At 42.6% G+C, this 72,089-nt stretch overlaps 3 protein-coding genes across 4 annotated transcripts in view; 2 read left to right on the top strand and 1 right to left on the bottom strand.

Moving 5' to 3' along the window:
- Nucleotides 1-13,494: 13,494 nt before the first annotated feature.
- On the top strand, nt 13,495-41,934 carry plxnb1a (plexin b1a). The gene is made up of 37 exons (XM_070909720.1): nt 13,495-14,361; nt 16,983-17,225; nt 18,512-18,694; nt 21,208-21,336; nt 23,092-23,192; nt 23,300-23,432; nt 23,628-23,784; nt 23,964-24,072; nt 24,408-24,516; nt 25,148-25,900; nt 28,183-28,281; nt 28,574-28,696; nt 29,464-29,557; nt 29,683-29,852; nt 30,542-30,693; nt 30,781-30,886; nt 31,935-32,071; nt 32,192-32,365; nt 32,458-32,692; nt 32,876-33,118; nt 33,304-33,480; nt 33,626-33,774; nt 33,899-33,999; nt 34,094-34,311; nt 34,509-34,687; nt 34,780-34,846; nt 35,964-36,110; nt 36,462-36,636; nt 37,031-37,134; nt 37,250-37,334; nt 38,035-38,207; nt 38,586-38,746; nt 38,938-39,085; nt 39,466-39,530; nt 40,581-40,656; nt 40,884-40,958; nt 41,830-41,934. The coding sequence occupies exons 1-37, from the start codon at nt 13,498-13,500 to the stop codon at nt 41,932-41,934; spliced, it is 6,519 nt and encodes a 2,172-aa protein (XP_070765821.1). The 5' UTR covers nt 13,495-13,497.
- Nucleotides 41,935-44,738: 2,804 nt separating this feature from the next.
- On the top strand, nt 44,739-56,747 carry LOC139288418 (SRSF protein kinase 3). The gene is made up of 12 exons (XM_070909702.1): nt 44,739-44,875; nt 49,755-49,858; nt 51,742-51,850; nt 52,240-52,327; nt 52,443-52,530; nt 52,688-52,794; nt 53,778-53,940; nt 54,323-54,399; nt 54,663-54,770; nt 56,164-56,233; nt 56,347-56,439; nt 56,563-56,747. The coding sequence occupies exons 1-12, from the start codon at nt 44,739-44,741 to the stop codon at nt 56,745-56,747; spliced, it is 1,329 nt and encodes a 442-aa protein (XP_070765803.1).
- Nucleotides 56,748-68,808: 12,061 nt separating this feature from the next.
- The window catches only part of LOC139289218 (LHFPL tetraspan subfamily member 4 protein-like), a 22,065-nt gene continuing 18,784 nt past the window's right edge, over nt 68,809-72,089 (bottom strand). The window contains exons 3-4 of one of the 2 annotated variants that reach the window (XM_070910768.1): nt 70,661-70,677; nt 68,809-68,862 (exon numbers count right to left, since the gene is read on the bottom strand). In XM_070910768.1, coding sequence (XP_070766869.1) covers nt 68,809-68,862; nt 70,661-70,677 — 71 coding nt within the window. Of the gene's footprint in view, nt 68,893-70,660; nt 70,678-72,089 lie in introns of both variants that reach the window. The other variant, XM_070910767.1, reaches the window with a different exon arrangement.

Consider the following 72,089-nt stretch of genomic DNA (forward strand, 5'->3'; position numbering starts at 1 on the left):
TACTTTTTGAGTAAGCCTAGTTTGCTCACTTAATAACACAATGTGTCCTCCTAAATGTTTATTGTTGTTTAGGGACAGACATCTTAAATCAGGGTACATAACCAATGCTATGTGGTCTTGTTGAAAAACGTGGATCCACGTTCATAGGATATATAGTATGAAGTTCTCCAGTCAGTAGAGCACTACGCTAGCTACTATATACATATATATGTATATATATAGCTATATCTTTAGAGTTTTAGCTCTCTTTGTGTCCACTTGATTAGTCTACTACAGACAGTTTGTGAGTGGTAACGTCACTGGTAGAGTTTTTGTATGTTGGCCGACAAGGACAAACCCACTAGAACGGCCCAAAAACATTTGCATTAGCTTGAGAAATGATGCAAATTCAAAAACACACACGAAACCTCAACAACAGAAATGTGCTGCAAACGAAGGAACGTGCCGCCGAAAGCCAAAACAAAAATACATTATTGGCAAACGCGCTGCAAATACAGAAACGATGCAAAGTCAAAACACACACAAACTCCGGAAGCAAATGCAACAGAGAAACGCCGCATATCCAGTCAACACAACAGAAGTTCCTCGAGGGAGCGCTGAGTGGAACAGCTTGATTTTCAGCCAGAGAGAGAGAGAGAGAGAGAGAGAGAGAGAGAGAGAGAGAGAGAGAGACCAGACAAGAGAGTTTGTTTTTAAAGCGGGAAGAAAAGTGGAGTAAAGAGGCGACATATCATTTTTTTTTACATTTGGCCTGAGTCTTTTACAATTTCGTAAAAGAGCAACAGATTTACGTAGCTCTCTTCTGGTCTGCCATAGCATGTAAGAGTTAAGTATAGATACATGAATGTAAGGAGGATTATGTTGCTATATAAGCCATTCAGTGGAAGACAATGAGATGGTGGCTATACAATGTTTTTTCTATTTTTCTATTTTTTAAAAAGGGGAGTGAAAAAGCATGTATTTAGAGTTACAGCGAGAACACATAATCATAATGTGCTCATAATAAAGAGCACTAGACACTGGACTTGAACGCAAACAAAAGTGAACACATTCACTTACAGTGATTTACAGTGCAAATGGACATTAACTGTTGACCATAAATAATGTGCCACAGATCAATCAGTCCTATTCTTCAAATATCCCTAATTGAACACCACAGCATGTGATGTTCAGTAGGGTTATGTGTTAAACATGCAGAGAGTAGGACAGCTTTTTTTCCCCAGATGTATATTCACCACTTTCCTGGCGCTAAGCATGATAACCATCTTAATCATAACGTGTTGCTTTTAAGTAGCTGAGGATGTGATAAAAGCACGTAGAAATGCAGAAAATGGTATTCAGATCTTTTTTTTTTTTTCTGGGGGAAGACCCCCCGACCCCCTGCTTTATTGTGTGCCCCCCCCCCCTTTTCAAACCAATGTTACGCCCTTGGTTGCCTGAGACACCAGGCACAGCGGACAGAGAGGGAAAGGAGAGACAGGGACACAGGACTGGCTCCACTTAGCATGTTATGAGTCAAAGGTTTGCCAGGGGTCATGAGCTGCAAACTCATTCATGAATAAAACAAATCATCTCTTCAGATCCTTCTTCCAAACTCAAACATCCAGCAATAAGTTCCTTTAGGGATAGGCTTATTCTGGGCTTCTGAGAAGACCTACTGCATGTTTCATAAGCATAAAACTTATAAAACTGGAGGATGGGCAGAAAGCAGACCACATTTATACCCTCAGGCCTGGCATATTAGCAACAGTACTCTGAATCACACTCATTGGTATATTATATAGATATTGCATGTTTTTTCATTGTGTAATTCAATAATAGAGCAGAAAGGGGTTTGATGTTTCCCAGAGCTCCCTGAATCATAAAATGACGCTGAAATGATTTTGCTGAAGATGTGCTTCGTCAAAAAAGAAGAAGAAGAAGAAAAACAAAAGAAGCATCTCTGGCCTTAAAAAGGGACAGAGGAGAGAGCACAAGTGTTGTTAGACAGTGTGACAAGCTGATTAAAATGCCCACAGACTGGGAGAGCTAGACCTCCATTCTCTGTTCACTCAGCCCAGGCACGTCGTCACGACAACGAAGGACAACAAAGGGCTTTCTCAGGCTATTGAGTGCTGTGAAAGAAGAGGCGGCCGTGTGTGTGTGTGTGTGTGTGTGTGTGTGTGACTTGGAGTGGACATGTGGCTGTACAAGCCGTAGGTGGTAATGTATGCAGACCATGCACAAACAAATGAATACGCATGCACGTCCCACTGCCACCTCCTTAGCATTCTGCCACACAATGACCATACCAGCGCGTCCTCAATGACGTGATGCTTCATCCGAGCATATGGCCAGTACAAATTCAAACCCCAAACTGGCCACAGACAAGCTATTTAAGCTTGCTTTGTCTTTTTTTTTTGCAAGTGCCTTTGTTCATTTTACACACACACACACACACACACACACACACACACACATTCATACACATTCATACACATTCAGTGTTTTTGATAGTGGCTTTAACCCTCAATCACTGTCTAAAATATCACTCTGAATCGGAGTAATATTTCCAAACCTACTTGTCTTGTACATTAGACGTAAGTAACTGTTCAGCCCAGTCGTGGTCCTGGTATATTTGACGTTTAGAGCAAGATTACTTGCTTGAGTTTAATGGAATTGTATAGAAGATTCTGTATCCTTTCATGTATTTCTACCTCAGTTTTATAACCTGGCCCATCATTTTGCCAATTCCTGCTTACTGTGTATTTCTATTGGTTAACAAGCCTGTCAATGACTGACCAGCAAACTAGTCCGTGGTAATCAAGCGCATATCATCCTGTCTGATTTAACAGGAATAGTTCAGCATTGAGTTAGATGAGAAGATCAATACCACTCTCACGGTCCTCTAAATATGAGGCTACAGCCAGCAGCCGCTTAGCTTAGCTTAGCATATAGATGGGAAAGATGGGGACAAGAGCTAGCCTGGCTCTGTCCAAAGGTAACAAAACCATGGAAGTTACAAGTTGTGGTTTTACCTTGCCTAATGAAACGTCATGGCTCTTGGCCAAGAAATAATCCAGCACATTACGCCCCATAAAAGCATAAATTGTTGTTCTTACACTTAAAAGAGATTTTAAAAATGTGTTAATTAATTACTTGTTAATTGAGCTTTAGAGGTGCTGTTAGACAGAGTTTTTTAACCTTTGGACAGGCTAGCTGTTTCCCCCTGCTGTCAAACTATTCCTATAAAAAAAAAACACGATAGGCCGTAGTTTGGTTAGTGACAGAAGGAGGACACAAGGGCAGCTTTAAAGGCACTGACAACAAATTTTTACAATTAGCTTCTTAATAGAGTGATGGGGTCCTACATAAACTCAATATTTTCTGCCAAAGTTAGAACAGTTGTGGCTATTTCATGTGACTGATTTCTTTTTTCTCTCTCTGGTTTAAAGTGTGTGGGACTCCAATCTGGATTTAGCAAATCTGATCCAACCCTACCTACGCAGTCCTGATGAGTTTTGAGTATACAACTCTTAACAAAGAGATATTTATTTATTTATTTTTTAATTGTCACTTATTTAGTCGTGAATATTTAATGTTATAGGGAAGTAATTAGTTCAAGCCAAGTTGTCAGGGGCCTTAAAGTCTGTCGACCAAACTCCAGTTCAGCCATACTGAACACAATGTCAGTCTATCAGTAATTTATTACATAACCCAGACACACAGTTACTTCAGTCAATAGGCTTGCCACAGCCACCTTTTTTTTTTATCCAGTCTGTCTCATTTATTAACACACAAAACTGGAAAGTAACTGCACAGTGGGGCAGTGTGTGAATTTCTCCCATTCGTCGGTGAGTTAGCACGCTACGATACCTTTCTAGACCAAACCTACCTGGAATAAGTACAGGTGCACCGGCAGGAAAGGTAGGAGGGAACCCCGTCCCCTCTCTGCCTCCACCCGCCCATGCATCACAAATCCAGTGCGGATGGAATTTGTTTGTTTATCTCTAAATAAGTAGGTACATCCCTACCACATATGTATTTTTTATTCCTTTAGTACAGGTTCAAATATCCACATTAATCTGAAAAAGACTTTGTGTAAGCAAACAAAGGCTGTACTTTCAGATATTTTGCACAAGTGTCAGTATAAGTTTTTTTTTTTTTTTTTAATGATATCATTATGTTTTTGTTTTGTCATCCAATCCTCCCTTTTCCTCACATTGGCATTCAGTGTGGCCCGACTGGCTGACTCTCCTACGGGAGGCCAGACAACTGAGGTCTGTAATTGTGGCAGGATTTGTTGGCTGCTGTCTGCGCTGTTGCGGTCCAACCCTGTCAGCAGAGGCTCTCACTGAGGATCCGACCACCAGCCACTTAACACACTCTGTCTTACACACACACACACACGAGATAATGAAAGCGCACAACCAGCACCCGCTCACAAAAGCAAAAGCATTTCTCACTATTATTATCTTAATTTTATTACATGGTCCTATTTTAGTTTTGCTTCACATTGCAATATTTTAGGTAGGTTAGGCTGTGAAGACCATGTATTCCCATCAAACTATAATCAAACATGCACTTTTAGATTTATAACCGACATGCTTATTAAGCGGCCATATTTTACTGCTCTCCAGGGCCACTGGGGTCCCACAGCTGTTTGCCTGTCCCCGGTTAAAAAGTTAAATTAGGCCTCAGCTGCTATTGTCAATCACTCTCTCTCTGTTGCTCTCTCTCCGTCTGATCGAGCCCATCTACCGCCTGCTTCCTCCTGGCTGCTCTTTGATGGTTGTGCTTGTTGAATGTTGAGCTGTTCTGGTCTAGTCTGCCCTCTCTCTCGTCTAGTCCAGGTCAGAAGGTCAAAGGCTTTGTTATCACATGCTGAGAGAAACCAGGTTCCCCTTACCACGAAAATATCAGCCTGCTGTCCTCTTAGATAACCACCCATATACAGTTACAAATTGAAATGTTCACGTTGCATTATGATATAGATGTATTATTAACCTAAGGATTTGCAGGGTGTGAAAATATATGAATCCCCAAAGTGTTCAATATTCAAACAATAAATATGGCATTATGACATAAATAATGACATGAATAACTAGAGTAAAATAAATCAGTTATTATTATGAAACGTTATTTCATCATTCTGGAGTTCATGTTTGTATCATTGTAGGCATGTTTATTTCAAAAGCCCTCTTTTTTATTTCAGAATGGCATTTTATCCGAATGACACTTTTATTTCATAAGTTTTCCTGTTAACTCTGAATTAACCAGCCAGCTGCTGTTAACACTGGCTCTTCACTTTAATGCTGAGTGATAAACCTTGCAAGTTAGCGCCAGTAGGTAGCATGTCAATACAGAATGACTTAAGAGGTGTTGTTGCTCTACGTAACATGAACTAGCTGGCTACCACTGTGAAATAAAACCAGACTGTGAGAAAAAAGGGCATTTTTAAATAAATTGTGATGAAAAAAAACTCCAACAAAACAGGTATTATGAGAAGCAGAATGATTAAATAACATTTAATAATAATTAGCTTGATTGATGATTTCACAATTTATTGGTTCATTTATATATTGGACTCTATGTAATTCAGTTGAATTAAATCTTATTCATATCGCGCATAAATCACAACAAAAGCTATCTCATGACATTTTACACATAGAGCAGGTCTGTACCGTACTCTTTATAATATTATTTACAGAGACCCAACAGATCATGTATAGAGATTAAAGCTCATCAATAATAGTTTATGGCAGATAGAAGTCCATTGGTCTTACAGTGTATCTCAGGTCATGCTTGTAATGCTGTACCCAGCAGCTAGGCTCAACACCTGCGATTCCCAGGGAGAGCGTTACTGTCTCCGGGGTGAAAAGATCCTGTCATAAAACGGGCTCAGCAAGTGTGTGTGGGTGTGTGCACATGAAAAAGTGTGTTGTGCCTCTGCACTTATGTAGATTGTGTGTGTGTGTAGACTCTCTTTCCAAGGGAAGTGGCTTTTATCCTGTGTCCGTTCAGTGCAGCCACTTGGTCGAAGGGCCGTGAAAGGGACACTATTCCCTCCAGCGGCAGACAGAGAGCCCCTTCAGCACACCGGAGGGGCCGAGAGAGAGAGACCCTCTGTGTCTGCATGTGAACCAAGGGGAGAGAGATTGACCCCGAAGAAGGCGACGGAAATGGAAAGAGGCCAAGCATGTGTACATCTGCCTCTCATAATATTAGCACTTTTACTGATCTAACCATCTGAGTGGGGACTCGCAATCAGCGACTACTCTGTAAGTGGATGTACTTACTGGATGTAAATGTGGATTGGAAGTGACGTGAAGCGCGTGATCACACCTCCCAGTTTGTGGTGTTTGGTCTCAACCAGAGCGGACAAGTGGATTTGGTTAGGCACGCATTTTGTGTTGAGGTTCACATTGATTGAAAGGTAACCAACTCACTGTAATAAAATCGCCAGTTCCCCACTTCCAAACATCCTTTGACACCAAGCCATGTTCAAGAATAGCCCAATTCTTTGCAACTGTCACAACCAATATGCTAAATGTCTCATGGTCTTTTCATTGAATGTGCATTTTAAGCTCATACACCGAACCGGATGAGAGAGTGGTGATTGTGGCGAGGTTTGCGTAGGAGATGGCTTTGCTGTGTGTGTGTGTGTGTGCGTGTGTGTGCGTGTGTGTGTGTGTGTTACTGAAAAACAACAGATCTTTTCCTCAGCTTCCTTTATGTTGTCTTCACTTCTAACAGTCTCCTCCGGCATTAGAAACTTGTAGGAGAAAACACAACAGACCGCCTTACTTTTCTTGTAAAGGCACCAAGAATTGCATTTTCAGGCTTTTGTCAGACATTGTCAGACATTGTCAGACATCGTCTTCAAATGAACTCCATTAATCTCATGAACGTCACCCAAACGGATACGCCAGCTCTTTCCAGTCCCTACTTTTAAATCAATTCCGAATGTTTACTGGCAAGCGTTTGTGCCTGTTCTGCATCTTCTCACTGGTATCCTGTGTGTGGCCACTGAAAGCCTCGATGATCTCGAACACACTCTGCTACTCTCTCTACTGTATTCTCTGGATGGGATCCACAGATGCTACTGTTGCAGAGTCTGGGGCCCGGGGGCGAGACGCCAGTCGACCCACCAGAACGTAACAATGCAAGGCAGAGCTCCATGGCTCCGGGCCCAATGTCCCCCACTGTCCCTGTGTGCTGACCCCACATATTTTATGGAGTCTCAGGCGTTCAGTGGGCTGTCATCGCTCATTAGGAGCTTTAGAAATGAACTTGCACAGCAGAGAGAAAACAAGACAGATAGGAATGGTTAGGGCAAAAGTTCACGGATGAGACCACATTTTATAAAGGTCTGTAAATACACATATTGGCCCACACATACAGTATATGTAATGTATATTATTTGGGGTTTAAATGTACAGTTTTAGTCAAACTCTTTTCCAACACTAAAATTCTGAGGAGATTACTCATATACGTTTATTTATATCTTTGCTTGCATGTGAATATTTACTCCATAGTTGCTTTGTGACCCCCTCCCCAGTTCAGTTGACAGTCTAATGGTCTACCAGAGGTTATTTATAGGTTGTTGGACTGTGGCCCATGGCTGAACATGCTGCATACCAGGCACAACTGATGAACTCTGGAGATTGTTGGTGAAGAGCATGAGAGTATTACTACCGAACACTTACCACAGTAAAAGTAGGTGTTTCACCCTCTACGTTAGTATACTGTAGCAAAGGCCAAATGTAGTTAATACGGATTAACACCTAGGTTCCAAACTCTTGTAAGAGTTATGGATTTGTGCTTGTTATTAGATTGAAAAGCCGAGAAGTAAGCTTGATTCATGCGACTGAAAATCCACAGACTCACTCACAATGGAATGGATGATTATAGAAAGAGCTATCTAAGTTTAAGAGTGGTCATTTAGTTGATGAATTAAGTGAAAATATGTATTTTGCGTGCCTGTTCTTCCCCTCCATCTCCACTTTGTCCCACACTGCGGTCATCTAGTCTGATCTCTTGGTAGCTCGTAGGAAGCCGTCATTGCTGGTTGGTGGGAGGAAGTTCCCATGGCGATGGGGTCGCCATAGGCTATAAATATGTAGTCTGTGGCTTGTTGGCCAGTCAAAGAGCAGGTGAGGACAGAGGCTGGGTGAGACCGAAAATGTCCATTTTAAAATGGTATGAAACCTTGATAAGAAAACTGATGAATTAAGGTGGATGTGCTTTAGAAAGTGTGAAATTATCTAATTAATCCAGTTGCAAAAACAATTAAAACCCCTCTAGTCTCAGTTTTGCTGTAGTTGTTGATGTCAGTGGCTTGATGGTCCCATTTTGTGTCAAAAAATGGATAATTTTAAGCCATCTTTAAAGTGAGACTTTTGACAGAAGAAAATAACACAACCGTCCTCTTACAAATGAATAGTAAGCAAATTCATAAGTAATAGAACTCATCCTTCCTCATTGTAATACACTCAGGGGACGTCCTGCTACAGCCTTACTTGGTCTAGTATGACTGGTAGCTTATGGTGGCTAATGTTAGCTAATGTTAGCAAACTTTAGATTTGTTGTATAACTGACATAATTGCCTCATTTTGCTGACTCTTCTCTTCTTGTGTGTTATGCTATATGTTTAGCATTTACCATTAAGCTGTAATTGTAGTGACTGATGGTGAAGTTATAAGCCTGCCTTAACTCTTATTTACAGAAAATAAGGCAGGTTGAACATAGTATTAAAAATGTTATTCCTCTGAGAAATCAAATATCTATAATAGAACATTCAAAAATAAGAAAAAAAGTATATAGATTGTAGATTATAAAAAATAAAAATGAATAACAGATAAAAAACAAAAATAGATGCCTTCATCTGTTAAATCTAACAGATCCAGACCTGACCAAATATTTCTGTCCATCCATTCACAAGGATCTATCTTTGTAAAAAAAAATATATATATATATATTTCTGTTGTTGCGCAGTGGCGTGGAATGAAGCGTAAAATTATGTTTGTACATTAGCCAATATAAAAGGACTTACTGGTGATAGCTGGATCGCAAGGTATCATCTTAATGTTATAGTCATATTTCAGAAGGAAATTCAAGCCTCCAATGGTATTCATTAAATTATCCGGGAAAATGTGCCATAAACTATGTGGGGATTTTAAATAGGATATAAGCCAGTTTAATTTTATAGTTCCATTTAGACATTCATAATCAGTGACTTCCTCATAGTTCTTTACCAAGGCCCATTTTTAAGTACTGTATCTTTTTATTCCAAATAAAATTTAAATTTAGTTGATTCACAGTCTTTATAAAGGGCTGGTCTATGCTAATGAATACGTAGGATTTTTTTAGAAATACTTTCAACTTTACAAAGGTATGTACACCCAAAAATAGTGAGATCTTTGTAAAATATTTTTTACAAGCCGTCAAATTTTTCTGTCAGATTTAGTGAATTTCATTCTTCTAGATTTTTGGATTTGTTTTTTAGACGCAGGCCTGGAATTTCATCTTTTTAGGGGCAAGGCCACTCTACCTTTGTTGTTGTCGAGGCCAAATGCCAGCTGGGCAGTAAGGCGATCAAATAGAACAATGTTTTAAAGTTTTCGATTAAAGATTTCCGTCCTGGTTGATTTGGGGACGCCTGTGGTTACTGGTGGTAGGTCTAACAGCAAGTGCAGTTTAATAATGCTGCAGGTCACAGAATCCTGGGGGCAGCAAAACAAACAATTTTCGTTTAATAAAGAAGTCAGGCAGTAACTGACCTTTTACCGTCATTCTGTGAGCAACCATGATCTGATTGAAGTCTACGAACAGCAGGGCACAGTGAAATTTGGTTTTCCAAAAATCAAATCGACCCTCCTCCTGTCAAGAAGTAGGTGGTAATGGACCTGAGGATGTTTGTTAACTGCCACAAATGCCAGAAGAAGAATAACTCCTACATTTTAACAGTTTAGCTGCACCAAATGCACCAAATGGACTCCCTGGAAGTTTGCAAAAAGTCTTCTTAAGGGCCCTTGCACGCTTGATGACTTGTGTAATTGGACAGCCAAGGTAGTGCACTATCCACCTAGTTCATGGTGTATTAGTATATAAATTATTATATGATTTTGACTTTCATTTCCTCCGGAGAATGATCTTCATAAAGCCTGGATAGCTCTTTCAGTAGAACATTAGACTTTTAAGTTTATTGTGGCTGTTGTGCTCACTATTGTCATCATGCAGACTTCCCGGCAGCATACAGTTTACGTCTGAAAGGTCATGTTTACCCCTGTTTACCCATCTTCCGTTCATAAACTCAGACTGAGTTGTACTAACAACTTGGGGTTGGAGTTGTCTTCAGTCCGTGGCAAAAATGTGAGTCATGAGTTTATAGTCATTATTAAGTGTAATAGGCCTAAGATTGGCAATTAATCTTGGATATTTTCCTGGTTTTGGAATGAGGACTTTGCGTCATGGTTGGTGGGACGTTATGACTCTTGACAGTAGTGATGTGTCGTCGTGAACGAGTCAGCTCTGTGAGCTTTTCGTTTCTTTTTTAATCTACATGAATACGAGACCGAATAAGATGATCCTTTTAAGTATTTGTTACATATCCAGAAACATCTCACTTTGGTAATAATACGAAGAGCCAAACATGGTGAGACTTTTGTTTGCTGCACCAGTCTTACAAATTACATTGAAATATGTGTATAGAGTTGTGTAATTATTTATTAACCACACTATTTTATTATATTTCATTCTTGTGTTCATTCTTTGTTATACAACTAGGATAGTTATTGACATATCGCACTTTTTAACCATCCATATGACCAAATATTTCAGCTCAGAACACTTAAAGATCTCTTAAATTAAACTGTTTGCAAAAATTGGTAGTTAGCCCGTCTGAGCTTGGGGATTTGTTGAATTTGTATTTACTTGTGGCCTTGTCCAGTTCTTCTGTCAGTGTCAGGATGTTGCTTTCTACAATATTAAAGGATTTTAACATTCATTTGGTGAAAAGCAGGATGCATACGAATTGTTGTAAAGGGAAAAATGTCATTGGTTATCATACTAGGTTCAGAGCATTCCTCGTGATTTTTACTTCTTCATCATTTGATGGATTCGTTATGTTGTATTCTGCTGAAATTCCCCGGTCCAAAGACTTAGAGGGGAAATCGCACTGAGATGAGGTGGTCAGGGTTCCCTCAGGGCCATGCTTTGACCAGGAAAAGTGCTGGGTACGGTGCCACGGTAAGCCAGAGCCCCCCCAACCCCAGAGGCACCTCTCAAGACGAGTTGTCCACCGGCAGCCGCGCCGGTTGTTGTGTGTTGAATAAATATGCCTTGCTCTGTGTCCTGTACAGCAGTGCTTTCAGCTAAATACCAACGTGCATTGACATTTTAGTGTGTTAGCGTGACATTTAGCAGGCACAATATGATGATGAAGTCATTAGTTTTGCAGGTGTTTGGTAGTATTGGACATATTCAAATTTTAGGTTGAGGATGGTGCTAAATAAAGGGATCACCCAAGTTATAACAATTCATCCGGAGATGAAGAAAATGTCACGGCAATCCAGAGGATAGCTGTTGTTGAATAGCTGATATTTTATTGTGGACCAAAGTGGTGGACAGGCCCTATCTACGATCCCTAAAGAGCCACAAATAGAGCTCTAGCAGATTTGACTCAATAAAACATGAGGCCCAGCGAATTTGTTTGTTTTGTATTGTATATATATTTCATAAAGACGATTCTTCCCCTGTCTTAAATGACTGTGGATTTTCAGCCCTCTTAAACAGGCTGTAATGGCCACTCCTCTTGTCACTCACACACACCCGACTCAAATCCTCTGACAGTGGTCATTACTTATTATACTTCTTGGTCTGTTCATGAATAAGTAAAGAGGAGGCTTGAGACACACTCACACACTTACCAGATACTAAGACGCGTGCACCTGCTCCTGGATGGCCTCTGGTGCATGTGTGTGTGTGCACAAACACCCACACAGACACACACACACACACACACACATCTACACCCACATGTACTGATTCCCAGTCTCCTCCCTTTCAACCCCTGCCTCGTCTTTGTCCTGTTTGCAGCCCCGGGGGGATAGACAGTTAGGTGAGATGGCACTTCATGTCTAATGTCTTGGCAATCTGTTCACACTGCAAAATAATGGTGCGCAATATATACTAATAATAATACTTGCCAGAGCTCAATTTCAATCAAAATAAAACCATGTGTGTTATCTAATGCTGTATAAAGTTCTTACATATCCCCAGTTTGAAGCTTGCTCCATACACTATGGTGTACAGGAGTTTTGTGTTTATTTTTATGTGACCTTTCTCAGTAAGGTCAGTGAAAGGTCTGAGAAACCTGTTAAATAATTAAAGTTTTTTTTTTTTTTTTTAATGTCTAATGCAAAGGCTCTCAGTGTCCACAAACCACTCTCCTCCGAGGTGTTGAGTGATGGCTATGGAAATGGGAAACGAGAGTTGATGTTTTGAACGCTCCAGCTGTAAGGGATACTGTGGCTGCTTGTGTTTTTTTGGCTCCAATAAATACACTCCACATAGTGGTAAAGTTATAAACACTGTGTGAGTAATCACATGCTAGATGTTGTGACATTTTGATGAACAATGTGACAAGAGGGTCATCTTTCATATTGCTTCTGTCTATCTCTGAGTCATGTCTCTGTGTCTACTTAATTTGTGTACAAATTAGTAATCTAATCTGTGTTGCTTACATTCGCAGGCAGAGAGGAAAGGAATGGGATATGATTCCAGGTGATTCGGCGGAGGAAGTCTTCAGTTTAACAAAGAACATAGATGGTGAGATGTTATTGCCAAAAAGTGTATTTGAACCAACTGCATTTCAAGGATAAGGCTGACAATAATGTTTATTTTTGTTTCGTCAATGAATCCCATGAAAAGACCCAAACCAACAGTGCGTGAGTCCATCTCTCAACACTTTCCAAACCTGTTTATAGCACTCACATTTGTTGAGGCCCATTTGTTCCTTCTGAGGGCAAATCTTTTAATAAATACACACTTCCATTAAAAGAAAAAACAAACTAATTTCATAAAACAGCTGGGTACTGTAGTTTTAACAGATGTTACTCCAACAGGAGTAAATAGTGCATATGTTGGGGATGGATTTGGGGTTTGTTGACAGTAAGAAAAATATAGAACATCACCTGAGTTATCCTTTAATATATTCTGTCAAGGATAAAGTGATTATCAATAGTGTGTGTGTGTGTGTCTGCTTTAAATAATAAGAGCTGGCAAGAAAAGAGCATTTTCTTGCTACTTAAATTTTTAAGAGGTTCTCACCACAACGTAACATTTAGCTCAGCCTAAACCAGATCTCTATAAAAATCTTACACTTGCACTATACTCATCTATATATGGAAGCAGTTTTTTAGCCTTATTAAATGTTGATGTTTAACCTCAAACATCTGCTAGTGCAGGCCTCTAACCCTGCTCTGATGGCTCTTTTTCTCCCTCAGAATATTTGCCATGCTACATGGGAAGACTCTAAACTGCACCCTGCTCTTACTCCTCTTCTTCATCATCTTTGCCACTGCCCATGGTCGCTCCTACCCTTGTTTTTCCCGTAATGACACTGAATTCCATCACCTGGTGCTCCACCCAAACCCTTCTGTGGGGACAGTGTACGTGGGGGCCAAGGACCACCTCTTCCAGCTGGACGGATCAGATGGACTCCGGCTTGAGCAAGAGGAGACGACCGGTCCCGTGAGCGACAGCAAAGACTGCCTTCCACCGGTCACAGATTTCAACTGTCCCCAGGCCAGGAGAACCAGTAATCACAACAAATTACTGCTAGTAGATCCAAAGGCGTTAGAGTTGATCACCTGCGGCAGCATCCACCAGGGCACCTGCCAGAAACGCAGCCTGGCATCAATCAAGAAGGTTCTCTTCTCCACCGAGAGGCCCGTGGATACGCAGTATGTTGCGGCCAATGATCCGGCAGTGTCAACCGTGGGGCTGGTGGTGGGGCTTCGTGGTGGGGAAAAGAGAGTGATGTATGTGGGCAGGGGCTATACTGCCAGCCACCCACCCATCTCCACCCGCCATCTTTCATCAGAACCCCTTTTTTCCTACGAGGAGACCGCTAAGCTGGCCGTGGCTGGACGCCTGTCGGAATACGACCACCATTTTGTGATGGCGTTCACACGGCGTTCGTATGTTTACATCTTGTTTTACCGCCGTGACATCAAGTCATCATCGAGGGAGTACCGGACCTATGCAGCCAGAGTGTGCTTGGACGACACCTCCTACTATTCCTATGTGGAAGTTCCTCTTGTCTGCCGATCCCCATCCTCTCCTTCAAGGAATTACAACCTACTCCAGGCTGCCCAGGTACTTTCTGTGTGTGTTTAAGTTCTTTATTGTCATATGCACAACAATTACAGTGAAGCAGTCCTTGGCAATGACATTTTGAATTCTCAGGCACCCTCCAACAATGCTCAAACAATATGTAGAGAAAATCAGGCATGTAAAAAGAGGGAATCTAGGACATTGCAGAAGTTAAACTATAAAATATAATATATATATTTATAAATAAAATACAATACAATAAAATATAATACTGTGGTAGGTAGGTGTACAGTAATGATTGAATTAATAAACTGTAATGGACATGCATCGCTGGGTGTAGAGGTGGCGTGGATGGCAGTGCTGTCCTGGTGATGTGCTGAGCAGTTTTCATCACCCTCTGTAGAGCATTACAGTCGAGGGCGGTGCAATTGCCATACCAGGTGGTGATGCAGCCAGTCAGGGTACTCTCAATGTTGCACCTGCACAAGTTGCAGAGTATCCTGAAGTCCACGATCGGCTTCTGCAGCCTGTGAAGGAAGAAAAGCCCTGTCTTGCTGTCTTTGTGATGGCGTCGGTGTGGTGAGTCCAGAGGCCTGTACTACGAAGCAAGTTCAACATACCCAGGATATCTTTTCTGTGGCTTCACTAACGGTGGTTATCAACTGGGTAAGTCAACCCAGCGTTTCCCAATCTAGCCATGAGCGCGTTCACATAAAAGGGGCAGCATCTGACCAATCGCAAACATGGACAAGTCTACTGGCTGCAGAGCGGCACATTTTACAACCGAATAGCAAACTATAATATTAAACAAGTGCGAAGACGTTAAACACATCATCCAGACTAAAAGCAGCACAGCTGCAGCTGCCAAATGCAGGAAAAAACGCTGTGTGAATGCATAAGGCTTATAATATCAGTGCCCCATCATTAGGGCAAGAGCAGATCTAACTATAATTACATTTGTGTTTTCCATTAAATTAATGTGTTGCTTAGATGTATTCTTATGGCGTCTTTGACAATTTTAGCCATATTTTGTCAGCTTCAAATGGACTTGGGAGCAATGACCGACCAGAATCTATATATCTCATATAAAAAACCGCCAGGGAAAGTACTCTTGCCCTCTTGAGAGACCCTCTCATGATCCACACACTGAGCGCCATAGGATCTTCTATGATTGGGTTAAAACCCAGGGTTAACCCAATCATAGAAGATCCTGTGGGGCAGGAAGTTACCTCGCTAACGTCAAATCCTTCTTCGTAGTACAGGCCTTTGGTGAGGTCCTCGCTGATGTGAACCCCAAGGAACCCGAAGCTGCTGACTCTCTCCACCATAGTCCTGTTGATGGTGATGGGGGCGTGTCCTTCGCTCTGTCACTTCTTGTAGTCCAGGATCCAGTTCAGGATCCAATCACACAGGGTGTTGTTGAGTCCCAGATCTCCCCAGAGCATGATGACTAACTTGGAGGACACAATTATATAGAATGCTGAATTATAGTCAATGAACACCATTCTCACATCTGTGCAACTGGACAGTAGTCCTTCAGGCTGAGGGTTTTGAACTTTTTGTAGACAGGGACAATGGTTCTTCTTGAAACATGTGGGGCCTACAGACTGGACCAGTGACATGTTGAAAATGTCTGTGAAGACATCTGCCAGTTGATCTGCACACACCTTGAGAGCTCGGCCAGGGATGCCATCAGGTCCAGGTGCCTTGCATGGAATATTCCTTTTGAAGGATCTACACTCATCAGCCCTGGATATTGGTAGTGGGCAGGGGTCCTGGGCCTTTTGTTCCTCCTCAGCCAGGAAGTTCACTCAAGTATGCATAGAAGGTGTTCAGTTCACCTGGGAGAGATGCTGACATTATCTCAGCACTGCTGGTTTTCCTTTTGTAGTCTGTGATAGTCCACATTTTTCCGGTGTTGAAGTCCAGGTAATTAGACTCCACTCTGTATTGTCTCTTAGTGGTGCTAATGTCTCCCTGGATCATGTACCTGGATTTCCTGTACTCCTCCAAATCACCCAAGTTGTAAGTGTCGGTATGTATGTTTCCCTAAATGTTAGTGGCGGTTAGCACTGTTGCACGGGAGGTAGAGCGGGTCGGGGCTTCGATCCCCAGCTCCCCCCGTCATGTCGAAGTGTCCTTGACCAAGACACACAACTCTAAGTTGCTCCCGATGCAGGCCAGCACCTCGCATGGCAGCTTGGTCGCCATCTGTGCGTGAATGTGTGTGTGAATGAGAGCTGATCTGTAAAGCACTTTGGGAACCATTAAGGTTGAAGAGCGCTATATAAGTGGAGGACCATTTACCATTTTAGTTATGCTGACTGAACCCACATAGAGAGGCAAAAGGCAAGAAGATGCAATACTATTACCTCATTTCCAATGCATGGTACAGCATGACTCACCTCACTTGGATCCTTAATTTTTTGGCTTTCAATCGGCAAAGGTTGTGGATAGTACCTGGCACCTGGTATTTTTTTTTGGTATCACCTCTAATCCAATACAAAAAAATCACCCAAGTTGTAAGTGTCGGTTTCTGTGTTTCCCTAAATGTTATCGACATATCTATAAAAGTCACTTGAAATACTTGCCTTGAAATGGTTACACTGATGTTGGCTGTGTTTAACTTTCTCCAGTTTTTCCCCATGTCTCTGTTGCTATAGGTGGGACAAGGTGCAGGCCGGGAAGGTGAGGATCTGCTGGGAGTCTTCTCCACCCGCAGCAGCTCCACCAACAACAATCCCTTGGATGCCTCAGCTCTGTGCGTTTACCCGCTGGACGAGCTTGACAGACACATTGACTCCACGCGTGACCTCTGCTACACCCAGGACGGCCGGGTGGAGGGAATCGGAGAGGTGGCCTACATAGAGTATGAGGTCAAGTCCAGCTGTGCCAACCTGCCCATGGTAAGGATTACAGTAGATGAAGGAAGGGCCTTACTATTTTTTTTGCGTTCAAGCTGATGTTAAAGCTGACCTTTTATCTGATCGAAGAAAAGCAAATATTTTGGAGCTATGGGCTAAACAATGATTTAGTCAATAACATGCTCATATGAGACTCTCAAATTACTGATTGCCTTTGGTCCCCGTAGCAGAATGATATTGTTTTCTGCTTTGTATGCTTGTTACAGCATGGATACTGGCCTTACAGTACATACATTAGGGCTATACATCATTATTTCCTGCTCTCTTTATCCACCTTATAAAATATATTGACTCGTGTTGGTTTCAATGGTCACAAAAAGACAAAACAGAAAGTACAGCACAGTAACAGGGGATGATTGGATTGCTGAGATTAAGCTGAGTAACAGGAAGAAATAAAGGCAGGCAAGCCTTATAATGAGGCCCTCATTGAAAAGCCCAAAGCTCCCAGATGCCCCATAGCTTTGCCCAGCTGCAGCCCTCCAGTGACCCCCTCTGCTGCTCTGCAGCCACTCAGGTCCTGCCAGCCCTCAGAACCATTTAATGGGATCGTTAGGGATCAATAAACCAAACTAACCCTGAATCAGCTGTGCTGCTGCTTAATGAGCTCTGACAAGGAAGGATAGGAGTTCTTTTGAAACCCACTGACAGAGAGTGAGAGAGAGAGAGAGAACAGGGGTGGGGGGCATGGGAATAGAAAGACTAGCATACAGAGTGACAGGGAGAAAGAATGAAATAATATAGAGGAAGAAAGGGATATGCTGAGAGAAAAATAGAGAGAGGATTGAAGGATGAGAAAGATGTATTAGATCATAGTTCCCCTTGCAACAACGAGAAGCCATCTTATTTTTTTAATAAACTCTGAGTGGACTAAAAAAAGATGTCCCACTCTACTTCCTCCTTCAGGCCCAATTATCCAGAGCCAGAGATCGGAGACTTACTGGAAAGCAGGATTTGGAGTGGCCAAACCAAAAAGAGCGAGTTGGCTGTGTCCGCATGAGTCTAGTTAAATCTATGGTGCAATCCTCTTATGATGACTTAAGATCCTTCAAAGGCTTTGAGGCTGTCATAGAAGATAATGGAAGACTAATTGAAAAGACGTGAATATGAACTTCAGTGATCAGTAAAACCAAATGAATCTTTGAAAATGAAAAGTGTTATTCAAGTCATCCGGAGACTTTCAGTTCGGGTAGATACAGAACATTTATAGATAACTCAAAGTGAAGGACAAAGCAGCTCACCATTCTCTGTGTTGTGGTCATATGTTGTAGAACACCCTTAAGGCGTATCCCTGCGGCTCTGACCACACGCCCAGTCCGATGGCAAGCCGGACACCGCTGGAGGCTAAAGCTGCGTGGCACACCTCAGCCGCCCGTCTCACTGCTGTGGCTGTCAGTGTCAGAGAGGGACACAGCATCGCCTTCCTCGGAGACTCCAAAGGAATGCTGCACAAGGTAGCTTGGGATGCCATGTGCTGTCATACAGACTTTTATTTTTTGTGCCATTTCCTTCAGGCCCTTGAGCGTGCCACTGCGTGGACACACTCCTTGGACATACCACCAGTCACGGGGATAACAAAGATCTATCATGGAAATATTATATATAATATATAATAGATAGATAATAGATAATATGTAATAAGGCAATTTCCTATTTAGGCAGTATCCTAATTTTCCATTAAAGACAATCATACAAGCAGGGCTTACACAGCTCCTTCTGAGGATGTCTATGATATCATGTCGCTGCAAAGCAAACACACCTCACACTTGATATAACTACAGCCTGGAAGATTCCAGCCATTCCGACATTCACAGTTTGCATTATTGCATTATTTTCTGTGGAATGCAGTTTATGATTTTCATGCCTCCACATTTTGTGTAGCTACACTCTATAAGAATCCATCTTTACATAGTTATCAAGTACATGTGTACCTCTTTAGCCAATACATCAATGATAATCCTTCATTAATCAGTTCAACAACGTATATTCACTGGAATCATACATATGTGTCAATATGGTGATGACTTCCATTTAGCCAAAAAATAGTTGGAGACTAAAACTTGATGCATTTTTTAGCTGATGTTTTATAGAAGTTATATATACGTTTTTTGGAAGATTGGTGGAATGTGCTTCCAAAAATAGATTTTTTATTTGGACCTTGTTTACAGTATTGTCCAAATGTTGCGTATCACCACCTTCAGAACAACATCTGCATAGATCTGAGAGTTACATGTAGGGATCGAGACAAGAGGACTGTAGACATGGGGTGCTGTGAGGTATTCGAGGACGTGGTCATCTTGTAGGTCTGTTTTACTATGTATGTATGTGTGTGTGTGTGTGTGTGTGAAAGAGAGAGAGTGAGACATGGAGTCAGACATAGTGCTTTTAGTTAGCAGATCAAAGCAGCACTCCGTGTAGCCATCTAAAGTAAGCCATTGTAACAGGATTATCGTATCACAGCAGGACAAATTCCACAGCATCGAGATACAGGACTCTGTGTGTGTTTTAGACGTCGTACTAGAGTGTTTGGGATGGCCAGTCTAACTGGGGACAAAGTTAGTGTCACCAACTTGATTTTGGCGCAGTTGCAGTTGTTCCACAGAAGTGTCCTGTTGGATTTAAAGGAATAGAAAAACGTGTAAAATATGAAGCTACATCTAGGAGATGCTTAGGCTTAACTCGGCTAAGCACAAAGACTGAAACAGCTTGGCTCCGTCCAAAGGAGACATCCTGAGTCGATCTCCTCATCTACTGTAAGTCTCTGCAAGAAAGCGAATAGGCGTATTTACCAAAATATTGAACCATGGCTTTATGGTTAGGGTGGGCCTATGGGAAATAATGTATAACGTTTGTTTACCCGTCTTAATCTCTCATATACCTGTAGCACAGATATTCTATCTTCAGCGTTGCAGGATGACCTATTTTTGTAGGCAAACCCGGAATTTAGCATAGCTGGACAAAAAATGGGATTTTTGATTATTGCAGAAAATAAGCTCTGTGGTGAACAAAAGTTTATCATACTTACATATTTTGTTCAGCAAGATAACCTTCACAAATGAAGACCACCTTTAAGATTTCTAAAGCGTAAATGGAATCACCAGATCTAAAAAGCTAATGTTATAATGGCTATAAACGGAGTATGAACACAACGAGGCTGTAAAGGCGGACTAGTGAGTAGATGACTTTCCGTGTTCGGCATGAAGATGTTTAATGTCCGTGACAACCTCTGTAGTCTTATTTAGCCGTTTGTTAGCAACCGCCTTTTTTAAGACACGTAAAAGCTTCAAAATTCACCAGTGGGGGTTAGTATCTACTGACGTATTTTATGTCATAGAACAAAACGTTGAAATCTCTTAAGCTTGTGTTGACCATAGACTTTATTTCAGGTATCTAACCAAAAACCCATTCAAAAACCGATTGACTTCCAGACGAGGGAACAGAAAGTGTAAAAATGCGAACTAATTTCTGGGTTTTAGGACTCATTCCTGCAGCACTCTATACCAAGCATTACAGAGCTTCTTCCCATGCCATTATGTGTTGAGTGCATCCTCTTAATGGGACAACTGATTCTCCATTATGTTCACAGTGATCAAGTGAGAGCCTTGTGGAAAGGGGCATTGCAGGCATGAAAACCTCTGCTAATCTCATTTACATGAGGTAACACGAGAGTTTGAAGGCCTGGGAATCACTTAAGTCAGAGGTGTCTTCCTGTGCTTCATATTAGATTTGACTGTGCCATAATCACATTCACGGCCACTCCTGCTGCGATCCTGCACAACTGTGATTTGATTTGCGTTTGAGTTGTACGCTGAAAAAGATATTCCTTTTGTTTTATTTTATTTTTTTGTCAGCTCTTCATTTTAGTCTCTCAGTGTGAGGAATGCTCGTGATATTCGTCATATCTACAGTACATCTCATATACCACAATATCTGAAGTGTCTGTTGTTTTTCTGCTGTACTTCTTCAGGTGTATCTGGGCCAAGATGGCCAGGTTGAGGTATATGCAAGCGTGACCATCCAGCCCAACTCACCCATTAACAGTGACCTTTTACTGGACCAGAATGGAGCACACGTCTACATCATGACCAAAACTACTGTAAGTTTAAAGATCTAGTCAACATAATTCTCTGTATAAAAAAGAATACACTGCATGGAATCCAGCAGATTACGCCAGCAAGTAAGCTTTCACTGGTTTCATGTGTTTTTATCTTCGAACTACTCAACAGATGTATAAACAGCCGTAGCCTTCTTGGTGAGTCTGTCCATTCAACCACTCACCCAGATGTCTCCATACACAAGACTGAAGATGGCTTGTCGTTCATTGTCGGACTATTTATCATTTGTCAGAGTTTTCCAAGCTTTGATACTTCCTCAAGCTGTGTCTTTTTCACAGATAAAGAGGATAAAATAATGAGGCAAAGAGCGTAAGAGAAAACAGAGAGGCCAGCTGGCTGTCAAGGTGAAAGGTCACTAAGCCCACTGTGATGGGTACAACAGTCAGCAGGAGGTGTAAGGTCAGACATAACAATGGTATTGATCAGAGAAAGTGGCCTCCATTGTGTTGGCACACTCCCTACAGAGTGTCTGTGTGGGTAGCCATAGACGCTGAGAAATGGATATGGGAAACTGCTCGTCTACACATTGAAAAGCTTGTCTCATTTCCAGACCACTGAACGACTTAATCTCAATGTGGATCTGTATTCAAGTTATATTTAACACACATATCTAAAACCATATCAGTATGATTGCAAGCATTGTAACTGTTTTCCTGGCTAAATAATGCTGACTGAACCCACATAAAGAGGCAAAAGGCAAGAGGGTGCAATACTATTGCCTCATTTCCACTGCATGGTACGGCACGGCTTGACTCAACCATTCTTTTTTGGTTTTCCATTGGCAAACGTTGGGGATAGTACCTGGTGCCTGGTACTTTTTTTTTTGGTATCACCTCAGTCGAGGTTCCAAGTGAGCTGAGCCGATACTAAAAGGTGGAGTTAAAACTAGAGAATTGTCACTAGAATAGTCACTTGCGCAACACGGGATAGCCAAGCTGCCATGAATAGCAAATTAGCCATTTTTTTTAGTTACTTGACCCAGATTTAAAAAAAAATGGCAGTGATCAATTGACGGAGTGCAGGCGTTTTTTTCTGTTTGGTTGCCGATGAAAGGATCCAGCGAGTGCGTCACGTTGAAAATGATGTCACGGCAGTCTCCCGTGGCGTCTCAAGGACAATCAGCTAAGAATCCTGCCAACACTGAGGCCGTACTATTTCCAGTGGAAATTGAGAAAAGTACCTTGTACCAAAAGCGAGTTGAGCCGAGCCATACTGTGCAGTAGAAATTAGGCTTAACCACAAGGTTATTGACCTATACACTGACTGAGTGAGCTGAGCTGTATTCTTATTCATGCTGGAACATTTTGCCAGTGAGTTTCTGAAATTAAACATATTGGGTCATTCTGTATCAAATCAGATAGAGGTTCTTTTTTTTTAGATTTTAGATTTTGCTCAAACTTTATGTATATGCTATTTGACACCAGAAAATACATTCTGTAAAATATTTTTGCTGAATTTTGAGAGTTGCATAGTTATTTTTTTTTGCCCCTGGGTATGTTGTCATTTTCACCATGCCTTTGGGTTCAATATCCCCAGACATATAATTTCTAGAGCTATGGCATTTGGAAGATTTGTTTCACACAGACCAAACTGTGTGAAACAGATCCAAACGATCGAAAGGCACAAGCAGGTGATCACAGCTAGTACCATACTTCTGATGTCCACCTAATTCGCCACAGACATATGTCTTGAAATTTTTCTTTGAGTACTGACCCTCACTTATATGTCATTTTCAGGTAGAGAAGCGTCCAGTGGCAGAATGTGGAGATCACCTGGACTGTCAGTCCTGTCTGTCTGTCAGAGACCCCTACTGCGGCTGGTGTGTCCTTGAGGGACGGTGAGTCGGTGCGCATGTGGTGTAAAAGAGTACATCTGCAAATGCTCTCTCGCATCCTTGTCCACTTTTTCTTTCCTTATCTCTCTTACTTCTCTGTGGTGCTTCAGGTGTGGCCAGCGCTGGGAGTGCCAGCGACAGTCTGGGCCGGGCCAGTGGCTGTGGAGCTTTGACCAGACGCAGCTGTGTCTCAGTATCCAGCACCTCAGCCTCTACAACATCAGCCGTGGGGAGGAAACTGATGTAATGCAGGGGGGAAGAGTGGGGAGCAGATAGGAGTAATGCACAAAAGTAGTCTCATGTAGTCTTCCTTGACTCTGTCCATCTTTTTCAAACATTAGAGTTTTAGTTCTACAAAAATGTTTTAGCTTTTTACTCTTTCCTTTCCTTCCCCTTTCTTTTCTTGATTTCTCCCCCTGTTCTGACTCCCTCCCTCAGATTGCAGTGTCAGTGGCAGGCCTCCCCAGTCTCAGACAAGGAGAAGCCTACTCTTGCTTCTTCCAGGACACAGAAACTCCTGCCTCACTCATTGACACCGGTGTGATCTGCTCCACCCCTGATGCCAGTAGTCTGCCCCCTATTGGCCACGGAGATGGTGGGTATCTTTGTATTTGGTCAGAAGTTGCACCCAATGGGACAACTTTGTTCAGTACCAAGATCTATCGTGTTTTAAATCTTTCTTGTAAGTCAAAAGTTTGAAATGTACAAAAATCCCAAAGCAACACTGTGATGCAAAAGTCGACCCATACTGGCAACTGGTGTGTTCTGATGCAGAGTTTGTGATGGTGACCCTGTCGCTGCGTTTCATAAATGTGACGGTGGCAGAGACAGAATTCACTTTCTACAACTGCAGCTTGGTCCAGCAGCTCTCTGGACGCAGGCCGTGAGTACACCCACACACATCTCACCACTCAACACGTACTGCACGGCCTTGTCTGACTGAGACTGGGGAGAACAGCTAGAGCCGTGCAGGGCTGTTTTGACCAATTCAAGATCCCCAAATATGTGTTATATGTTTGGGGGAAATTTGCAGCTGAAGTCGTTTTTGTTTTCTGCTATAGTTCAGCATGTATGAAGACTAATACAGTGTTAGATCATCTGAGAACGTAGGATTGTTGTCGTAAGGGCTTTCTAACATTTTTATTGTCTGATTTTTTTATTTATTTATCATGATTTGTTTTGCTGTTCTGCCTGTACTCCTGCCGTGTGCGTTGCTAGATGCCAAGGGTGTGTTAGCAGTCGCTGGGGGTGCAACTGGTGTATCCACCAGCATGTCTGCACACACAAACACACCTGCAGCCAAGGAGTCACCATCTACAACCAAAACGTGAGTCCACGTTAAGCCTGAAAAGGAAAATGTTTAAATGCAGATAGATTCCAGGGGGTATATACACTCCTGCATCTAGCTGAAACGAAAGCAGTCTGATACGACAGTCCTGCAATGAATCCTGCCTTCATGAAGGTTCATCGTGTTCAGATTTTGTTGAAGCTGTTTTATAGAGGTGGTGTTATCATTTTGGAGGATGTAGTGAGTGGTGCTATTGAATTGTAATGTCTAATACTGAGAAGTAAAACAGAACATGAGAACCTTCATTTATTACAGGACTGTTGTATCAGACTGCATTAGTTTTAGCTAGGTGTACCTAATATACGTGTATACTGTATATTTAAGGAAATGGAATGGAATGTAACGTACTGCACTTTGTAACATGCTAAACATATTAGTCCGTGCGTCTGCTGTCTGTTTGCTGGGTTTGGTGTAGTTTTCTGTGTGTTTTCTGTTCCGATCTTTCTGTTCTGTTTTTTAGTACTTTTACTTTTTTCAGTGTCGCTCATGAGTTGCTTCTGAATGTATTCGCATACCCTTCTGTTTTATCCTAATTTGGGTTTTTCCCCCCTGTCTTTTTTTTCTCCCTCACCTTCCCTTGCTTGTTCACGTGTGCTACTCCATCTTCAAGTTCAAACCGCCAACACCCACCATCCCACCACCCACCAGAAAACTGACCCCTTTACCTCCCACTGTCCGGGCTGCTACAACAACACAGCCGCCGCCCACAGAGACACCTACCCCCACCACAGCAGCTGCCCCTTCAACTACCACCACCACCACAGTGACACCACCCACCACCCCTAATGCTGAATCCACCTCACCCCTTTCCCCTGCCTCAACTTCCCCCTTCGTCAGGATCTTCACCCAAGCCACCACCATACACCCCGATGTCACCACCGTCAGCTGGTCCCTCTCTGATGTGGAGGGAACAGCCGAGGTCACTACAAGAGGTTTTTCAGAGGATGAGGAGTCTGGAATCTTGAACATCACTGATGAAACTCCCCACACTACATTAACCAGCAGCACTAGCGGCCAGGTAGACTCTGACCTGAGGTTTTCAGGGCCCTCTGGTGAAGCAGCGGGCTCCTCCTTCGTTGCAAGCTCAACCACCTCCAGTGAAGTGGGCCTTTTAATAGACCTCGGTGACAATAAGGAGGCCGTCCCTCTGGCTAGCGCTGAAGAAAATGACTCGCCGTCGTGGTTGAATGAGTGGGAGACGCCAGAGGGAGAGACCGACGTGGACTCTGCAACAGGTCCGTCTGTTGCAGGCCCCAGCGAACACTCATTCGTCCACACGCAATCACCTGAAACAGTTATTGGCCCCAACTCCGAAACCGCAGCAAGCTACCAATTGGATTCTTCAACTGACTCTCGTTTTCTGGTGAGTGCAGAAGGCACGTGTGCATCTAGTCCCGAAATCAAACATTTGCTCCAGTCATCATGAGAAACTGCGCATTGGAGAAGTTAGACGTTTTGAGAGAGTTAGATAAGAAGAATGATAACACTCTTAAATGCAATGTGTCTGTTAAATATGAAGCAGCCTGACTCACCGGATGTAGGCTGTTGGGATAAGTCTGCCATTGGCCGACAATTTCAGTGGGAATTCTCCTCCCCTACTGCTATCTGCGCGTTACCGTTTTTGCTGGGGGTTTAGCGCCGCCCAACACGATTGTGATTGGTTTAAAGAAAAACAAAAAAAGCCAGAGCGTTTTTTTTTTCCCCCTTACACCTGACTAATGATGGGTTGAGCCAGACCTCCCAAGTGTGGAGAAACGTCTGGCTATGCAAGACTAAATATGAAGCTACAGCCAGGAGGCGGTTAGCTTAGCATGCATAAAGACTGAAAGCAGGAGGAAAACAGCTAGCCTTGCTCTGTACAAAGATAACAAAATACACCTACCAGCACCTCTAAAGCTCACTAATTAACATTTTATATTTTGTTCGTTTAATCTGTACAAGAGAGCCAAGCTAGCTGTGTCCACAGCTGCCATTCTTTATGCTTATCTGAGCTAGCCATCTCTTGGCTTTACATTCACATTTAACAGACAGATATGTAGCTTTCGACAAGAAAGCAAATAGGCATATTTCCCAAACTGTTGAACTTTTCCTCTTGAGATACTGCGTAATTGACCCAGGGAGGTTATAGACTTGAATCTGCTGTCAATATTTAGCTACTTGGTTCACATTCTTCAGCAATGCAACCAGGAATGGTTGAGTACTACATTTTCATTAGCTCTCCTGTCAACAAGAAAGGTTAATGATCGACACAAAAATCAAGGCAATGTAATCTCAGATGCGAGGATGGAACTGAGAAATTCAAGGTACTAACGTGACTTATTGACTAGTCTGCCCTCTCCATACCATCTCTGTTCACCTCATTCCGTGCTAGCTGCAGAAAGCAGTGTTTCACTGATCCAGTACATGCTGAAGTCCCTGATCACGACGTCATCTCCCTCCTTGTGTGTTACGTGTGTGTCGAATGTTTCATTGCTGTAGTGTGTTTTTTGTGTCGGTGGTCGCCTTCTTGAAGTTCCTTTTTTTTGTTTGTTTGTTTGTTTCTGACTTGCTGCTGGACGAGGTATAAGATGGGATAGCTACTCCCACTTTGGATGTATTTATTTTTACGGAGGATTCACCTTTCTTTTGTGGTATCTAAATCTAAGATGACTTTAGTGAGATAATTTTTATACACTATACCAGTGGTTCCCAACCTTTTTCTTAAGGGACCCTATTTTACCATTGTATGAACACTGACAACCCCCCCCCCCCAACCTACAACTACAAGAAAGGGGAAAAATAGCTGCTTCTTTTGCAATATATGTAATAATATACATATTTCATTATATTAAAAAAAACGGTACATAACAATTAATTGAACAATTAAATAGTGAACGTAATACCTGCAGCAAGTTTGTTTAAAACTGTTAAAACCTCCAATCTCCTGTGGATATTGCAATGTATCAGACGATTTTTCCTTATATTTTTAGGAACACAATTCTCGGTTTGTATTATGATTTTCTTTTATTTTCACTATCATTCATACGTTAATAGCCCAAGCAGCCTGGCTTTATAATAAACAGATAACAGACATAAACTTTTAAAATAACCCCTACATTTAGTTGTCTTCTTCACAGAAATGTTATATATAAAAATTCTTACACCCTTAAAATCGAGAGGGCTTTACAACTCCCCGTGGAGCTTTGGCAACCCATGGGGGTCGGGACCCCCAGGTTGGGAACCACTGCACTATACGACCAACCAAGTATGTGGACCATCTCAGTTTCTGTGGACATTCAAATCTAGGTTTGGTGGACGGGAGGAGAATGCTATCTGCCTAGCACTCCTGTAATATCCCCTGGGTCCAGTCACAGGAAATAACAACAGTTCAGTAAGAATCTTCTATTTTTGAAAGCATGACAATACCCCCATGCGTAATGTCTATACAAAACTTGTGAAGATCAAGACAGAAGAACGTGAGTGACCTGCACAGAGAGCTTTCAGTCTCAGAGGCTTGGAGCAACCACGTAGAATTAAAACTATTGTGGAATAAGTTGTTCACAGAGCAGATGTCCACATAATGTTGGCCATTTGAAGTAGGTTTCTAAGCGTAGCTGCAGCTTATTTCCCTATCTGTCGATGTAATGGTTGATGATGTGTCATCAGGAATGTCCGTGTGTGGAGAAAGTTCAGGATTCCTCTCTCCTCCCTGTCAACGTGGAGAGGAAAATCACTCTGGTGGGACAACACCTAAACTTGTTTCAGGTAATGTATCCGCCTTTGTAGAGTAAGACTACATAAAAGCTGTAGCATGCAGGTCATTCATACAGTATCATCTCTGAACATGGAAAGATGTCCATCGTCTAGCTTCTGCTAAAAGGTTCAGCTTTCATGTTATTATCGCTAAGCAAAGTTGAAAGTCAAGAGCAGCTTTGAAAACATATTCTGAAAAGTAACTTTGTGGGAAATTGGTAGTTTCAGTGTGTGTAAACAAAATGAGTGTATTTTGTAACGTGTGTGTCTTGTGTACTTAAACGTCTGTGGTGTGTACATTTAGGATGAGAATTTGGACTACGAGTGTGTGTTGGACATTGAGAATCAGTCAGTGGTGGTGGATGCCTCCGTGGAGCCGGATGTCACACAGCAATCTGTCTTCTTTATCACCTGCCAGCCTCACCAGGTCAGAAGATACCTCAATACAGTGATTTATCACTCACTCACACTTCAAGTCTGGAAATAATGGTGTCTTGGCTTTTTTTCTTTTTCTTTTTAACTCTGAAAACTTTGTTTAAAATCTTTCAAAGTATTTCTCTGCAACATTAAATATTCATGACTAAATAAGCAACAATCACAGTTAAAGTGTGGGGGGGGGGGACATCCTTAGTTATTATATATTAAAAGACTCAACTAAGAACTGAACTCAAGTTCATCTGCATATTTCATTTTATCAACACTCCTGGCAACACAAGCAAACAACCTCCGTCAGATTCAAATATTGCTAAACTGATCAGTGATTGGTCCAAATGAACCCTGCCGACTTCAAACAAGTGAGAAAAGCAAGGTCAAAACAGACTTGCGTTCATCTGTAATGTGAAATCACCGAAAATGTTAAAACTTCAGCAGAATATTATTATCAAGTTTTGAGGATTGACAGCTTTCTCTGTCTCAATCTTAAGGAGTACCCCATGGCACCCACCTGGTGTCACTCATAATGACTGTAAATCACTATAAAGGTCACAACCCACACCAATAAACCAGTGGCCATATTCACAAAAATCAATAAATCTCACATCGATTATGTGCTTGTGTGTTTTCATGAGTGTGTTTCTTTCGCTCTCATTGCCAGATCATTTGACACATACCTGCTTTGCATAACATCAGCTCACGCAGCACATCACGAGTTGTGCCGACGCTGGTTTGACTATTCTTCTGCTGTCCTTGTTTCAGTATGTCTATTCTGCCCTGCTGGAGGAATACCCAGCCATGATCAACATTAGGAGAAAGAACAACTTCCTCATCGACAGCGCTGAGGATCTGTATGGTGGGGCCTGTTCATAGTGTGTGTCTCTTGTATGTGTGAGACAGTCTGATTACATACAGCGGTGGGTACATATTGTCTAGTTCTTTCATTTCCTCACAGACTTCCCTTCCTCTCCCTTGTTTCAGTGACTCTGTTCAACTGTTCGGTACGGCGGTCGGACTGCAGCCGGTGTCGTACTGCCAACCCCAAGTACGGCTGCGTTTGGTGTGGTGGTGCAGCTGGCTCCCGCTGTGTGTACCAGGACTCCTGCAACGATGAGATCCGGCACACCTGTCCTGCACCCGTCATTCACTTTGTGAGAATTCTTTACCCTCTTTTTTTTGCTTTGAGAGAGAAAGTAGGAGAAATGATTTTTAATTTTTGATTGATTTTTTTGATGATTTTGATTTGATTTTTTTTTTCTGTGTTGGAAGTAGTCACTGTCTCGTTTTGACCGCTGGACTGGTTTTACTCACTCTCGTTTATTCCCAGTCAGACAAATTGCATGTTTTCTGTGACAACTTGCACAGACTCATTCTGCATTCTCTTGCATGGAAACTGAACTCGGCGAAAACAGACCTAACCATCGACTCCTCGTCATACCGCCTCCGCTTCTTTCATTCAAAATATAACTGAAGCGTCTCAAGAGGCCATGCTTTCATGTTGTGCCTCCCGTGTGAATCTGTCTCTGAATATCACTTTTTGTTTTTTTCAATTGTTTATTATAATTTTGGGGCATTTTATGCCTTAATCAAAAGTCAACAGTAGAGAGTAGAGACAGGAAATGAGGGACGAGAGATGGGGAATGACGTGCAACATTTGGCACCTTAACCCCTCGGCTGCCAGGGCGCCCTGTTTTATGTTGTATGAGCGACTGAACAGCAGAATTCACTGCATTTGCTTTGAAAGTCGGGGAAAGTGGCAAATAAATTAGGGGCCTACTTTCTGAAGCATTATGTCAGAACACGGCAGGGTATACATGTCGTACTGTCTTTTGTGTTTCAGTTGGACCCAGTATCCAGCCCCGTAGAGGGGGGGACAGTAGTGACTATTTCAGGCTCTAACCTCGGCCAGAGAGCTGAAGACATCCAGAACTCAGTCACAGTAGCTGGGGTCCCCTGCAGTGTCATCCACAGCAGATATGAAGTCTCCTCAAGGCAAGTCTTTGCCACACTTGAGCGTAAACTGCCTGGAAAATTAGCCTCATTATGTAATTGTGACAACCTTATGTCTTTACCTTGCAGGATAGTGTGCGAGACTACAAGTAGTGGAGGAGAGAAGAGTGGCCAGGCCTCTGTCAAAGTGAGGGGGGGGGGACTCGGACTCTCGGCTCAGATCTTCAGCTTTCAGGTAAATGCAGCAGCATGCAGTGTGTTTGCGTGCAGAGGAATCAGGTGACCTGGTTCATTTGTTCGTGTAAGTTTGTGTACAAACAGCTGCAGATCAGTAATCAACCTTGTTTTGGGGGGCCTTTCTTAGTGAGAGCACAGCTTGTCCTCACAGTGCAAAAATGTCTGAATTTTACATCACAACTCTTCTGGTATGCTCACTGCTTTTTATCTCTTTTCATCTTCAGCCCCAACCAACTCTGACTCACATAACATCACTTGAGGACATTTATCAGCCTTTACAACAAGCTTTAGATGAGTGTTTCAAGCACATTTGTTGGGAGTTTCCCTTTAGACACAGATTACTACAGGAGGCAGACTGTAACCTGCTTACACACAGAATATCTACGTTTCAGCAAGCCCGCCTCGCACTTGCAGGATTTTATAATCATGCTGAAGCAAGTAAACAAGCATTTATAAAACAAAGACATCTCCTGGGCATTTTCACACCCAGTTCACCCCCCCCCCCTCCCTCCCTCCCAAGTTTAGTTCAGTTACATATATGAGAACGCCACAATCTCTCTTGGGTGTGGACCAAAACAGACACATCAAAACCTTGCTGAAAGGGGACTCCCTTGGTGTTTATCCTGAAACGCCTCATTAGGATGAATGTGATAAGATGTGAAACACAACTTCAGGAGCCGTCGAGAACGACTGGTTGTAGCGGTCCACAAATGTTGCCGTTTAATGTCCGTGTTTTGTCCAAGAGAAAAAAAGTGCGATCAGTTAAGGAAACGAGGTTTTTGTTAATTAGGCTCCTTATTTACAGTACAGTAAAAGGACAGCAGCCTTAATTAATTGGCCCAAGTCACAAGCAAATAAATTGTTATACTAGCTGGCTGCGAGGCAACCTTCTCGTGTTTCCCAGAATGCCCTGGGGTCTCTTTTATCTTCCCAATAAATCACCCGCTCAGTATCGGATTATCGATTACGCTTTTTTTTTTTCCCCCTTTTGCATCTTCGCATCCCATCTTATATCTCTCGTCCTCTCCTTGTCTCTCCTTCACCAGGATCCCGTCCTAAGCAGCATCTTCCCCCAAAGAGGCCCCAAGGCAGGGGGCTCGTCTCTCACCATCAGAGGCCGTAGACTGAGGACTGGACACCCGAGTGAAGTCAGCGTCCTGATCGGAGGAGTGCCGTGTTTGGTGTAAGTGTCTCTATTTGTGTCGTGAAATGAAGGGATATAAAAAACAGATGTTCTCTTTGTGTGAACAGACCAAAATGACCACAAGGTGTTTTAAGACATAAAATGTCTGCCTCTGTTCAGGCTAAACATCCAGGAGGATCGGATCACTTGTTTGACCAGAGGCAGCAACAGAACGGGAGAGCACGGCATCACTGTGCAGTTTGGTGGGGCAGAGCGCCACCTACAGGGTGTGGTGTATCATTACACCCCCAACCCCAACATCACGATGGCTACTCCGTCCAAAAGCTTTCTCAGGTGGTAGTTTAGGCTTAGTAAATATTTAGTAAATGTTTCTTGACATGAGACATAATGAGTAAACCGTGATTTCCTTCCTCCTCTCCCCGCAGTGGCGGCAGAATCATCAGAATTTCTGGGCAGACCCTGGATGTGGTCCAAGAGCCGAAAATGAGGGTCACCCTCAGTCCTCCTGATACTCTCCCTCCCAGGAGGAGAAGGGGCGTCAACAGGAGGAATGAAGAAAGCCTGAACAGAGGACAGGATCACCGGGGTCCACTGAAGAGGTGGAGGAGGATCGTCCCCGAGGCGGACTGCCCCAAGGGAGCACTCTGTCATGTCAAGCAGGTACGTTCATGTGATCATGCAGAAAAAAAGAATTTACTCATCTTCATGGTTTTCTTTTAACCTGTAAAATATATCAACATTATTTAAAGCGGTTGTCATGAATAGATATAAATTCAGCATGGAGAGTGGTGATGATGATCTCTAATATCTGCTTCATTTCATTGTCCTTGTGGCCTCCTCCAGTATGAATCTCGCTGCACAGTGAACAGCTCCTCCCTCATCTTGTGTCCAACTCCGGCGGTGGGTCCAGAGGCCAGGAGGGCCCGGGTCAAAGTTCATTTCCTGCTGGACAGCCTCCAGTTTGACTTCAGCGCCATGGGGAATGAGGCCTTCAGTTATGAGCCCAACCCACAGCTCTACCCGCTGAACCAGAATGACCCCAGCAAGCCGTACCACCACAAACCTGGCAGCATCATCTCTGTTGAAGTGGGTGCCAATAAACTTTGATCAAACCAACTTTGCTTCTTCTTTCTGCTCCAAACTGTGTTTAAGAAATTGTTCCAGTGTGTTAGCCAGTCTCCAGGCCTCAGAACAGCTTTGAAAACTGACATTTTTTGCAGTTTAACTCAGACACATGATGCCATATGACACTTTGTACCTTTCCCTTCCAGGGAAAGAACCTGGATCTAGCCATCTACAAGCATGAGGTGGAGGCTCGGATAGGGGAAGGGGTGTGTTCGGTGAAGACCCTGACCCACAATCACTTGTATTGTGAACCACCAGCTCAGCAGCCCTCAGCCACAGCCAGCAAGAAACAGGATGGCATAGACAGCCTGCCTGAGTTCACGGTAAGTAAATCTCACCGTTGAATTCAATGCGCATTTGCATTTAGTATGACCCTACTGCAGGCCGGGGGCTCTGGTTAGGTTAGGCAGGAGGAGAAGAAGGATTCTCTATTTTATTGTGTGAAAAGTCTGTGATTGTGCTCTCCAGGTGAAAATGGGGAATCTGAACTTCTCTCTGGGCAGAGTGCAGTACGACAGCCAGGCCCAGTCTACGTTTCCTCCGGAGGCTCAGGTGGGAGTCGGGGTGGGAGCCTCCATAGTGGCTCTTATTGTGCTCATCATAGTCCTCATATACAGGTAAACAGCGTACAGTACTTTCACATACAGTGTGCAGTAGTTGGAATATGATTTTCAGTCATAGTCATAGCGCTACCTCATTTCTTGGCCTAAATGTTGTCTGTGCATTATTGTTGTTCGTCAGGAGGAAGAGCAAACAGGCCATGAGGGACTATAAGAAGGTGCAGATCCAGCTGGAGAACCTGGAGACCAGCGTGAGGGACCGCTGTAAGAAGGAGTTCACAGGTACAATCCAAACCTCTGTTATTAACTTTTGTAAAATAACGTCAGCATGATTACTGTTACGACACAATGCTCCTTTGCCTTTCCCCTCCTTCAGACCTGATGACAGAGATGATGGACATGTCCAGTGATTTGGGTGGTTCAGGGATTCCCTTCCTGGATTACCGGGCATACGCGGAGCGCATTTTCTTCCCAGGCCACCAGGAGTCACCGCTGAGACGGGATCTGGATGTTCCAGAGAGTCGACGGCAGACTGTGGAGCAAGGGCTAGTTCAGCTGTCTAATCTGCTCAACAGCAAACTCTTTCTCACCAAGGTCCGCCTACAGGGTTATGTTTGTTTTTTCCTTTTTTTTGTGAGATTCAGGGACATTACATTTTTCACTCTCACTCAAGCAGTTAAATTCTGTTTTTTTGTGTGTAGGAAATGTAATCCACATTTTCCCAGAACACTGCTTTTCCCAATAACAAGGCCGTGTTTCATCACACGTTCTTATCCCTGCCGTCCCTCCAGTTTATCCACACTCTGGAGGTCCAGCGGACGTTCTCCCCAAGGGACCGGGCCTATGTGGCCTCTCTGCTGACTGTGGCCCTGCATGGCAAACTGGAGTACTTCACAGACATCCTGAAGACGCTGCTCAACGATCTAGTGGAACAGTACGTGGCCAAGAACCCCAAACTGATGCTCAGGAGGTGAGGCTGAAGTCAAGTTATCTCCGGCTCTGGGTCAGGTACTTTCTTCATCCATAAGCTGTGTGCTTACATGTGTACTTTTCCTTTTCCAGAACCGAATCGGTGGTTGAGAAGCTTTTGACCAACTGGATGTCCATCTGTTTGTTTACCTTTCTGAGGGTACGTACGCTAGTATTTTACACCTGACCAGATTCACCTGATCAGTGAATGGAGATTCAATCTGTATCAAAAGCCTTTATTTTGTCAGGCATATTGGTTAAAACATAGACCGGTTTTGACCTCACAGGGTCTTCATCAGTGTATACCTGGTACTCTTTTTCTTAAGGGACTCCCATTTTACCATTATATACACGCTGACGACCCCCACTGCACCCCACCCACATACAATTACAAAAAATGTGGTCTACTTCTTTTGAAATACCTTTATGTATATTTCATTATATTCATTTCATACAAAAACAGCACACAACATTTAACTGTACAATGAACCTAAATAGTGGACTTTATACCTGCAGGAAGTTTGTGTTAAAATAGCAATTTGAATAAAACTCTGAACAGACTATTTCAATGTATCAGACGATTTTTCCTTATATTTTTAGGACCACAACTCTGTGTCCATACTATGATTTTTTTTTTTTTTTCGCTATCATACACATGTTTTAATAGGCCAAACAGCCTGGCTTTATAATGAATAAATAAATAAAGATATAAACTTCTAAAATAACCCTTTAATGTAGTTGCCTTTGTCACAGAAGTTAATTCAGTGCATGTATATTATACTGGGCTTCACAACCCCCAGTGGAGTTTTGGTGAAATAAACATTATTATTATTATTATAAAATATTAATATCATAAAGCACTGCACCATCAGTAGTTCCTTAGCTACTTTATAAAAGCTACCCCTATTCCTCTCTACATTTCTGAAATTGTTAGTATCACATGTTAAATGGTAGATAAAATGAAACAATGTCTACTCATGACACTGCATGGCTTTGGTGTGGACAAGAACTGTTCAACTAAAGAGGGATTTTCCTTTTCAGGTTGTTTCATGTTAAGTATTTTAAAAAGCTCCAAAGAGGTTAAAGTATTTCAAAACAAAAAACAAATATGTTTTTTCTTTCTTATCCAATTATTTATCCGCTGACCTCTTAAATTCGTCTTGGGACCCCTTTGGGAGTCCAAACCCCCAGGTTGAGAACCTCTGCAATAGTTAACAGTCTTTATAGCTGTATTATTATGTGTTTATGTGCTTATTGTTATTATATATTGGGCTCAGGAATCAGCAGGGGAGTCGTTCTACATGCTGTTCAGGGCTATAAAGCACCAGGTGGACAAGGGACCTGTGGACGCCGTGACGGGAAAAGCCAAGTACACACTGAATGACAACCGGCTGCTGCGAGAGGACGTGGAGTACCGCACGCTGGTTAGAACACGCACAGATACAATATACAGTTAACAATACGTTAGCGATGATAGAGTCACGATAATACACCCAAGGAGATTCATTGTGTATGTTACTAAAAAAAAGCTAAGTTTAGTTGGCACCTTTCTTTCAGTCCTATTGATGCCACCTGTGAAAGTTCAGTGTGTTCCAAAACAAATTGGAAATGTAAAATACATCACTAACTTTGTGCTAGACCACATACTTTGCAATTAATCATAACTTGTTACATAATATTACACTCAAAACCCCTCCCTACAAACTGACATTCCGACTTCAGAGTGGCGTTACAATATTTCCACCAATAATCAGCCGCCCTGTTCATCTGTCCAGACCCTGAACGTTGTGATGCCGGCTGCAGCCGCCAGCGGGGGCACTGCCGCCCAGACGGTCCCTGCCAAAGTCCTGGACTGTGACACCATCACCCAAGTGAAGGAGAAACTTCTGGAGCAAACCTGGAAGGGAACCTCCTTTTCCCAGAGGCCACACATTGACTCGTTACATCTGGGTGAGTCCACTTTATTTTAGAATTTATTTCACGGTAACATTGAAGCACGAAGATTTCTACAGCGGTATCTGTGGAGGCCACGCATCAAACGTGTTATTCTGCACAAATGCTACTTTAGAACTGCAGGCAATCCATTCGTTGATGTTATACAGTAGAATTAGAGTATTTAAACACCATCTTTTGATCAAAGGATTACCAAGCCTTTCCACGTGCACTTGGATCACCAAAAGAGATGAAAACTTAAATTGAACGTTTTCCTCTGGGATTTGGAGCAACACACATTTCATATATATATATGTGTGTGTTGTAGTATTACTGGAACTCTGTATCACACTGTATTAAATCTGCAGTGATAAGCAGTAGCATGAGGTTACGTAAGTGTTTTCCCCTCCAGAGTGGCGTGCAGGTGTTGCAGGTCACCTAATCCTGTCAGATGAGGACCTAACATCAGTAGTACAAGGCTCATGGAAGCGCCTTAACACACTGCAACACTACAAGGTCAGTGCACGTCACACAAACACTTAACACACTCACAACCATGCATGTGCTGAACAAAAAGCTGTTAAACTGCCTTCCTGCAATGTGAAAGCTTTGATACAAATGTGAAATGCAGGTCCCCGATGGAGCAACGGTGGCCCTCGTCCCCAGGAACACCAAAAACCACCTCAACGACAGCCATGATTACATGCCTGGAGAAAGTGAGTGTGGATTGTACAAACACTAGGGATCTACACAAATGCATTTTTTGGATGTGAAAAGGACTTAAAACAGAGGTGGGCTGTGGGCTAAAAACAGACGGGCCCTGAATAGTTTCCAGTTCAATATTCAGAGATTCAGTGATTCCTTGACAACATGTCACGAGGAGCTGAAGCTGTGAAAGGTGAAGGGTCCGTCTTTTCATTTTTTCAGGCTTCAGGCCAACTTCACATTGATCTGGACCTCATCCCATTATATATACAACCTTCATGCAAAACAAATCATGCAATACTGCCAAATGCAATGCTGACGTGTGTGCATAAGCAGCTGTATCCAGATGCACCCATTGTACATGCAAATGTCGATGAATGCAGATCGTCATGCAGTGTGAACAGTAAGTCTAAATAACCAGGGGAGGTCGCTGTTTCGCTGTTTTTCCATATGCTATGTTGCACTGGGTGGGATGAAGTGGGAAGCTGACAGTCAGCAATCATATCATTGAATATAGCTGTATTCTTTTGGGCCGTCATTTGCTGTAATATTTATGATTATTTAGACACACTTAACAAGAATTATTTTATTTAGTTCCTCACCTCCGCTCAGGGTTTGAACAGTACCTGGCTTAGTGTTCCTTAGCTTGCAGCCAAAGTGAACCAAGCCAACAAAGATGTACTCATTTGACTACTGTCCCCTCCTAACCAGAGACCCCTATGCTGGATGATGGGGAGGAGGGAGGAGTGAGGCTTTGGCATCTGGTGAAAGCCAGTGAGGAGTCCGAGCTGCCCAAGCACAGGAGAGGGAGTCTGAGGGAGAGGGGTGGCGAGAGGGCCAAGGCTATCCCTGAGATCTACCTCACACGACTGCTCTCCATGAAGGTAAAACAGATCACCTCAGTGGCATCCATCAAGGTGGTGCTCACTCACTTACATTTAAAAAGGGTTTTGCATACGCACAGTAGATGGTCACATTCTGTTCATGAAATACTCCCCCCTAAAAAAGCGACAGTGTTCAACTTTGTGTTGCCTCCAGGCAGCGAAGTAGACAACTGGGTTCAACGCGTTTGGTTGGGGGTGCGGTGTGTGTTGTGGTTGTGTATTTATGCATGGAGAGGGGAAAGGAAAACGGACTGCAGAAGAAATAAAAGATCAATAGATAACTCAATGTGAGCTTGATTATGTGAGTGTGTGTGTGTGTGTGTGTGTGTGTGTGTATGTGCTTTATTTATGTGTTGCACTCTCCCGGCTCTGTCTCAGGGCACACTGCAGAAGTTCGTGGATGATTTATTCACTGCGATCCTCAGCACCAGTCGCCCTGTACCCCTGGCTGTCAAATACTTCTTTGACTTGTTGGATGAGCAGGCTCTGCAGCACAACATCGTGGACCCCGAGACCATCCACATCTGGAAAACCAACAGGTAACTGGCCAGCAGAAGCAGACAAAACGCCATATGAGCGAAGTTAACACGTGGGGAACCTTCCTATCCAAAGGTTGTAATCTGAAGCATCTCTTTTTCCCTGATATATACACATGTGCTGTCTTAATGTGCATTATAATTAAATGGATCATTATTTACATGTGCATCAACCTTCTCGTCTCGCCAAACAGTTTACCACTGCGGTTCTGGATCAACATCCTTAAGAACCCGCAGTTCATCTTTGACGTGCAGACCTCGGACCACGTGGATGCTGTGTTGTCTGTCATTGCCCAGACCTTCATGGATTCCTGCACCATTGCTGACCACAAACTGGGACGGGTGAGCTAATCCCTTTAAGGCGCTGCCAATATTATAGAACAGTATTAATCTATACCACCGTGGCTCTGTTTACTGCAGTACACAGTTGTACAATAACATGACTGCATACAGTATACTCACATCACGTCTCCGTACATGGATGGATAAGGGAAGGCATGGGAATGTGAGTTTTTTTACAGGATGTTACTTAATCTGAAATCTTATATAACAAAGTATTTAGCATTGAATATTATATATAAGACGCTACAAATTGGGATTGGGCTGTAATTAGCCCTCAAGCTGTGTTTTGTACCTGATGCATAGTTAAGTCAACAGAGCTTCATGTGACCTGCTTTGTGTGATATTCAGGCCAGGTTTCTCCATTTGTCTTCCTTGCACAGGACTCTCCCATCAACAAGCTTCTGTACGCCAGAGACATCCCACGCTACAAACAGATGGTGGAGAGGTAAGAACGTGGCAGCCAGTTGCCCCACTGACCCCAGGCATGAAGAACAGAGGAGGGAGGGAAGGAGGGAGTGAGTGAGGTCTGGGACAATCTGTCAGGCGCCAGACAGAGGGCAGACTAAGCCTGCGAGGCTTCCATGCATGGATGGTCTGAGAGCAGACTGCTACACTTACCACAGTGTGCTGCACATTGAACCCTGCAGATTACACTGGTGATGTATTAAAGCTTCGCTCAACAAGATTTTATGTAGGAAATATGCCTGTTTTATAAGCCTTATTAGTCTTATCTGCGAAACTGGATCATATTTTATGGAGAAAATGTTTTCCGGTTTTCCCTCTGATGTCCTCCGGCTGCTCTGCCTCAACTCTCTGTGATTTACTGAGTTTGCTGATGGACAGAAAGCTTTATAAAGTAACCGCTAACTGCTGCTAACTGTAGCGGCCGCTAGCTCAGTTCGCCATGCAGCTGGTGGTCCTATGAGCTTTGCAGACTCAGCCCGGACTGGGAGCTCAGAGCACCCCCGGGGGAGTGTTGGGGTTTACACCCCTAGCACAGGTGCTTTGGACCGATTTTGCCTCACAACCGAACAAGCACATAACATTATATTATATATATGACAGAAAATAACTAAATAACTCTAGTCCCAGTACTCACTGTGTATAAAGTGATGCAGCGATGGGACGCCCGGTATCTCCTAGTGCGTACCACTAAAGCTGACTCCTTACCGCAGCGACCCAGGTTCGATTCCAGCCGGTTCCCTTTGCTGGACATCATCCCCTCTCCTTTCCTTTCCTGTCCCCTTTCTGCAGCTGTCACTATCAAATAAAGGCAGAATTAAGGCTCAGGCTGACCTGAGTTTGGTTCCAGATGAACTCATTCTCTGCTGCTCCTCCTCCTACAAGTTCACAGTTATTCCGTTTGTATTATGGCGGTTTCACATCAGTTTGTCTGTACGTACTGCACATACAAATTCAAGGGGTAGGATATTTGCTGTAACACAATAAAATACTTGTTTCACCGCTAATTCCATGCATAACTCTCTTTATCCAGGTACTATGCAGATATTCGTCAGACCATTTCCGCCAGTGACCAGGAGATGAACTCTGCTCTAGCAGAACTCTCTCGTGTATGTTACCCACTCTTGTTCTCCCATTTAGCAAAAATAACTTTTTTTCGGCATAGGTTGAACATAAATAATTTCAGGACATTTCTGTCTGGGTGGGTGCCTAACAAGCTAGATGTGGAGTTTGAAATAAAATATGAATGGCAACAAATGCAGTTTTGAACAGCCTGCGCCCCCCCCCCCCCCCCCCGACGGTTCTTCACCTCTCTATTTTTACTCTCCCAAAACAGAATTATGCTGCCGAGGTCAACTGCCTTGTGGCGTTACACGAGCTGTACAAGTACATCAACAAATACTATGATCAAGTGAGTATTTTCAATTTCAATCTCTTTACAAATAGAGCAGGTCTCGACCGACTCTTTATGATGTTATTACAGAGACCCGACAGTTCCCACCATGAGCAAGCACTTTGCAAGAGCACAAAACCAGTATGTTGTACAACACAGGGCTGCACACTTCCTGCTACACACAGAACATCCATACAAATATTTAAAATTAGAACAGAATCAAAATGAATTGTCTCTTAGTATCCTTTGGGCTCTGTGTAGGCACCCCACCTCTCCGCTGCTCAGTAGATGGGTAACAAATGATGTTGAGGGTGCTTTTAACCCATTCGTTTGGTTTCCAGTGGGGACGTTCTCTATTGCTCCTCTGTAAAAGTTAAGTTAAGTTCTCCGTGACGCTGATTCTGAGTCTGATGCTGAGACTGAAGCTAAAGCTGCATGTCCCCAGGCAAAAAGTGAGCATCCCTGTCAGTTAATGAAACAAGTAGAATACGTGTAATGCTGACTAAAACAACAGCATTGTTTATGTATTGTATTATTGTAAGTATGATGAGGAAAAATGTAAGACTTATTTTGTTCTAACGAAGCCCTGTTTGGCTGCTCAGCCAGTGAACACATTCACTTTTAACATATGAGAAAAAGGCTTTTAGGGTGAAAACTAACCAATGTCTATGATGAATGTGAAGCAATTTCATTATAACGTTAGCTGGGGTTGCTGAAGTGTAAATTTCCCCAAATCCGAGTGCCCTGTTACAATTGCTCAGCTATAATAAGACAATTGCTGCTCAGGAGCGGTGTTTATCAGCTAGCTAGATGTCCCTCACATTCAGACACATACAGACACGCTGTTGCAGTTGGTTCTGAGTAAAATTGTAACTCTTACCCCTGTCAGATCATCACAGCCCTGGAAGAGGACTCCACAGCCCAGAAGATGCAGCTCGGGTACAGGCTCCAACAGATTGCAGCTGCCGTAGAAAACAAAGTCACAGACCTATGACACCAAGGATGGGATATATTTTTCCTTTAGCCTTGAAGGGAGGGGGGGGACAATGATGGGAGAAGATTCTGTCTCCTGGAGTTTTTTCCTTTTTTTTTAAGACAAAAGAGGACAAAAGAACATTGTGGCACATTTGTGGATTTTTCATTTGTCATTTCGGCAGACTTCTTTTTCGTGAAGGGAGAAATGATCTTTGAGGATTGACTGACCCGTATCCAGGAGGTACACTAAGACTCCCTTGAAATGTCCTCAGGTCCTGACACTGGGAGTGAAATGACACTGCGTTGAGGGGGGTCAAAAAGAGAAAATGTGAAATGAAGCACGTCAAAACTCTCACAACTATGACATCACGGATTTCCCATGTTGAATTTGAACTAAAGGGAGACGCAATACGAGAAGAGATCTTTTTGTTTTCCCCCGACGCTACGTGTCTTGATGGACGTGAAGGTTTTCTCGATAAACTGCACAGCATTCCTGCAAGTTTACAGCTAAGCGTATTAGTCTTCTGCTGAAGAACGGGTGCTGAAACCGTGAACGAGGAGGGAAAGGGAAAAGGGGGGACTAAGGAGGAAGGACGCCGTCAGAGTGCCGTGGAGGTCTGAGCGAGCGCTTGTCGCATTGCCATTCTGCTTTCAGCTTCCTTAAATCTTTCTGCCAAGTCTGACTGATGCAGTTCAATCAGCTGTTATTGGACAGCTTGTTGTCATGTGCAGACACTTTTCCAGGATGGGCTTTCTTTTTCATTGCGCCAACGTCACATTGCCAGTTGTCCTGCTGCAATTTCTAGATGCTGCCTCATGTAGTCTGAACTGAAAGCCAGTGTTTTGTGAAAGTGACTTTATTTTGTTTGAGGACGTAGTAGTTTCTCTCAACCTGCTTTCATCCCATGGTTATTACCTACTGCTATTGTGAATGCTCCGTGTATTAGTTTTGCAAATTTTTTGATATCAGTTGTTCTTTTATGTGTATTACCCAAGACAATTTGGCAGAGGTGCTTATGTCTCACTCGTTAACTGATCCGTCCTAAAGAAAACCATGCAAGAAAAATCTTCCACACAACCTGAACTACACGTAGTCAGAATCCATAATAGCACTACTGTAATCTGTAAAAAAAACCCAGCTGATTATATCACTTATGAAATAATGCACAAAGGAACTGAGGACTATGTCCAGAACAGTCTAGTAAATTAATTCTACATGATTTATTTGATGTGTTACTGCCACTTCAGGATTTCTTTCCCTTCAGCAGGATTTATTTTCCCGTTTGTGTAATATATATTTTTTCCACTTGTGTGATTGACAGTGTTTTTTAAAACAACCCTCGTAGGCTGGATTGTAAATCCTGAGGTGACCGTAAAATAAATTGTGTGGAATTAAGCGACAACATATTAATGCCGTTATTATTCATATGTGCATTTCATTGATTTGTTTAAATTTCAGTAAAAAAAAATGCAATTTGTCTTTTCTTTTTTTTCTTTTTTTTTTTTACTCGTCAGGTTTGATCTTCCACATGCTTAAAATGTTTTGGCTACTGTCCGTGCTATATGTTCTTGTTTCTGAATTTATTCTTTTCTCATGCAGCCAGCATCCAGGTGAATTATTATCTCTTCCATATGGTCACTTGACTACACCAAGTGCACTTCATCTCATTACCAACCCTTCAACTATTATAGCCTTTTTCAGGCTGACGGAGATCGAGGAGACTGTCGCCCCCCCGCTGGGCGGCTGTCAGAGCAGGACTGGTGCTAGTTATCGGCTCCTCACCCAAAACATATTGCACTGACAGAACAGCTGCGCCCTGGTTTTAAGCTCTAATTTGCTTTTACACTTTTTGGTGTCAAAGTGGATGCCAGATTTTAAGCTGTACTTTTTTTTTTTTTTTAATCTTTTAGAAATGATTCCTTTTCTCTCAAGACTTAAAGAAGACTAATAACAAAAGGCGCACGTGTTCCCTCGCTCTGTGATGCCACATGTGAAAGTCTGTTACTTTTCTCTTTTTTTTCCCCAATTTAATTTATTTTGTATTTATTCTATTGCATATGTTGTTGGTTATTCTTTTCAGACATATAAAGTAATAGTGGTTATGCCTCCCCCCTAATCAGATGTTACATCATGTTTTCTTAAAGGAAAAGCGGTGTCACTTTTTCCTCTGTTGATCTACACCAGCTGTCTCAATATCCTAATGCAGTTTCAGTCTCACCCCTCATACTTTGCATCTAATTTAGAACCAATAGGGAAGTATGATTTTTAATGTTGCAAGTGATTACTTTGTACATTCAAAAAAAAAAAATAATAATAATGTCATGACCGTTCTTTCGCCATGCACATGCTGCTTGTAGCTCACATGTGTATGCGAAGCTCATTTTCCTGTAGATACACACTGCTCTTTAGTGTTCTCTTACTAATCGATAGGATGAGTCTAACAACAATTTAATGTGATGCAATAAAGTGGTCCCAGTGTCAATGAGTGTCTCAAGTTGTTCTGCCGTTCCTTTATGCAGTGCGCTCTGAACATGATCTCCTCGACAGCTCGTCCTTTTTGTTGGTCCATTTGCGTTTTTGTCACACGTTACATATCTGACACTGTTTGTCCAGTTAAGAAAAAATGTAAATCCTTTGCAATTGCAACAATTTCAGAGTAACACTCTATAATAATCTAAAGGGGGGCATGTGTGACAAACGTGTAGAATGACACAACTCACTCACTTTGGGACTGGAGCTGTTGTAGTCATGCGCTCAAGTACTATTTTCACACACCAAACTTTAGGAAATGACGCTCCTCGACACACTTTAGTAGTTTAAATATGACGCCGAGTGGTCCAGGGAGTATCCGAAAGGCCAGCGTTTCCCAGCCTTTTTTGACTTTCCCCCCTGCTTCTAAACTGAAACTACTCCAGAAGTCTCTTGAATGGGCTAAAAAGGAGAGCCCAGATGAGGTGAGGTGAGCGCACACTCTCTTAGAAATGATTAGCTGAGTCAACACTGTTTTAGCATTTAATTTGAACATTTGATAGGATGTTTTTTCTCTCTCTCTCTCATTCGTTAAGGGTGCAAATTACAAGAGCAAAGCTGCCACTGATTTTGACGTTTGATTATTTTTAGTATATGATTTCTCTGATGTTCAGAGCATACTTGTCATAATTTGAGAGTTGCTCTTACAGTAAATGTTACCCCTACTCTTTGCTGTATAAATACGTCATATCTTCACCCTTTTTTTTTTTTACTCTTAAGTCGTTATTAATGTTAGTCGTTACGCCTGTCTTTGACATGTCCATATGTCTGCCTTGAGAAAGGTCTGTAATAGGTCAAAATAAGGTTATATTTGTTGCGGAGTGTAACTAATAACATTAATGAATGGCTCTGTGTCAGCGAGCCAGCATGCACGATACCAGGACCCTAGAACTGATGCAGCTAAATAGAATGCATCCATTAAGCATGTTATTAGTTACACCTGTTAACCATAAAAGGGGGCCTATCAAAAATATGCCCACAATGCACTTTAGAGAGACACTTGCACTTGCACTGTCATTAGCAAGTCATAACTAATCCCGGGCTGTCCCCTTGTTGACACTGATGAGTGCACTAGCTTAGTGTCAGCTCGCACATTTAACCACTTCCTGTCATCAGTGACCCCAGGCTTGGAAGTCCATATTTGGACCTCCTGTCTCTCAGTGGTCTGTAAACACCTGTCACACACAGCTGGTAACGCCGCACCACGCACGGGCCTCAAGCTGAACCCAAGCAATTCAAATTCCGTGTCACGTTTTCCGTCCAGAGACGTAGTCAGTAAAACCGAGTGAGCGCGTCAGTATCGGGCGACGGCTGTGCGTTTGTTTTTTTTTCTTGCGGCTGCAGGGTGATGAAACCTCAAATCTGTGAAAACCTAGCCGCCTTTGAAAGTGTGTCGTGTGTGTGTGTGTTCAAGCACTGAACCAAGGACCAGCAGGGTCAGTGTCTTAAATTAGCAGCAGCGTCACACCAAATGAATGCAGGTCACGTTCCACTCTGTGATAGACAGGGGCTGGCGGGGGGGGGGCTCGGATAAGCCAAACTGTAGGTCAGGGAGAGGAGTGTGCGTGCATGTGTTAGCGTACTAGGCGCTCTAACTTCAGTGTCCTCAAGGAGGCCAGTCTACCCACCGTCAGCGCCGCTGTAGCGCAACACCAACTCCAATGGGTTGGCCACGTGACCCGCATGTCCGACTCTAGCCTCCCAGTTTCAGACGGGTGGGTGGTTAAAAAGAAGAAAAGATACAAAGACAACATCAAGGCAAACCCAAAAACTGCACACACATTGGCCTCACCACCTCAGAACACAGGGCATCCAACAAGGTGACCTGGAGAAAGCGAGTTCATGAGGGGGGGGGCTGCACTCTACAATGATAACCTCTACAGTGATGTTGGGAAAAGGCTCAAACCACACCGACTACCTCCACCTCACACCCGCGCCCCCACTACCCCAAGATATATATGCAGGTCTTGGATCGGCTGCTTCGCCCACCTGCAGACTTACAAGGATCCATTGGAGGACAGTCGCACTCATCAACGAGTGACCGATTGATGATGATGATGGATGAGGATGAGCATGTATAGTATATGACAATGTGTACACGTGTGTGAACTTAGGTTGTATCCTTGAGTGTGTAGTTGTCCTCCCAACTCTAACAACATGAGTTGGGAGGACAACTCATTTACTGATCTGAGACCTGATCTGTAAAGCGCTTTGGGAACTGGAAAGGTTGGAAAACACTATATGAAGTGAAGACCATTTTGCTATTGATCAGCCAGCTGCCTTCACACCATCTTATGGTAGTCTAAATGTTTGGTTTGATCCTGAAATGTGAATTTAGTATGAAGCTTCAGAGGTTACCACAAAAACACATTGTGACGTAAACCTCCTTTATGACCTGATATTTATCCCCTACTAACCCAGTGATCTAGATCCATGCAGGTGCTGTTATGATGTCTCTCAGCAGTGCGCACACACACACACACACACACACACGTTTCCTGCTCCTGCGGGACGGGTCTTATTACAGCTCTCTGAAAATGGAAAATAGCAACAGCGCAGCACAGACTTTTTGCTTCAGACTGGACCGACATTGGACAGCAATAGCAGGACACAGCAGAACTGATACGCCTGCACAGCGAATACTGCCTTGATGAAGCTTGGGGTTCTGTATCATAGAGGTCGACTCATGAAAACACCACCGCTAATTCACAACTCCTCACAGAGATAAGAGGTCTTGCGAGGCCCTGCTGTTTCAAGTTTTCGTGTCATTGTGTCCAACCGGTGGATGCATACACAAGGCTTCCAGCGCATCGTCTATGCATGATTCATAAGGATGTTAATTGCTCAAAATGTGAGAAAAAAAAAAGAATCAAAATCAGAACCAGAGACATAGTCTTTTTATTTCCCCGCAGAAGCTGGCACCTACATGACAAATTGCATATATTATAAAGAGGACGGTCTAGACCTGCTCTATGAAAAGTGCCCTGAGATAACCTCTGTTATGTTTGAATTACCCACAATACAATGTGACGGGCGATTGGGGTGTGTTATGCTGGTAGTGGCAAATTTAGCTACTACTCCACTCCACACCCCCAGATTTTTTTTATCGAGGTCCCGCCCATACACCCGCCTGACCCAATCACGAACACGCCACAGTCAATCACAGCTGTCAGCAGATTAAACCCGACATATGAACAAACATCAGCGTGATAAGAACTACCTAATTTTTTTTTCAGTTTGGCCCATGTTCCCATCCGCTAACATGGAGTGGGGGGGGGGCGGGGTTTATGACCTATACTGCAGCCAGCCACCAGGGGGCGATCGAGACGTTTTGGCTTCGCTTTTGGTGAGCCGTCATGTCGTCCATCTTTATGTACAGTCTATGGTTATCACATGCAAGTACACCACTTCAGCCATAGTGTGCTTTATAGTGAGTGAATAGTTAAGAGGCCCACACGAGGACCTGTGATGAACTATGAATAGTTAGAGGTCGGGGGGGCCACTCAATATCTGAAAGGATGAAGGGCAAATGTTCTCACCCCACACATACAAATAACATGTGCTTTATTACCGAGCAGCCCTTTGGCTCTGTGGTGTCTGTCAGGAGGGAGTGTTAACAGTGCAGTGCTGGCAACAGAAAGCAGAGAATCACACACACACACACATAGAGGAGTGATAAAGGTTGAAACATCTAGCTTATGTATACTTAGAAAGATTGCACCACGTGTTTTCCCACAGAATGCCACTTCTCCAGAAACAAAATTTGCATGTCAAAATTGTGTTTATCTAAATTCAAAATGTTCTTTTTTGGGGTTCATATGCAGTATTTATGCCAACACACACATTTCACATCTGGAAGCTATCCCTTCAAGGACAGGAATGGATGCCCAACTATAAAAAAAAACAAAAAAAAAACAAACCCTCAGCCGACCTTTGTTCTCAGGACTTCATTGTGAACGCGTGGGAGGACAGGGATCCCTTTCTCAAGCCAGGCTCAGCAATCTGTGATCCCTGTGGCCCAAAGGTCAAACTGCCCGTGAGATGGGGAGAAAAAAAAAAGCCTCTGCAGCTGTCACTCTCTCTCCACCCTCGGTGTGTTTTGAGAGAGAGAGAGAGAGAGAGAGTGAGAGAGATCAGTCAGCTTTAGGTCTACCCGGACCAGGAGTGAGTGAAGGATATAAACCACACAGCGAAGCAGGTAAACGCCTAACAGGCTGCTGGGGGTGCCAGTCTACTGAGAGGTCTACCCGATCCCTCCCTGCCTCTCAGCTGCGCAACTGTTTTCAAGTGGTGCAGCGTTAAAGGTGCTGCAGTTTCACTTGCATCTGTCTCTCCACTTACTTTATGCCAAAGATTTGACCTCTGCAGGCTTCATATATCCGCCACTTTTTACTTCAAGATACCAGCTCCTTCATTGCTCTGATCTGCTGAGCCACGCTATGCAGAGGAGTCCCCGCTCAGTGTATATAGCTGCTCAGCAGCATCATACGTAAGTACAGGACTTCCTTTATCCGTGACGCTGTAGAGAAATCTTCTTATTGCACTTGAAACGCTGGAAGCAACTGGGACAATTAAACTGCAGACAAAAGGGTGCGACGTGTTCCTCGCTGTAAACAAGACTTTCAGTGTGTTTCACTTCTGGTGGAAGCAACTTAGCCATGGGTGCATTTGTGCAACCTTGAGTTCTTGATTGATCTCATGAAAATGCTCGGCACATACATTTTTTTTTTAACATGCAATGCAGTGTGGAGCAGTTAAGTTAATAATAAAGCATGCTGCCATCACTTAAGACTTTCAGCCAGGATATTTTGCGGGGGGAAAAAAAAGAAAACCATCAATCATCTAACAGCATTCTACAATGTTCAGTAAATCTCAGAACGAGGGTGCCATAACATAACACATCGAACTCTACTGTATGTCCCACACAGAAATGAGAGAACTATTTTCAGACGTGACGGGACCCTAACCGCCGCTACAGTAGATCTCCTAAGCAGCTGGGACGCAGAGTTATCAGGTTGCGTGAACATGCTGCAAAATGATTTGGGGTTGAGTCAGAAATAGTGCAACTTCCGATGCTGCTTGTCCACTCTTAGCCAGGCAGTGGGACAAGTTTCCATGGCAGGGTGGCGAGTCCACGGGAAACTCTAAAAGTAGTTCAGCTCTCCCAGCTGCCCCCAGCAACCCCACACTGACACACACACACACATGCACACTCTGTATGCAGAGGATGCATAGGGCGGTAATGCAGGAGACTATAGTATCAGGTTTTCATGTTACTTGTCTGTGTGTGTGTGTGTGTGTGTTTGTAGGAGTGAAGCTGGGTTGTTTCATAGTTTTGAGGCCCAAGGATGCCACGAGCAGCTGGATGCGAAGGACAGCCAGGACTCCGAGGACCCCAGAGAATACTGTTATGGTACAGCATAGTCTCTTAACTCACTTCATCATCTGCAGATCTACTCATTTTACTGCTGCCAATGTTATCACACTTATATCACACATATCCCAGGCCTCTCCATCCCCTCAGAGCAGCCCATACTAGGTAGTGCTAAAATGACTCTTTCACCAACATTGCAGACTCAGCAGGCTCCGGCTGGAAAATGGCTGTCTTCAGCTATCTGTACGTGAAAATAGTTTGATGTCAAATTCTGCAGTGTCTCCTATGCCAATGTTTTTCTCAAATCAATTTGTAGCTACAGTATACCGATTCAAAGAAGACAAGCCTGTCCAGACACAGTATGTCTGAAAAATACATTTGATTCTGATCGGTTTGAAGTCATTGGACAAATCAGGAAAAAGCCAACAGGAGTTGAGGGAAGGAAGAGCAGATTTCATTTACATAGTGCACATTTGATTTAAACATGTGTTAGTCTACAGTTCAGTTTGAAATTGTTATCCCAACTCCATCAGGGAAGGAACTATTGCCTGACTAATATTTGAGAGACGAAGATGACTAGGAGTCTACAGCCGCGCTAATGGCTCTGTGAGGCTGTACTTTGGCAGAGCAGTGTTTTGAGCTAAATGCTAACATGCACACATGCTCACAACAATACTGCCGTCATGCTGCCATGTTCAGCCAGTATAACGTTGACCATGTTCACCGTAACATTTTGTAATTATCACGTAACACAAAGTAGCTCAGCTGAGGCTGATGGGAATGTCATTAGTTCTGCAGGCATTTGGTCATAAACCAAAGTATTGGACAAATGGAAAGTTTGATGGTGCAAGACGAAAAGTCGGGGGATCGCCAGTCGTCATAATTTATCCTGTGGGCAACCCATCCAACAGCTGGTGAGACATTTCACCAACCAAAAATGTCAATCTCATGGTTCCACTAGTGGGATGGTCAGCGGACCAACAAAGTCAGTAGGGTTCCCCCTCAGGAGACCGTCAATGCCATTCAACATTACATTGCAATCCATGCAATGTTTATTGAGATATTTTATCTCTGGAGCAGAGGTGGACCGACCGACTGACCGACACAGTGCTAGCATGGCTAAAAAAAATCACAACAATGTCCTGTATTACTGTACAGGCCGACTCTTTATAATGTTATTACAGAGGCCCAACAGTTCCCACCATGAGCAAGCACTTTGGCGACAGTGGCAAGGAAAACTTCCTTTTAAGAGGCAGAAACCTCGAGCAGAACCAGACTCTAGGTTGGGGGGGGGGGTCATCTGCTTTGACCGGTTGGGTTGGAGAGAAATCAACCTTTGTTCCTCTCATATATATCGCAGTATATTTAGTTGCCAACTTGCCACTCTGACCTTGGTCCCGGTTTTTCTCTCCTTCCCTGCCAGCTGTACAAGATAGCAGATAAGCTGCTGAGTATGTGGCACCACATATACCTGACACGGTAATAAATCATACACCCCCTCGTGTTCTTGTCTTAGCAGAAATAGAGATTCAATTTCAAGATCTCTGACAATGTCCGAGAGCTGCCTGAAAGCGAACTGGTTCTTCAGCGTCCCACTGGCAGATTTGAATGTATTACTCGCTACAGACATGTTATAGCTTAGAGGAAGTTGTAATCCCAGAAATAGCTTTAGTGCCACATTTGAGTCCTCTCTCTCTCACTCTCTCTCTCACTCTCTCTCTCTCTCTCTCTCTGAACACCAGATGAAAAATGTATACCGTATGATCAAAAGGTCTCACATCTCAGTCATGAATTGTACACACTTAGATCAAATCCACCAGAACTACCCTGTGACTGAAGCTCAAATAAGAAACATCATGTAAACAGTTGAATAATAGATTACTTCGTCTATGCTTGGATTTCTCTTGTTTTTGTCTGCTCAGGTGGATACCACCCTGTCCAAATAGGTGACATCTTCAACAGAAGATACCAGGTGGTGTCCAAGCTCAGCTGGGGCTATTTCTCCACTGTCTGGCTGTGTCTGGACCTCAGGTAGGTGTCATTAGGGACTGTGGGGTGGGGAGGGGGATTGAATCTTATTTTTCACATTAAAGAAGATGTAACCTTGTCTAAATGTTACATTAATCTAATAATTTCCACAGTACCGTTGTGTGCATTAGAAGTGGAATTAGCAATATCCACATGAGATAACGTATCACTTATACCCATAAAGACCCATGTGTATTCAAAACGGACATATTAGCTAGTTCATTATGATGCTGCAAAGAAAGGCTGAAATATATTAATAGAAGAAAAAAACTATTAAGATAACAAAATACATGTTTGTATGACACTGAAACACAGCGTTCAAGGATTCAGCAGAGTGCATTATTCTGTCCCGTTTCCGAGGAGATCTGATCTGGCGTCTGTTTTTTCCTCAGGCTAGGTCGGCGCGTTGCTGTGAAGGTGCTGAAGAGCGGAGCTGGCTTCGCCCAGGCAGGACAGGATGAACTCGCTCTCCTCCGCTGCGTCAGTGACCCCGTTGTTTGCGTTTTCTCCTCTCGAACACGTCTTACTCCTTCTGTCAAAATGCTATTTCAGTTTCGACTCTCACCGTTCCCCCTCCTCTCCTCTCTTTCATCAGGCCAGTGGTCCTGTGAGCCGTCACCCCTCCAGTCAAAGGATTGTTCAGCTGCTAGATGAGTTCAAGCTGGCCGGGGTCAATGGGGTCCGTATCCTTTTTTACAGGCCGCCATTTCTTGAGCGCACACTCTAAACCTAACACAGAGGCCTGAAGAGTTATCTTGTGTGCCGGACAGTCAGTATCAAAGTATATGATAAAATGTGAATAGCTGCAATAGCTTGCAGACCTTAATGCCTGGTGGTTAGACATGTGCCTGGTGCTGGAGCTGTTGGGGCCTGACCTGAGAAGCTGGCAGCTATGTTTTGGGAATCCAGGGCTGATGCGGCCTTCGGTCAAAAAAATACTCACTCAGGTAAAGAACTGCAGAGACCTGAGAAACTGATGCAAACACTTCAAACAAATCAGCTGTTATGTCCAACTTTTACATTTCTGCTTGTTTACAAGATATAACTTGTTCATTAGTGAGCTTCGCAGGTGCTGGTAGGAACTTTTAGCAAGAAAGTGATTGAGTATTTTCCCCAAACTGTCAAATGATTCCCTCAATGGATGGATTGAGTTTTTCTCAGGTCATGAAAACATTCTGGGTTTCACACATTGTGGATTTTACACAGCTGGAAACCAGAGGCAGCTGATACATATTATGTCGTTAGACTACCCAGTTTTTTAAGAACGGTGTTAAGCCCTGTCATCCTCATCTCTTTGAACCACCAGTTTACCCTGATGAAGTCATTCTTTCTAATGGCCAGCAGGGGGCGACTCCACTGGTTGCAAAAAATAGTCAGATTGTATAGAAGTCTATGAGGAAATGACCCTACTTCTCACTTGATTTATGACATCTGTAAACATTTTCCAAATTTTTCTAAGAGTTTATGGTCTCAATTGCTAGTTTTCTTCAATACAGCATGATGTTAATTTAGTCAATTATGGTCCCATTTAGAGTAAAATAGATGATAAAGCAGGTATACTTTAGTGCAGGGCTACCTTGTGATTGACAGGTTGCTACCACAGCTAGAGGCGTTCGCTTGTACTAAAAGACACTATAGGAGTTGGCTGTTCATTTTTTACAGTAAGTACATTTACCAGCTAACTTTGTTAGCAGCTACTTTGCATGGTACAGCCAGGAGCCAGGTGCAGTCGGGTCACCAGTATAGGTAACTTTTGGTTCCAAAAAACCAAGATGGCGACGGCCAAAATGCCAAATTTCAGGCTTGAAAACGGTAGTCCACAAACCAATGGGTGACGTCACAGTGCCTACGTCCACTTCTTTTATACAGTCTATGGTTTTAGTACCATATGGAAGGAAACATCAGCACAGCTGTTTTGTGTTTTCTCTAGGTTCTGCAGGGCCTGGACTACCTTCACACTCAGTGTAAAATCATCCACACAGACATCAAGCCTGAGAACATCCTGCTGTGTCTACAGGAGCAGTCCTACAAAGTACCAGTAGGGGACAGAAGCTCGTCCTCTGTGCTGCCTGGGAAAGAGACCAAGTCCACAGGCACAGTTGGTTATTTTATTGATACAGATGCTGGAGATTGTGACCATCACGTGTGTACAAAGCAGACACACTTGCAGCCAGCTTGTGTGCTAATGTCAGGCTTTTATTTATTTTATACAAAGTCTCAAAGCTGTGTACACACCTAAGGCCTATATTGTAAAAGTTAGGGGCCAACACATTTGTTGTACTGGTATCTAAACTAAAAAAAGAAAAAAAATTACATATATATTAAAACATAATATTTTAACATGTAATCAAGCATCCTATCCAAAATATCAGAGATGGACAATACTAACTGTCCAATATTTGATTTTCTTATAAAACATTATTTCTTGAAATGAACAATATGTTTTAATACATGATTTATTGTTGTTTCTTCCAGAGAAGGAGCAGGTGAACCCACACAGTTTAAAGGAAATTACTGTGAAGATTGCTGACCTGGGCAACTCCTGCTGGGTGGTCAGTCGCTGCTCTATACTTTACAGACAGCCACTATACAGCTGCTGAATTCATTTGACATTTATCATATACCTATACGAATGGTGTATCTTCACGAGGTATTTGATCTAATACAGTCTTAAAGCCCCTGAAAACTTGGTTTCAATGTAAGCCTATGTAACCTTAAATATAAGCATATAAGTGAGCAAAAATGTGAGCACAAAGTAGACAGATGTCAGTACAATTTTTCTGTCTGCTATATCTGTCTCTCTTTCTTGGAACAGTACAAACATTTCTGTGAGGAGATCCAGACCCGTCAGTATCGCTCACTAGAGGTTTTACTGGGATCTGAGTACGGCCCGCCTGCTGACATCTGGAGTGTCGCCTGCATGGTGAGGGAAAAACCATACAATATGATGTTTACACTGTGTGAAATATTCAAATCCAAGACAAGTTTTTATCACTGCACCATTCCATCAAATGGAAATAAAAGCATTCTCAATAATTTTTTTGACCCATTTCTCTCAAATCTGACTGTATCTTTAGGGAACTTTGTGATTTCCGCTACAATTTAAATTAACGTTCTGTAAGTTTCTGTAACAGAATCAACCTGTAATAGGGCTACCTGAGGTGGTTGGGTCCCTATTAGACCTCTGAAATATTACATGAGAACAATATCAGAAATGTTAACGCAAAACAAAAGCTATGGTTTACCTGTGCATCTGCTTACCACAAAGAAAAACTAAAAACTTTTATGTCTATCTTTTATGATAAAGACTGCTGCAGTTTGTGCCCCTAAACAGTTCTGAATTATATTTATTTTAAAGGCCCCATACTTCACACAGTAAGTAATGTTAAAAAAAATGCAAAATACAGTGTTTAATGAAGCTTGATTTAAGAAGTCCTTAATTTTATAGTAAGTATTGCAATAGATTTTTACATGATTTATATGTCATTTCCAGTATAATTTATTCTATAATTACTCTCTATATAATTATTTTTTACACAGTATTGAAAAGTCGTTTCAATTTTTATCAGAAAATAAATGTTGTGGAGACCTTACAGATACATTTATGTACAAAATAAACAATAATGGGCCTAACACTGAACCTTGAGGAACCCCACAGGCAACCTCCAAGATTGTAAAGAACACCAAATTGTTAGATAAAACGGGGGGGTCTCTGGGGATGAACCGGAGGTGGAGGGGTGCTCTCTGAACTCGTACTTATAATATAATATATAGAAAAATATATATTAGAATAATTTGTAGACCTCATTCGTCTACCTGCTATATAAAAGGCGAATGTCTGTGTTTTGTACTAAGCGTGAGACGTTGCTAATGTCAACGTTAGCTGTAATCTGGGGCGACCGCAACACAACAACACAGTGCATTCCTTTAGATTCATGCCGTGTTGAAGTAAATGCTTCATCATATGGGAGGTGCGACCTTCATTTCACAAAATGTCCTTACTGCAGGAGTTTGTCTTTTTTAGCGATGCTAAGACAAACTCACTGCTGTTCACTCGGTAGCACGACTGAAATATGCTAAAGTTACGAACCGATAAGCAGCATCAAAATGCCTACGTCTTATCGAATCCACAGTTCTTGAAAATTTGGAATCGGTTCCAACTCGGAACCAGTTCTTGATACCCAACCCTAGCTGTGGCAGTTAGTGTCACAATTAAAAAAATTGGAGTCACAATCAGTTTGACTGGGATTGGTCCTCTCTATAGACGCCTATGTGGCCTCATATCTCAGCTTTTAATTTCTCTTGCATTCTCTCAGGCCTTTGAGTTGGTCACTAGAGACTCCCTGTTTGAACCCAAAGCCAGCGAGTCCATTTCCCTGGAGGAAGGTACGTTTAGAACTGATTAAATAAGATTACACTGTGGCTGCATTGTAACCGTTAAAGCAGTCAGAGTATGCTAATGCTTGCATGTGTGTGTTTGTTGTCTCCATCTACCTTAGACCATATAGCCCAGATAATGGAGCTGCTTGGTAAAATCCCACCAGCTGTTGCCTTGTCGGGTAAATACTCCGCAGAGTACTTTAGCCGCAGAGGTAAGTCTGCAACTTCACTTTCTAATTGATTGAAGTTTGTTTGGACATTGTATGCTAGTATGAGTACTATTTCACAATTGCTACTTGTGAACGTCCTTGTGTAACACTATGTTTTTCATCCAGGTGACCTGCGTCATGTCGGTCCACTGAGGCTCTGGAGCCTCTATGATGTTCTTGTGGAGAAATACCACTTCCTGTTGGAGGAGGCGTCTGGATTCTCAGACTTCCTTCTTCGCATGTTGGATTATCATCCGGAGAGGAGGGCTACTGCTGCACAGTGCCTCCGCCACCCTTGGCTGACCTCATGATAACCTCCTACATGCTTTCAGCACGTCGACCTAGCCAATTTTTGAACGTACCAGCCACAAATTCAATCTGAGATGTTGAAAACGCACAGGGCGATTTAGAAGACAGTTTGTATTTCACTCTGATTTGGGAATTTCTGTAGAATGTGGTGTTATTCAACACCAGATAGATAATAGAGATAGAGAATTCTCCATTGGAGCGCCATAACACACTTCATTCTGCTGAGGGTTTTTTTTCACATAGATATTTTGTGGTGGACCTGCTGGCTGTCTTTGACTGCCAGACCTTTGAGTCCTATAAGCAGCAGCTCTTTTGGGAAGTTGTCAATTTGACGCAAACGTTGAGTACAGCTAGTACTGAGTAAGATTGAATGTTAGCGATTAAATCAGAGAACGATTAAAAGAAAAATGTATACATTTCATAATCTTTCACATTGTATACATTGTTTACTTTTTGTATAGTGTTATGAACAGCTTTCAAAATGAAGCCAGATTAATTGCAGTGCAAATGTACAGTCACGTCAAGTCAGTTTTATCTATATAGCTCAAAAATCTAAAATTTGCCCGACAGAGCTTTAACATACAGTGGGGTCCAAAAGTCTGAGACCACAATGAAAATTTTGATTCAAGTCTGGGGGTATTTTGCCTACTCTGGGGTTGGATACCTGCACTGAATCGACTTCAGAGACATGCTATACCCTCTGGTTTGAATCTTTGCGGAGATGGATTCATACTGTAGCAGGATAATGACCCCAAACACACCTCAAAGCTTTGCAAGAACTACTTGAAGACCAAGGAGTCATGACTGTCATGGACTTCCCTCCACAGTCACCTGACCTCGACCCCATTGAACATTAATGGGGGCACTTGAAGACTCAGAAAGCCAAGCATTCTGTGACATCACATGAAGCCTTTGGGACATTGTCAAATCATGCTGGGATAACATGGGTCATCAGGTTTTGCACAAACATCTGGAGTCCATGCCAGCTGGAGTGCATGCTGTCATTAAAGCAAAAGGGGGAGACATATTAAATACTAATACTAAATATTTTCTGAAATTGCTGTACATTTTCCAAAGATTCAACTTTTCACTGATATTATCATTTGTAATGAAAAAAGTAGTATTACATTCGAAACAAATGCAAAATAGAAGTATCTTGACTAGTGGTCTCAGACTTTTGGACCCCATGTGTATGTGCAATATACAACACCCACTAGACCATTGATTTGGAAAAGGGAAACTCTCTCGTTAATCATAACCATAAACTGTTATGGCTTTACCTCACAATGCTTTTTTTTTTTTTTTTAGAAATTAAAGTGCCTCTTTCTATTCCATACGTGTCCAGACTTATTTTTCACATAGAGCCTCCTACTGTTGTAAAAGTAGCTTTCTCAGTACCATCATCTTGTCCTATTAGGCAATCTCCTAAAAGGCAATCTAAACAGTCATACATCAGTTAAGACTATAAGTAACATTTGCTCCTTTAAAGGTGCCATATGTAACAATATGCAATAATTTACATGCATTAATTGCTTTTTATTGCCAATGTGTGAACAGAGTATAACATCACTTAAAAATTGAGACCCTCCCCGACTTTTTCGGTTGCCCATAACAGCCTGTGGACTGATTCCTATGTAAAGGACTTGGGACGGTTTTTCTAAAGGAGGCGACGTTATGCGCACTCCCAAGTGCTTAGCCTCTCTTCAGCTCCGTGTCCGCTACCATCAACAAACGACCAGCACCCAACACAAAGTCCACTTAGCTTGCTTCCTAACGCGGACAAATTGCTAGCTAGCTAACGTAGCAAAATGCTGTTTTGAGTGGATAAGGTCAGCTAATTCATCCAGACTCCCAGGGATAAACTGGCTGGTAACTTGGCTTGCTTGCCGTTTGCGAATCACTTTGCCCACGACACGAACGCCACATCCGTGCAGCAGCTAAGTTACAATATGGCTAGCAAAATGCTACCTGATGATAACTGATCAAAAACAATGACTTTCTGAAAACTCCATACAAAACCTTTAATACTAATACAGTTATTTTCCATCCCACTTCCATCCACCATGCATGTTCTCAAGCATGCTCAATGCATGTATGTTTAATCTCCTTTGAAGCAAAGCCTTAAAAAGTATAAAAGATCATGCACCACTGTGAACACCATGCTTGTTATGCTACTGATTTGAATTATTACCAAAAGCACCACTTAAAAAGACATGACTGCATAAAGTGCAACAGACCCCAGTCAGGCCTTCAGCATCAAATTATAATTTGACTTGTCCTCATTAAAGCTTATTACAGGAATATCATCAAGGCTATGCTGTCCAGAACTACATATTCAAAATAGTTTAATAATTAAGTCCAGTGTGTCATCCTATCCAGCTGTAGGCACGGCACTCCACCAGTGGGTTTTCTTTGTAAACGACCGTATAACCGCACTCTGTCCTGATCCGACGACACTTCCTGGGCCAGGAGGTGGGCTTCATTGGCCTAGAATGACGGAAGAAGAGGCATGGTTGGTGAGAAGAGTGATTATGAGACTTTGAGAACCAGCCACTGTAACAGAATTCCCATAAGCAAGGCTTTATACAATTGAAATCAATGAAGCGAGTCATCTACTCACGCAAAGCAGTAGACACCAAAGTCATGACAGAAGCACTTGTCACATCCTCTCCAGAAAGAATCTCCCGGCTTGTAGTACTTGTCTTTGTATGAACAGATGCCTGTGGTAGAAAGAAGCACCACAATGACATATCAATCTCTTTTTTTCAGTTCCAGGTAGAACCATGCTAAGTGAAGATATGCACATTTTACAGGAGGTTACATCAAAACTTTGCATAATACATAAAGCCCTGCTCCAAACACATAAATGCCTAAATCTAGCGTCCTCAGTGAATTCTCCTGCCATTCCTGCAGGCTAGTTCCTCACGGGGTAAGTCAGTCCCCTTGAGAAGGGGATCAATAGGAACACACTGATCTGTTGTGAAGAGCCCCATGGGGCCGAACGCAAGGTCAGGGTATAGAAGACATAGCCAGGGGTCAGCCAGTTAGGGTTGGTCTAATGGCTAGAGGTACCACAAGTTGCAACGCAAGTGTTGATTTATACTCCCCAGGCAGAAAGTACCACCCCTGGACTGGGCATACTGCATACAAACACATGATTCTGAATAATAATCCTGCAGGGAAGCAGAAGTAGTTCTTACCTTTTATATGATACACAGAGGCCTCTGAGCGTCCGTTGCTCAACAGAAGGATGAGTGACCAGCAGAGAGCAAACACCAGCGACAGAGAGAATCCATGAAAGCTATTTATTGAATGTGACATTGTCAAAGAAAAACAGAAATGAAGAGAATTAATAACTCCTCAAACTTGTTTTCTTGTCTCTTAAAAAGAAATTCAGACTCAATTACAACATTTGGTGGTTTCACTAGTTTAACGGGACTGTCCGGTACAATCCAGTAAAGTCCTTGTGACGGCCCAGCAGACACTGGCTAATATTTATAGTGGGCAGAGAGAGAGAGAGAGAGAGAGAGAGAGAAAAGCATATCCACATGTTTAGTTCCCTGGTTTCTTCCCAGAGTCCAGCTTTTGTTTCAGAGCGAGGTGTGTTTGGAGTTTAGCTACGTATCCATGCGTCCCTTAAATATTACCTTTGGCCCTCGCCTGCCGCATTCAGCAGCGTGGGTGAAGGATGGTCGATTGGAGGCCTCTAAGACTTTTCACGCTTCTGTATCTTTTCTCTCAGCGTTTACCATCTGTGCTCATTTGTTTTTAAATCTTTCTCTTTAGCATACACATTTTCCCTTTCCCCCCGTTCTATCACTCTCACCGCCACCTCCTGATGCACACAGGTGCTGACTACTAAAGCTAAACCTACTTTCATGACTGTTCTGCTGACACTGTCCATCGTGCGAAGGGAATTGGTTCAAGCCAAATGATCACAAAACTGCATTCTAAAACATAAAAAAAAAACGCATGAAAAACATTGCAAACTTCCAAATCATTTTTCTCTTATTTCAAGCAACTTAACCTTTGGATATACAAGTATTTTGTATTAGCGCAGTGTCAGTTTCCTGTGATATTCAGACAGAGTAAGGACATGATGAGGGTGTCATGGTTTGCACAGGACATGTTGTGATTTTAACTGTGTGCATCTGCTGCAGTAGGCTACATAGCATGAAGGAAAGACCACAGTATTGCCAAGAGAGAATATCACAAACTTCCCGGTTGTGAGTGCATACATAGATGTAGACCTATTGAAGGAAATTGTTGCATCTGTGTGTGTGTCTCTCTCTCACACACACAGGCTTATTTTACTGTTTGTGTGGCTGACTGCAGGACAGTTTGTGGTCAGTCTCTTCCTTCCTGACAGCCTCTGGCCAGAAACCAGTCGACACACCATGCTCTGGCAAAAGAGAAAACAAACAGGGCATCAAGGGACTGGCAGGAACTTGTGGTGGCCACCACTGCCTTCACGGCAACCCTTCAGTCACACAGGAACGCTCTCAGGGTTTTCACTGGTTCGTGGTGGCTCACACAGCAAGAAGCGCCTGCGATTTGAACATAAACAGCAGTGCTGGACACCTTTCTGTGTGGACTTCCTGTGGCTGTATCGGTTTTCCAGGTGGTCCAGTTCTCGCATTTTCAGTGAAATTAAGATTCTGAAACTTGCCCGTAGGTGTGACCAGTATCCTAGCATTTATGTCCAATGCCAAACGTTCAATGTAGCCTGTCTGACTTTTATGGGATATTATTATTGTTTTCATCAACATAAATTGGGCCGTGGCAAGGTTGTCGGTTAAATCCCCTGGACTGGGCTGTGATGACCACCACTGGGCTGTCCTTGAGCAATGCCCTTAACCCCACCTGCTCCAGAGTTCAGTGGCCAGCAGATCAGACTGTGGTTGTACTGGGCAGCTTCCAGGTGTGAATGTGGAACTGTGTGAATGTGATCAGGGCCTTCCTGGAAAAGAGCACTGCTCTCAGTGAAACTCCCCCTGAAGGAAATGCTGGTCTCCACCATGAGAGTGAAATGCACAAACAGCAATCTAGTAAACTCTTGTTCTCTCCAAGTTTGATGTTAGCAAATAACAGTATAATGACGGTTTGCATCATATCTTGTTGGTCGTGTCAACTTCCACATGAAGACAGGTGAGATTCAGCCCTTTCCAATGAGAACATCACACTAAAATGGGAATCAAACTTTACCAAGATCAAACAAAAGGCCCTGAGAAGGACCATTCATATAGGGTTAGGGGGGCAATAGACAAATCCTGTATTTACCGTAGTCTATTTAAAGATAGTGTTGCGGCTAATAGGTCCCATTTTAGTCTTTACATGCTTATTTATACATTATGTGTGCTTAAACTAATATTTACAATACACACGTTGGTTCAGTGCCGTGTGAAGTGGCAACATGTTACAATGCGGTGGGGGGGCCCAAATCAAATCCTGCAAAGTCTAGGGCCGACCCTGATTATGTAAACTAAAGAAATGAGTCTCCTCTTTCAATGATTCCGTTCAGGCAGTGTGTGCATGTGAAACCAGTCATCAAAATGGAGTCACATCAGGCTGAATTAACGTCAGAATCAGAATCAGAAATGATTCACCAAAATGCTGTTGACCAGATTCAATTCAATTCAATTCAATTTTATTTATATAGCGCCAAATCACAACAAAGTCATCTCATGACACTTTACAAAATAGAGCAGGTCTAGACCGACTCTTTATAATGTTATTACAGAGACCCAACAGTTCCCACCATGAGCAAGCACTTTGGCGACAGTGGCAAGGAAAAACTTCCTTTTAAGAGGCAGAAACCTTGAGCAGAACCAGACTCTAGGTGGGCGGTCATCTGCTTTGACCGGTTGGGTTTTAGGGAGAGAGAGAGAGAGAGAGAGAGAGAGAGAGAGAGAGAGAGAGAGGGAGAGAGACAGACAGAGACAGAGAGATAGAGATAGACATAGAGACACAGATAGACAGACAGACAGACAGACAGATAGGTAGGCAAAGATGTATGGCAGCACTAACAGTAGAAATAGCTGTAATATTAGCTGAGATTAATAATAGGAGCTTTAATAGTGACAGAACTACGACTAAACATAATAACGGTAGTGATGGGAGTCAGGCAGGCCCATGGCAGCAGCAGCACCCAGGCGTACCAGGACCACGATCCACAGCGACCTACGAGTCGACAAAGCACAAAGAAACTCCGGGGAAGAAATAAAGTTAGTAACATGCATTGGACTGTGATGAATGAGCAAATCTGTTTCTTTTTTAAGATTATGGGCCTAATCCTTTCCTTTACATTCTTTGCAATGCATGTGCACAATGTGACGTCAGTGCTGAAACAATGTACTGCATTGGAACTGGCCGTACGATGTAGTGCTCTGATTGGAACTGGTTGGTCCGGCACAAGAGCAGCTTCAGTGGGAGACTCCTTCCTCCCAAGTGGACAACGGAGCACCACAGGAAATCATTACCTTTATGTAGTGTCAGATACTCCCTCTGGACACCTTCGTGGCCAAAAAAGGCCTCATTGACTTCCATTAAATACCAGCTCTAAACCGAAATGGCAGTGAAACCGTTGAGGTTTCTAAAAGTGGAACTTTGGACAGTAGCGGAGCCAGCCTTGCGTAAGTCTTCACAGTTCCAAATGGAACACAGAATTCAACAAATAACACTAAACAGTGTGGTAGTTGCTAAAAGCAGACCACACAGAGGGTGAACCCACCGATGAATTACAGGTACTTACTGTGACAAGGTGGTCTCAGGCTATGCCACCCTCTTGGTGCGCATCTGTCTGGAGTGGCCCTGTGGGGTATTTTTGGTTGTGTGACTCACCCTCAACACTGCTCTGGTTTGGCTGTTAATGACATAAATAGTTCGGTTTCAACCACAACATGTGTGCATAGCATGGATACAGGCATCAGGACCCTTCTCTAGGTAGAAAATAATATGCTGTGTATAAAGCTGTGTGTACCAGTACAAGTGTTTATTGCTTTGCTTTAAATCCACATGATTCATTGATTTGAATGTAAAATATCTTTATTCAACCATCTCAAAATGTGTTTCAGTAACAGAAATTGTCGTCATGGTGAGTTGGGATACTATTCACAAATAGGAATTAATTAAACATTAATTATAATAGAATAAATCAAATCAAAATCAGCACGTCATCATAATTCATGAAAAGCCTCTCTCAGACTCCGTCCGCGGTCAAGCAACTTTATAAATAGAGTTTTGTACATTTTTGGGGTGTTGAGAGTTCAACAAGCAGTCGTCCAGTTAGCGAGTCAAAATTGAATCTGAGATTTTAAGTCTGATGTGACAGAACAACAATCATTGTACATCATACAAAAGTACATAGAAAGTAAACCATAACAGAAAGGAAAGATTCTGTAGTTAACACATAAAACAAAGATCTCTACTTGACACATATCAGTATATCATTCTTTTGTTATACAAAACAAAGCCAGGTCATTTCTTTTTTTTTTTTTTTTCATGTTAACACATGATCTTTGATGGTATTTTCTGCATTTCATGAGGCAACTTTTGTCACAACAGAAGTTGCTGGACATTATTCCTCTTTGCCCCCAGCCCGTTCCCGGCCCCAACATTATGTCTTTATACGTGATATTGCATGATTAAAACTATGATGAAATCATTGACACATCAATGACATTTACATAGTCAACAGACATTTTGTTTGCTGCAAGAGACTGGAAATTACTTCTCATCGACTCGACTGTGTCCTTTTTTTTTTATTAGCTTTTCATTCATTTTCATGTCATATGATTTTGTAATTCCAGATTGAGGTGAATTCAGCTTTGGAGTTCAGTCACAAACTGCAAATAAAGGAAAATGAAGTGCTCTTCTTTTAGTTCTACGTATCAAAATGTTTCCCCGAATCAAGTTAAATCATGGGGGGGGGGGGGTAGTCTTCATTATTTTAGGTTCAATTTGTGAACTTTAAACTGAATTGACCTCAAATCTGCGTTGAGCTTCAGAGCTCAGTCAGAGCGTGTAGTCTTTAGTAGGAAAAAAAACTACTGTGTCACTGCTTGTTTTGCTGGTTCTGCACCACGTCTGAATTAAATCAAGAGTTCTTAGAGGCACCTGGAGTGGTACAAATATGTGCTCATCAGGGTTAAGGTATTGTCAGTTCCTTGTTAAGGTATTTTTCAGTTCATCGTCAAGTCCTCAGGAACAGAGTGCCCGGAGAGGAGACCAATGATCACACAGGAAATGAAGCTCGGAGGCCTGACATGACCACTTGGGACCGTTTTCTTTGTTGTTTTCTTTTTGTAGATTTGTCGTAAAATATGTCCTGGGCCCGCGAAAGTAATCCCAATGAAAATGTCTAAATCACAATATATACTGTATGAGAGACATTACTGCCATTTATACCATTAGATATAAAAAAAAAAAATCACAATGCTGATGTCTCAGCAAGTGCACCTATTTCCTCAAATGATCACGTACATATCAAAAGCAAAAACATATTTCTTGCAGTACCAAATGGATGAGGTCTGTAGATACTGTTTCTGTTGTTGTTGTTGTTGTTGTTTTCAAATGCTTGCACAGTTACTTCAAGGTTAAAGTGAAAGAAGCTTTTCTTGAATGAGGGCCCGGCACTCCTAAAACCCTAAAATGGTTGACAGATGCAGGCCAAGGTCTGTGCAGAGCCTGCATGAACAGCATCATTAGATTCAGCATAAGGGCTATTTTCATATTGTCTTAAAGGCCCAGCTTGGAAAACCAGAGTGGCACTAGTCCAACCAAATGAGTCCAACTGAAACTGAAACTTAACTAACAAGGGATGCTGTGGAGAAACGTGTCACTTTGGGAATGACTGCATCATGAGAGCGCTGACTAAAGATCACGCTCGCATGTCCGACTCGCTTGTGTTGGTTGATCATTTCCATAATGAGCCTTTAATACAGTACTGTGTACACAGCTTCCTGAGAGTTAGCTAGCTACCGTTCTGAAAAACACACCGCACATCTAGCTATCTGCTCATTATATGTATATAGTGACAGGATGCACCGATAACCAATACAGGATACCCTACTGAAATTAGGTCAAGTCAAATTCTTGATTTTGTTATTTCTGATGGAACAGCAATGGTCTGATATTTTAAGATGAATACCTGGATTGTATTTTTCACTGCGATGTTGCCTTTTCAGACTGCTGTCCGCGGCTGTCTCACAGAACCTTGTGTGGTTGCATTGCTCAATGAAATGGATTCATTTACCTCGCAGGGTTTACAGCATGGTCGTGCCTGAAACAGTTCGACCAAGGCTTGGTGCCTTAGGAGGTTCAGTTCCAGTATGTCAGTCTGAAGCGCTCTGCTCTGGGAGGGATAAGAGCCCCATGGTGCTGTGGATTACAGCAGCCTACTGCTGTCGCACTGTGCAACCGCAGCTTTGTCACGTTTAGATGACACTGACGCAGACGCATCAAGTGGCTGCAGCCTATAGAGGACGTAACTGTGCTCATGGGTACAGTGGTGAGTCAAAGACCTCGTACTGGCATCACCATCAACCCAAGTAACGACTACCTTTGCAGGTATTTTTATACTTCTGGAGAGGGCACAGATTTTTACAAAAGTACAATATCTCTGGTTATCACATATTAGTTTCGTCGGGCCAATCACTTCTGGGTTGTCTTGTTTGAAACGTCCTGTGGAAATGACAACTGTAATGTTGCTGGTGTAGCAGCGACCACTGTTGTAAACGTGTCGGCCGTAATTCATGTCATAACAACCAGTGACATTGGTGGCGTTGTCTCAAGTGCTACATCAAGGTACATTGCTGTCGGAGCAACAATAATCCGGGCGGTATTGGTGGCATATTACAATAACAATGCTACATAAATGATACCTTTTTTTGACAGTTGAGCCCATGATCAGGATAGAAGCTACCACCGACACCGAGGTTGTGTCGTCTGCGTTTCTTCTGGGAATTTGGGGGTTTTGGCAACCTGGGAGGGATTTGACACTCCACAATTTGGGAAAATGACTGTAACACATGGTAGCTATTTTATAGGCTTATTCCAGTATCATCAGACTCAATGGGCCTCACTCAAGAATCATTTTGTAAAGTATGAACTGATTCCTTTTCAAAGTCTAAATTAATTCTGTTTAGAATTTTCTCTCAGGCACGAACGAAATTCATGGGTGGTCCAGACCCGTCGCACCAATCATGAACAAATACTTATTTGACTTCGCTCCTCACGTCACGTCAAACCGCTCTGTCTTTATTTCTGCTCTGGTGATGTTGTCCCTTGAATACCACCACCGAAACTGCAAAAGTTGTCCTTTTCGCAACAGGAGGACTGGTGGTGTTAAATTCTTCTTTTAACTCTTTGTGAACATTTTTTGTGAATACAACCGGGAGTCTTATGTAGCACTTTGGGGCGCACGAGCGATTGAAGTTTGCTGGATCAAATGTGGGACACTCATGACGAACCTCGCATATTTATTTATATATTCTTGTATGAGGCATATATTTCAATTGGGCTACTTCCTGGCTACTTTACTATGGGGGCGCTGGTGGTGCCTTGGGGGAGACTTGGACTCTTGACATCCTGGCTACGGCCTTGCCTATAATGACATAATAAAAATGTATCTCTAACATGGTTCCACCAAGTCACAGCATGTTCTGCTGACTAATACTCATGTTACAGAGGCAACATTTTGGAGTGATTTAGTACTCTCTAAGGACATTTGTTTTCATTTTTGGGGGGTTATTAGCTGTGATTTCGCCCCGCTTCACAATTCCTATGACTACTACAAGCAGCGTTGCTTATTCAAAGAGGCATATAAGTGACATCATCTTAAGACAATGCAGCACTTGGGGCTTCCCTCTGAGAGAAGGCCGACTTATACAGCCATATTCACACGGACTTAAGACATCTGTAGAGTAAACTGATCACTGTATGCTGGAACCGTAAACTGGAGTAAACTGCACACTGGTGAAAGGGTATTACAAAGGACTGAACTCGGACAAAAGAAAGTCTGACTTGGACAGCTGCAATTCAGTTTTAGCAAAGTTACATTTTTACTAGATACTGCAGGGTGGAATACTACATTAAGGGGCTTGGCTTGAGGCCACGTTGATGCAAGGGGAAGCATCTTTTTTCACACGCAATCACTTTGAATCACGGCCCTCTGCTTTTCTGTGGAATATCCAGCTAAGATATATATCGATTTTATTCCCACCTGTCTAATCCCACCAAATCAGCAGTGAAGAGTCATATAAACACAATGGATTTGCAAATACTCCGATGCTCTTCCGGCACCAGGAACAATGAAACCAAGGGTAGAAATTCTATACTTGAATGCATTAGAGTCAGATGAGGTTTTGTTGTCGGCTGTTTTTGTCAGCAGTAATGTTATTTACATTTTTAAGTATGTACAGTAGAGAATCTCCCAGAGATGTTAGGTTCTGTAAAGCTGCAATGGGGTACTCCTTTAAATTCCTTACATTTGAAAGTCCTCGGATGAAGAGCCATACGAGTCCCTGTTGAAGTGTTTTGAATGATTAATAATGGACTTGCTGCAGTTTTGTGCGAATCCTGACTCTGTCACTGTATGAGGAGTATCAATAATCTGTTTTCTGAAGCTATGAATGTACACACCACACAAACTCAAAGTCTTTAAATTGCAAGATTTTAAATAAATCCTCTCAAAATCATAGATGGGCATTATGGTTCTTCATCTTAAGGATCGAGTTTCTCACACAAATCAAGACTTTAAATACAGTTAATCTTTTTTTTTTTTTTTTCTCCATCACAGGTATTCGTTGAGAAAGTCGAGTGTTAAATCCACTGTACAACCTTGGATAATTGTTTTTTCAAAATATAGTTTATCCCAGTGTGTTTTGTCGTTGTTGTTGTTGTTGTTTTTAATCTTACAGAATCTTGTACACTTGTTGTCTGCATTGAGATTGGGTGATATCCTGATCATTGGAGAGAAGAGAAGAAGAGAGGAGAGGGAAAGAAACAGATGGATGAGAGAAGAGAGGAGAAGAGAAGGCAAGTTGTCCAGTGCTGTTGTTGCCCTCAGTGAAGACGCTGCACTCCATACCGGGGCTCTCTTCTGTCCCGCACCTCAATCTGAAAACAAGCCAGAGGATTCTCATTGTACTGATTTGGAGCGCCAGAGAAATTAAACATCATGAAAGTCGAAATCCACTAATGTCACTCGTAAATATCCGTTTACTGGTCATGGGGAGTACTACTCAGTGAAAACAGCTGTGTAAGGTTGTCTGTGGCTCTGTGGGAGCCTAAGAAAATAACCACAGTGATGTCATAATGATGCCATCAGGGTTATTTCGGCTTGGAGACCTTTTTTTTTTACACAAAGTTTAACCGACAGAGAAGGTCTAATGAAAAGATACTATCGAGTTGCATCATGGGAAGTATAGTATCTGGTGTATTTGGAGCTTGACCCATACTACAAATCAAATGTTATCGTTGCTTTTGACCTTTCTTTTTTTAAAAGTGGTGACGACAGCTCAGGGTTAGCGATTGTCGTAGCAACGCAATGCTTTCGAGTTTTCCAGGCGCACAGAAGTCAGGAAAAGCAACTGTGAGAGCAAGAAATGGAAGTATTTGTAAATGTAAATACAGCTCAATATAAGGCCTACATTATTTCACTTCAAATTTGTTCATTTATAGGGCGGCATGGTGGCGCAGTGGTTAGCACTGACGCACAGGAGGTAGAACCAGGTAGAGTGGGTAGGCTCCCCCTGTCATGTGTCCTTGAGCAAGACACTGAACTCTGACATGCTCCCGATGGAGACCACCACCTTGCATGGCAGCTCGCTCACCATCGGTGTGTGAATGGGTGAATGTGACCTGAACTGTAAAACGCTTTGGGTTAACGCTCTAGACCCCATAGCGGCCCAAAGCGCCTGTTCTAAATTTCACTATAGCGCCCAGACTGTCAAAACACGGAAAACAAAGTCCTGAGCTTTGTATTGTAGATACTTCAAGTTGCCACCAATAACCGAAACCACAAATACACATCGTAAAGTTGAGATCTGACTTTTTTTTTCGTGGATTTAAAAAAACCTAAGCGTCCCTGATTTTTATAATGCTATGGATGCTGTAAGATTGTGTTGTGAGAGAGATCATGACCATCGTGCATCCTGGAAAGCGGCAAAGACATTGCGAGGTCAAGTTTTTTGCTCAACATCACATCACATAACCATCTTCGGTAAACAGCGACTGATCAACAGCTACTGACCGGGGCACTTTTCCACATATAAATTCACCAAAGTCACCAAAGACTCTACCTGCTTCCACATTACTGTTGTTTGTTCTAATAACACTGCTGTGTGGGTTGACGTGTGGGACATTTTCTCTTTTATTTTGAAAGCCTAGCGTTATCCAGTGGAGGATCTGTTTTGTTGTCCAACTCAAACTGAGAGAAATGTTGCGGATCACAAGTTTCTTTTCAAAGAAAAAAGGTGTTTTCTGTGTGTGAGGAAGTTATAGGAAGAGTTTCAGTGCAATTTGTTGTTTATTTTTTAAATGTGTTGAATCATACTCGGCCTAAAAAGCTACACATCACATATTTGGTATCAAATTAAAGAGGAAGTCGTGTTTTTTGAAATGCAACTTGTGATTGTCCATGTTTCTGAGATAAAGCTGCTTGTTTGGATTAAGCAGGAAAACGCTCATTTAAGTGAGGGTTCTCAGTGAACTGCAGCAGCATTCTGGAATTCTACTGGGGTCTGGAGGGTTAGGGTTGACCATTTACTATTTACTATTTGGGACATGTGACATATGGGTAGTGGGTGGGTTTGGGGGGATGCCATGGAAAGAATAAATCAAAAAGGTACAAGTTAATGTATTCCTCATATAAAATGCATATGAAATATGAAGTATAAAGCAAAAGTCAACTTACCCTTGAGACAGCAAACTCTGAAAGGACAAAACAAAGAACAAAAGTGTTGGCATTTACACCGAGAGGCAAAACCAGGAAAAGTTCATATTTGTGCAAAACATGAGTGAGTTAAGCATTTAGGTCATCACTTAGTGGTAAAAACCCCAAACATACATGCATTATACCTACATTAAACGTGTAAAATCACTGAGACTGTCAGTGAGGTTAAATAGATAAGACCGGAAAGACACGCCTGTGCTCTGGAATATCTCCAGTTACCATGGAAACCATCACGGAGACTGTCGGAGAACCGAGACATCTTATGTCACTTTTTTTTCCCTCTTTATCTCTCAGTCTGTTCCTTTCACTCCTCCTCCCCTCTCTCCTTTACTCTCGCTTGCTTTCGATATGTCTGCGCACCTTTCATGCTCTCAGTCTGCTGTGTTTTATGTCATGTCAAGCTTCTTTTTTTATTTTTCTGCCTCTCGTTCACTCTCGCTCAAGTTTCTTTTAGTGTTGTTGTACGTTTATGGAGTCAAATCAAACACATGGTCTTTATATATGGACTTTTTTATTTATTTTTTTGCATTGTATATGTCACTCTTGCCCCTCCACTACCACCTTCTTCTGCCATTCCTTTCCTCCTCTTCCTCTCTTTCCATACAGCTGAAACAATGCAATTCAAGTATCCTGATGCAACATCATGCAAACTGTCAGAAACCCTCTGGCGGACTCTCTCCCACTCTTGAATACAGCACTGAAAGCAATTTGGCTGGAGTTACTGAGGTCATGGTTGGAGTGTAGTCATTTTTCAACCGGGCAAATCGTGTTTATGTTAACTGCCTCTCAGTTAAGGCCTAAGATGAGAGCTGGAGGTAGATTGGCTGGTTAACCCTCTACCTCGACAAGAAACCTACTCCAAAGCTAAGTAGCATATCATTAGCTAACTGTGTTACTACTTGAGGCTAGGTTACGTTACAAAAAGCCAACGTTCAGGACTGGCGCATTTACTGTGTGGGAGCCAATTTGCTACTAGCATTAAATGAGAGTTTATGGTGACGTTAGCGGCCATTTCTTTGATTTGGAGGAGTTTGGAGACCTGAGATAAGAGTTTTGTCTCCCAACCTTGTCATGAGTCCTCACCCTCAAAGCCTTTTCTCTTGTGTAAGTGAAACATACCGTTGGAAGATACGAACAATGAAGCATACATCAAACCTAAGCATCCAAACAGAGTTGTACTTCAGTTCTACCCTGAAATGCAGGAACAATGCTGGTCCTTATTTTCATGTGTTCTCCGTGGAATCAGCTGAGGAGGTTGCTGACTTTTTTGCCTGGGACATGAAGCTTTAGCCTCAGTCAATTTGATCACATATGTTGCCATCAAGTCCATATATAAGATTCTTTTGCAGTGCTTTTGAAACTATTAGTCACTTAGAGACAACTTGGTAGC

The sequence above is a fragment of the Enoplosus armatus genome, chromosome 8, assembly GCF_043641665.1.
Source record: "Enoplosus armatus isolate fEnoArm2 chromosome 8, fEnoArm2.hap1, whole genome shotgun sequence".
NCBI lineage: Eukaryota > Metazoa > Chordata > Actinopteri > Centrarchiformes > Enoplosidae > Enoplosus > Enoplosus armatus.

Excerpts from the sequence above, each read along its gene's own strand:
- plxnb1a (XM_070909720.1), top strand. The coding sequence starts at position 13,498 with ATGCTACATGGGAAGACTCTAAACTGCACCCTGCTCTTACTCCTCTTC. Across the intron at positions 30,887-31,934 it reads CTCAGATCTTCAGCTTTCAG|GATCCCGTCCTAAGCAGCAT; the intron begins GTAAATGCAGCA and ends CTCCTTCACCAG. Across the intron at positions 33,775-33,898 it reads ATCATAGTCCTCATATACAG|GAGGAAGAGCAAACAGGCCA; the intron begins GTAAACAGCGTA and ends GTTGTTCGTCAG.
- LOC139288418 (XM_070909702.1), top strand. The coding sequence starts at position 44,739 with ATGACGCCGAGTGGTCCAGGGAGTATCCGAAAGGCCAGCGTTTCCCAG. Across the intron at positions 49,859-51,741 it reads CCCCAGAGAATACTGTTATG|GTGGATACCACCCTGTCCAA; the intron begins GTACAGCATAGT and ends TTGTCTGCTCAG. Across the intron at positions 52,531-52,687 it reads GGCCGGGGTCAATGGGGTCC|ACATGTGCCTGGTGCTGGAG; the intron begins GTATCCTTTTTT and ends CCTGGTGGTTAG.